The following is a 72089-nucleotide window of genomic DNA, read 5'->3' as shown; positions in this document are numbered from 1 at the left end:
AAATAGGGAGGAACTTGTTGAGAATTTGAAAGTAGAAGGAAGCTTGGGTGAAAGTGATCATGAAATCATAGAATTTGCAATTCTAAGGAAGGGTAGAAGGGAGTACAGCAGAATAGAGACAATGGATTTCAGGAAGGCGGATTTTGGTAAGCTCAGAGAGCTGATAGGTAAGGTCCCATGAGAGTCAAGACTGAGAGGAAAAACAACTGAGGAGAGTTGGCAGTTTTTCAAAGGGACATGATTAAGGGCCCAAAAGCAAGCTATTCTGCTGCGTAGGAAAGATAGAAAATGTGGCAAAAGACCACCTTGGCTTAACCACGACATCTTGCATGATCTAAAAAATAAAAGGGAGTCATATAAAAAATGGAAATTAGGACAAATTACGAAGGATGAATATAAGTAAACAACACAGGAATGCAGGGGAAAGATTAGAAAGACAAAGGCACAAAATTAGCTCAAACTAGTCACAGGAATAAAGGGAAACAAGAAGACTTTTTAATCAATACATTAGAAGCAAGAGGAAGTCCAAGGACAGTGAGGAGGGAGAAACAGTAACAGGAAACTTGGAAATGGCAGAGATGTTTAATGACTTCTTTGTTTCGGTCTTCACAGAGAAGTCTGAAGGAGTGCCTAGCATAGTGAATGCTAATGGGAAGGGGGTAGGTTTAGAAGATAAAATAAAAAAAAACAAGTTAAAAATCACTTAGAAAAGTTATATGCCTGCAAGTCACCAGGGCCTGATGAAATGTATCCTAGAATACTCAAGGAGATAATAGAGGAGGTATCTGAGCCTTTAGCTATTATCTATGGAAAATCATGGGAGAAAAGAGAGATTCCAGATGACTGGAAAAGGACAAATATAATGCCCAGCTATAAAAAGAGAAATAAAAACAACCAAGGAAACTACAGAACAGTTAGTTTAACTTCTGTGCCAGGGAAGATAATGGAGCAAGTGGTTAAGGAAATCACCTGCAAACACTTGGAAGGTGGAACGGTGATAGGGAATAGCCAGCATGGATTTGTAAAGAACAAATCATGTCAAACCGATCTGATAGCTTTCTTTGATAGGATAACGGGTCTTGTGGATAAGGGAGAAGCGGTGGATGTGGTATACCTAGACTTTAGTAAGGCATTTGATACGGTCTCACATGATAGTCTTATCAATAAACTAGGCAAATACAACTTAGATGGGCCGACTATAAAGTGGCTGCATAACTGGATGGATAACTACACTCAGAGAGTAGTTATAAATGGTTCCCATTCTTGCTGGAAAGGTATAACAAGTGGGGTTCCCCAGGGTTCTGTTTTGGGACCGGCTCTGTTCAATATCTTCATCAACGACTTAGATATCGGCATAGAAAGTTTGCAGACAATATCAAACTGGGAGGGATTGCAACTGCTTTGGAGGACAGGGTCATAATTCAAAATGATCTGGACAAATTGGAGAAATGGTCCTGAGGTAAACAGGATGAAGTTTAATAAAGACAAATGTAAAGTGCTCCACTTAGGAAGGAACAATCAGTTTCACACATACAGAATGGGAAGACACTGTCTAGGAAGGAGTACGGCAGAAAGGGATATAGGGGTTATAGTGGACCATAAGCTAAATATGAGTCAACAATGTGATGCTGTTGCAAAAAAAGCAAACATGATTCTGGAATGAATTAACAGGTGTGTTGTGAGCAAGAGACAACAAGTCATTCTTCCACTCTACTCTGTGCTGGTTAGACCTCAACTGTAGTATTGTGTCCAGTTCTGGGCACCACACTTCAAGAAAGATGTGGAGAAATTGGAGAGGGTCCAGAGAAGAGCAACAAGAATGATTAAAGCTCTAGAGAACATGACCTATGAAGGAAGGCTGAAATAATTGGGTTTGCTTAGTTTGGAAAAGAGAAAACTGAGAAGGGACATGATAGCAGTTTTCAGGTATCTAAAAGGCTGTCATAAGGAGGAGGGACAAAACTTGTTCATCTTAGCCCGTAAGGATAGAACAAGAAGCAATGGCTTAATCTGCAGCAATGGAGGTTTAGGTTGGACATTAGGAAAAAGTTCCTAACTGTCAGGATGGTTAAACACTGGAATAAATTGCCTAGGGATGTTGTGGAATCTCCATCTCTGGAGATACTTAACAGTAGGTTAGATAAATGTCTATCAGAAACGGTGAAGACAGTATTTGGACCTGCCATGAGGGCAGGGGACTGGACTCGATCACCTCTCGAGGTTCCTTCCAGTCCTAGAATCTATGAATCTATCACCACTTAAAATCTATCTTTTGTAGCCAGTAAACTTACTTTTATGTTTATCCTCACCAGTGAGTTTGTCTGAAGTGTTTGGTAAACCTGCTCAGGTGGCAAAGGCTGTGCATGTCTACTTTCCCTTGAAGTAAGTGGTGAATCACTTAATAAATTGGCATTATTCTGTCCAAGATGGTATATCCCTGAGGTACAAGGCTGGGAGTTGGTGGGATCCGGGATCTCTGTGAGATTCATGAGTGACTGTGGGAGCATTCATGCAATCTAGTTGGGTGTGGGGCTCCACCTGCTGCTGGACTGAGTGATAACAGCACCTGGAGGGGTTTGCTGCTTGTCACTAGCAGAGCATTGTGACAGACACTCCAGGTTAGTGTGTTCAGGAGGCAGAACAGGTCTCACAGTTCCAGGCTGTACCCTGGGAAACCACCTAGATAGTCACAATTTCCCATTGGAGGAGAATCCAGTGATGTGGCCTCTTAGTGTAACTCATTTGTTTGCACTATACACACCAATCCTGGAAAAACAGGTGGCCACAGACAACAAGCAACGTCTCCCCTCTTTTAGGGATGTCAGACCGTAAGCCAGGAGGAGGACTAGTGTTCAAGGACCTTTTCCCCCCATAATACTTTCATCTTAGGACACTAAGGGTGAAAGCTGGGTCATTATCCGTGAGTGGGAGCTGGGCAAGGCAGGGTACTTCTCTGTAGATCTCTCTGATGAGTGTTGCTCTGCTTCTTTCTAATGCTGTTGCATCATGTGTTTACATATCTTTGATGCAACAGCCCTCTGGTCTGTGTCCTAATAACTATTGCAATAATTTCCCTATAGATCCATTGTCATTCCTAATATTTGGGTTGCCTGACCATTCTGTGCGTTGGATTCTCATTTCTGAGAGGTTCCTGCCTCTCCCAAAGGAACAGAAAATAAATAGTTTGAAATGGGGAAAGAAATGTCCAGCCTTCTCTATCCTGAAGCTACTGGGTTGATGCACGGTGCCCACTTTTTGGGGTAATCCTGTTTTAAAATAAACTTCTTAGATTTGGCTAATGTTCATCCCAAGCGGCACTGAGGAGTTCTCAAAACTGCACCTGCAAAAGTGCCAGAGAGATTGTAGAGATGACAGTTTGGAAAGGGTTTTTCATAAATGTGTCCTTTTTATATTCAGTTTTTTTGAGCCCCTGCCTGGTTACAGAATGGAACCTGGGCATTTGGAGGCTGCCTAACTAGTCTCCCCAATCCCTGGTCTTACTAACTCAAGAGATATGGAGGGAGACAGTGTATTCAATCTCACATCTTAACTGAAATATCTGAGGCGTGAAAAGCAGCACTAAATACCGAGTCACTGCATAGGGTTTGTTCTAAGGTAACTAACTTGTGGGCATGTCATGGTTATTAGCAAACTTCAAAGCATCACCGTTTGAGCCAAAAATTCAAAAGGTAATAACAAAATGTTTTTTAAGTACATCAGAAGCAGGAAGCCTGCTAAACAACCAGTGGGGCCCCTGGGCGGTCAAGATACAAAAGGATCACTTAAAGATGATAAAGTTATCGTGGAGAAACTCAGTGAATTCTTTGCTTCAGTCTTCATGGCTGAGGATGTTAGGGAGATTTCCATATCTGAACCGGCTTTTGTAGGCACCAAATCTGAGGAATTGTCACAGATTGAGGTGTCACTAGAGGAGGTTTTGGAATTAATTGATAAACTTAACAGTAATAAGTCAACGGAACCAGATGGCATTCACCCAAGAGTTCTGAAAGAACTCAGATGAGAAGTTGCAGAACTATTAACTATGGTTTGTAACCTGTCCTTTAAATCAGTTTCTGTACCCAATGACTGGAAGGTAGCTAACATAATGCCAATATTTAAAAAGGGCTCTAGAGGTGATACCGGCAATTACAGACCAGTAAGTCTAACGTCAGTACCGGGTAAATTAGTTGAAAAAATAGTAAAGAATAAAATTTTCAGAGACATACAAGAACATACATTGTTGGGCAAAGATTAACATGGTTTCCTTAATGGAAAATCATGTCGTACTAATCTATTAGAATTCTTTGAAGGGGTCAACAAGCATGTTGACAAGGGGGATCCAGTGGATGTAGTGTTCTTAGATTTCCAGAAAACCTTTGACAAGATCCCTCACCAAAGGCTCTTACATAAATTACATTGTCATGGGATAAGAGGGAAGGTCCTTCCATGGATTGAGAACTGGTTAAAAGACAGGGAACAAAGGGTAGGAATAAATGGTAATTTCTCACAATGGAGAGGGGTAACTAGTGGTATTCCCCAAGGATCAGTCCTAGGACCAATCCTATTCAATTTATTTATAAATGATCTGGAGAAAGAGGTAAAAAGTGAGGTGGCAAAGTTTGCAGATGATACTAAACTACTCAGGATAGTTAAGACCAAAGCAGACTGTGAAGAACTTCAAAATTTCTCACAAAACTAAGTGATAGGGCAACAAAATGCCAAATGAAATTTAATGTGGATAAATGTAAAGTGATGCACACTGGAAAAAAATAACCCTAAATATACCTACAACATGATGGGGGCTAATTTAGCTACAACTAATCAGGAAAAATATCTTGGAGTCATCGTGGATAGTTCCCTGAAGACGTCTACACGGTGTGCAGCGGTGGTCAAAAAAGCAAACAGGATGTTAGGAATCATTAAAAAAGGTATAGAGAATAAGATGGAGAATATCTTATTGTCCTTATATAAATTCATGGCAGGCTCACATCTTGAATATTGCATACAGATGTGGTCTCCTCATCTCAAAAAAGATATACTGGCATTAGAAAAGGTTCAGCGAAGGGCAAGTAAAATGATTGCGGATTTGGAACTGGTCCCATATGAGGAGAGAGTAAAGAGGCTAGGACTTTTCAGGTTGGAAAAGAGGAGACTAAGGGGGGATATGATAGAGGTATATAAAATCATGAGTGATGTGAAGAAAATAAATAAGGAAAAGTTATTTAGTTGTTCCCATAATATAAGAAGTAGGGGCCACCAAATGAAATTAATAGGCAGCAGGCTTAAAACAAATAAAAGGAAATTCTTCACATAGTGCACAGTCAATGTATGGAACTCCTTCCCTGAGGAGGTTGTGAAGGCTAGGATTATCACAGGGTTTAAAAGAGAACTGGAGAAATTCATGGAGGTTAAGTCCATTAATGGCTATTAGCCAGGATGGGTAAGGAATGGTGTCCCTGGCCTCTGTTTGTCAGAGGGTGGAGATGGATGGCAAGAGAGAGATCACTTATGGAATATCAAGGATTGGATATTTACATGGATATCAGCAATGTCCAGAGTTGTTATAATTAATGACAACCAACATTCTGGAAGGGATATTAAACCTCATGTTTCAGGGCTTGAGCCAATCTCTAAGTAACAGAGACCAAGCTGAGAACTATATGGGGGGCAGATTCCCCTCTCACAAGCACAGTGTGTGACTGTAGAAAAGAAAATTTTAATAAAAAGGAGGAAAGTAACCTGGCATTAACTTGGGAAAACATTGTAAGCAGGATTCATAAGAGAAAACCATGAGCAAAAAAACTCACCCCAGAATACGTTGGGCAGTGTCCTTGAACCTCTGGTTCTTAAGTCCAGCAGCCAAAAGTTCCTTTAGCGTGCCCCTCCCTACACCACACCCCACTCTCTATTATTGTCCTTGGTCAGTAAAGACCCAGAGTTCAGAAGTGCATCTGAGTTCACCCTCACCCAGCAGGGCTGGAGAGGAAGAAATCACCTTGCTCGTTCCGCTGCCCAGGTTCTTGCCCTGACATCTGCTACTCTACCAACTGTTCCCTGTACCCTCTGGAGTGGTTTGAGGGCCTGCAACTTAACACAGCTCTCTGCAATTTCAGCTGTTAGTGGGCAAGCCACACTACTAGTGCAGCCTGGACAGTCTCTGGCATCAGAGACACTGCTAAAAAACAGATCTAATGCTTAGAGCTGGTTATTAGTGATTTCAATGCTGTCGGTTAGCAACAAGACTCTCAATTGAGTCTTTATAAACTCAATTATTAAACAGTGGAAAAAAGAAGATTTGGTACCCTTCAGCAAAGCCCAAACCACAAACTACTTGTCCCACCCCTCTCTTAATTCCACTGGGCTTTGGCACCCATGTCTCCTGTTTAGCGAATGCAGTTTAGCTGAGGGTGAGTCCCTCCATCAGGGTATGCAAAGTATAGTTCTGCTACCCTTGATCCCCACAGTAAGAATTCACAACTCTTTATTACCCCTGCTCCAATAACGAAGTGACTTGTGATCCAACACCGCCAAAAGTCATTATTTGGGCAAATTATTTCCATCATGCCTAAGCAGAGTGGGAGTGTCCATGCAAACAAGGTCAGCTCATGAAGTCTTCTTCCCAAGTTCATCACTAGAAATCAAGGGAGAGTTCATGCAGACTTTGCTTATACTTAAAAAAAGGAAAAAAAATCCCACAGGGAAAAATACTTCACATAATGATGAAACAGTAGGTGATGGCCTGTTAAAACCTACTGCTCATAGAATAATAATATTAAGACTCAGAGGGTTAGCCATGTTACTCTGGATCTGTAAAAAGCAACAAAGAGTCCTGTGGCACCTTATAGACTAACAGATATATTGGACCATAAGCTTTCGTGGGTGAATACTCACTTCCCATGAGTCTGACAAAGTGGGTATTCGCCCACAAAAGCTTATGCTCCAATACATCTGTTAGTCTATAAGGTGCCACAGGACTCTTCGTTAATATTAAGACATCTAAATGCACCCATGTCCTGGCTGGTGGTCAAGCATTCGCAGAAAGGACACCGAAATTCAGTGGCCTTTCGGCACTGATGCCTCTGGATGACGCTGCCTGCCACCAACAAGCACCGTCATCCAGATGCGTCGCCGCCGCAATGACGTTGAATTTCTGCAGATGCTCGACTGCCGCTACGGTCCTTCGTCTGGCGCCTGCCAGACGAAAAAGGTTGGGGACCACTGTATTAAGACTATATCTGCTGCCACCTACTAGGCATTTCAGAAAATAGCTGTCAATTTCTCCTGCTTTGAATGTGTTGTCCTCTAGTGGACAAATTGCAGCATCACTGACATTTCCCCTTCACATTACAGGACTTTATCCTGTTCTGAAATATAGTGGCCAATATGACGGATCTTTCCTCATTTCTTTCAAGCTGCTGCCCCTAGGGTCGATTACGCAGCATAATTGTCTATTGCTCTGTTCTTACCTTCTACTCTCTTCTGGAGTTAACTACAGTAGATGCTGTAGCTGCCTCTTTCCATCCTTGATGCTCTTGTGACCCCGTTGATCATTATTCAGTATAAACAACCCTTTTCTTGTCCCTTAACATCTGCTACCATTTCACATTCCTTGTTCCACCATGGCACATATTTCCGATCTTTAGCTAGTGTTGGTAACGTAGCACTAGCTAGGCTGTCTGTCTCTGATTCCCTTATTAACATACCTTCAGAATTCCTCAATATCTTCATTTATACATTGTTCACTCACATTCCTCACTTTGGTTTCTAAAGCTATTTCCAGTTCATTACATAGCATAGAGGTCCATTGAGCCACAAAATTATTTTCTCTCCATTTACACTGACGCAATCTAATCTAGATTATACAGCTTTACCTCTGTCCACTTCCCTTTGCTGGTCATTTGGCAACATAATTTTTCCTTTCATAACTTCCACTTTGGCTGCTATCCACTGGGTAGCACCGCTGCACCTTTCCCATATCTCCACCCTCTAGTGACCCTAGAGAGTATAATCACAGATTTCCACATTTCTTACTTACTGCTAGGTTTGCGCTGCTCCAAATTAGAGCCACTGGGAACAAAACTGTACAACAGCATGATTGCAACATTAGTGGCAACAAAAGTACATACAACAATTGCAGTAGCTCTCAAAGGTTTAGCAGGGGTTTCCCATCCATTCAGTACATTTCTGTTGCTGTGGGGTCTGTTTCCAAAGGAAATGCATAGAGTGAACCTGTATTAGAGAGAGTCTGAGACTGTACTGAGTGGAGACAACACAACACACATGCACGCAGCCAAAAAGCATATAACAACAGAACCTACCGTGACAGAAGCCAAGTGATTCTTGAAGCAGAGATTCTCAGAGGCCTCTGAGAGAGTTAAGCATCCAACTCCCATTTCAAAGGGATTTGGGTGCCTTGGAAAATTATTTCTGTAAGGCTCAAATCCTACCTTTCTCATTGGTGCCCAGCTCCTCTGCCTCTGGCCAAGCCCTGACGTGCTCCCAGTAACTGAGCCAGCACGCCATTTTGACATCACAGGAGTTCTGCCCATTGGTAGGTTGTAGCCACTTCCTCTCACCATAGGTTGCCTCACTCCCCGAGGGGAGGGTCCTCGATGGAGCAGAGCTGTCTAAGACACCTGTGCTGTCTGGACACGGTGCCCTGAGAACTAGCCCTCTTGGGACTCAACTCAATTTCAGTGGGGGCTGATAGCCTAACGTTTTCACATCTGCCTGGCTGATTTAGGCAAAGTTGTTATCTAGAAGTCTCTGCACGTTTTTTTTTAAAGCCGCATATTTACTAACTGCTTTGCTCAAGGCTTCCTTCACCTCTCTGTTTCTCACGTTGTAGATGAGGGGGTTTACCAGGGGAGTCAGGACTGCGTAGCAAAGAGAGAGCATTTTGTTTAGAACGCTTAGTGTCTCATGTTCCTAGCAGGTACACAGTCATTAGGGTTCCATAGAAAATTGTCAGCACAAAGAGGTAAGAAGAGCAGGTGGAAAAGGCCTTTTGCCTCCCTATGGTGGAAGGGATTCTCAGGATGGTGGTGAGGATGCACATGTAGGATGTCAAAGTTAGTAGGAATGGAGGCATGATGAATACACAGGCTAGTATGAAATTCAACAATATAACCAGGCATGTGTCCCCACAGAGAGTAATAGAAATGATCAATTTCATTCGGGCCACAGAATATTAACTGTGACATGAATAATACAAAGATGTCAGTAACCAAAGAACCCTTTAACCATGACCAAGCAGCCAAGTGGAGGCAAAATCCGGTGTTTGTAAGAGCTGAATACTGCAAGGGTTAAAATATTGCTAAACACCAATCATAAGACATCGCTGCTAGGAGACAGCATTCTGTAGCTGCCAGAGCACAAAAGATATACATTTATATGAAGCAGACACTGAATTAGATAGTTTTGTCCCCAGTGAGGAAACTGGCCAGCAATCTGGGTAAGATAGTTGAGGTGTAGCAGGTCTCCAAGTTCCTCAGGAAGAAGTACACGGGGGTGTGAAAGTGTTGATCGGCCACAACTTGCACCACAATGACGGTGTTCCCGGACAGAGTTGCCATGTAGACATTAGGAAGAGAAGAATTTGCAGGTCAGGGAAATCCCCGGATCCCAGGAGGAAGAATTCTGTGACAGCGTTTGATTTCTCCAGACTGTGTCTGCCATGGACCAAGTCTAGGAACAATAAAGCAAATTGTGCAATTGATTTGGAAGAACATAGAGCTGAAAGCTAATCAAGTGTCATGAATTAATTCCATAAATATTCAAAAACTCCCCTCCCTCTCCTGGCTAAATGGTGACTTCAGTCAAAGTGTAAGAAGTCTCAATTTGAGAACAGATCTTTGTATCCATGTAGACCACCCTCTCCCATTTCAGAGCAATGACTAATATAACAGACCATTTCTCTGGTTGCCGAGTACTGATATGACAGATCAGACTCTTTCTTTATCTGCTATTGTATACCAACTAGTGACATACTGAAGCTTAACAATGATGCTTAAATATAGTATTTCACTTCTGACAATGACCAGAATCATGCTATCACTTAGGAGTCAAAATCAATAAATACATCAACTGAAATGTTGAACTGAAATTTCCAGTTCAGTCTATTGTCCTTAGGCACTGATCTTCTGTTAGAATTAATGGAAATTAATCTAACAATGGTTCCTGGTATATTCAGCATTTCAATGCCCTGTAGGAGAAGGAATAATTTCTCCACCCTCCACACAAGAGATCAGTTTATGTCATAAATGATGAAGTGGAGTAAATTCTCCCTTAGTCCCTGTGGTGGTGATGGTGACATGGTGAGGAACTTGTCATTCCTCAATTGTTGCCTCCCTCTCATAGGTCCCTGGGGAGGGCAGATCAGCATTTTATGTGTCTAACACTGTTTGAAGCATTGCAAAGCATGCTGCAAAGGGTTAAAGGTGTGAGTGAGGAGTGACTGCTTCCTTTGTAGGTTACAAGGTGCCAAGAAGGGGGGAATAAGAAGAAAAGAACAGTGAACAAGTTAACTTAACATAGTAGCTAGCTCAGTGTGAAGATAAGATGCTGGCCCCCACCCAAGGACACTGCTGACAGCTAAGACTTGGCTGACAGCCAAGAAAGATGGGGGCTTGAATGTGCCCAAGTGGCCATGAGAAAGAAATATCCAGCTGCACAGACCTGCAAAACAGCAAGGCCAGCAGGAAGGAAAACAAAGTCTAGGGTCTGCATAAATGGAAAAAACAGACGAGACAATGAAAGGGGGAGCCAAGCCTCGTGTCCCTTGAACCGGGGTGTTTGGGGAATGTTGAAGAAACCACAGAAAGCCAGTTTGGACTGGTACAAAGGGCACCAAAAACAGAGGTCCTCGAATGAAGTATCCCTCCCCCGCACCCTCCGAGGAGCCAGGACTTAAAACCCTACTGAGAGCTGGAGCAATTTGGAGAACAACAGCAGACCTGGATGGCCTGAGCACAGGACAGCACTCTTGTCCACTCCCCTCACACTTCTGACGTTACATCCAGGCCTGGTCAGTCTTGGACAGTGTGTAAGTGGGTTAGGGCTTGGGGCACTAACACTTTCTTCCCCCTCCCTCCCCCCGAGTGACATGGGAGACTTCCCAGCACTCTGCTGTTGTTTTATTATTTTATTAATAATGCTTTAAAATTTAGATGCTTGATGTGTTCCGTCATCTCTTCTGCAAAAGATCCTGTGGCCTCAGCTTGATCACCTGACACTGCAGGCAGATTGGTAACAAAAATCTATCACAGACTGGCAATGCCTTTTCTGTTTCCTGAGGTTCACTATGTACCGGTAATAAAATACAGCTCTTTGGAGAGTGGATCTTAGTCAGGGACAAAACCAGGCTGAAGTGCAATCCTAACTGGGGAGTGGCCATCCCCAGGCCATAATGATTGTGGGATAACCACACAAGAACAAGGCACTGGGGGGAAGATGCTGTCCCTGAACTCAGAGTCTAAAAACAATCTGGCATGTGTCATCCCGGCAAGTAAGACTCTATCAGCATTTGCCAACCCATTGGGACACACTGTGAGCCAGATTCTCAGCTCGCGGTAAATCAAGGTGGCTCCCTTTGTGTCAGTGGGGCAGATCCCCAACTGAGGACATGTCACAAGACACAGATCTCACGCTCCATCTCTGTGAAATGGTGCTATGAATGCTGACTGGCACTGCGGTGGGAAGGTGAGGCTAAAACTGCTAATATTCACCTGAAGAAAAGCCCTGTGTAGCTCAAAAGCTTCTCTCCTCCACCAACAGGTTCATTACAAAGCACAGAGTTCCTTGTCTCTGCAATGCTCTTTGCTCACCACTTGTACAGTGTTCTATAGCTCCACCTCCCTTTCCACTTCCCTCTGATGGTCATTTGGCAACATAAATTCTGCTTTCTTGACCTTCCACTTTGCCTGCTGTCCATTGGGCTGCGCCTTTCCTATTCCTCTTCCTTCTAGTGGTCCTACACAGCAAAACTGCATCTTTCCTCATTTCTTACCTATTGCTAGGTGTGCACTGTTCAAAATTTTAACCATCAGGAACCAAATCACACAACAGCATGATTGCAGCATTAGTTGCCAAAACTACACATACCAGATTAGTGGGTCTGAAAGGTTTAGCAGGGATTAACATTAATTCAGTGCATTTCTGTTGCTGGGGACTCTGTTTCCAGTGGAAATACATAGATTGAAGCTACAGTGACAGCAGCCCAATGGTTCTCCAGGCTGAGATTTTAGGAGGTGTCTAAGTGAGTTAGGCACATAAATCCTTTTGCAATGGGAGATAGAAAATCCTTTCCGCAATGCGGAAGTGCTGCAGTTCTCACTGGTGCCCAGCTCCCCTGCCTCTGGCCAAATCCTGATGTAGTCAGAGTGGCTGAGCCAGCACTGGTGTGTTTGGCACCACAGGAGTTCTGCTAGCTGCTAGGCCGTAGCCACTTCCTCTCACCATAAGCTGTGTCATGCCTGGAGGAGGGGGCCATGCATGCAGCAGAGCTCAAAAAGACACCTTGGGCAGGCTGGATATAGTGTCCTCAGAGCTAGCCCTCTCAGGACATGCACTCCTTGCAGTGAGTTTGGGGGACACTCATTGTAACAGGTCCCCACCATTTCAACTGCTCTGTGCAATTGGTGGCAGCAGAGCAGCTCGTACCCTGCAGAGCCACATGCAGAGTCCCTCGTAGGTGACCATTTGACAGACTCGATCCCAGAAATGGCCTCAATTCTAGAGGTGCCCTGGCTTGTGAGTCTACCTCTTTGTCTGCCCAACCTCGCTGCCTCCAAGGGCAATGTGAGCCTGGAGATGTAGCTTTGCTGGAGTTGGTCACAACCAGGTTTAGTTCAGATAAGAGCTATAAAGCTGTTCCTGGTGAAGTTTCCAGAGGTCACTGCTGGGGCCTGGCTGTTTGCATCTGGCCTGTGTGAGTCTAATGAAGGTGTTTGGACAATAAATATGATAACATTTATTTTGATAATAATGGCTTTTTTACAGATATTAAAAATATGTTTAAAATTGTCTGCACAGTTCCTGGTAGCCAGTTGAAAACTCCATGATGGGAATATGGTTTTGGCCACCTCCATCCCTGGTCCTTCCACTTAGATGGACATTGGGAGTTTTCATCTTAATTTTAATGGGGCTATGCAATGGGACCCCTGGTGTACAACCTGGAGCTGTGGGACCACTGTGCCCCCTTATTTCTCCAGCCTGACTGTCTTTCATGATGCTTTAACAGTGAGAAGCAACAATCCCCACCATCCCCAGTTGCTGTTATCACTCAGTCACCAGCATACAGAGACACACTCGGCGGAGTGCATGAATGCTCTCCAAGCTACTCGTGAAATATACAGAGGGAGACACCAGCAAATCCCCTCAGCCTTGCACCCCCAGAAATGTACCACCTTACACTGCTCAAGCCCTTCTCTTGAACAATGCAAGCTCATTAATTAGTTCACCACTTTGTCACAGGATAGTGGACATGCATCAGCCCTTGTAATCTGAGCAGATTCCCCAAGCATTTTAGACAAACTCGCTGGTTAAGATTAAACATTAAAATAAGTTTATTAACTACAGAAAGATAGATTAAGTGATATAAGTGTTAGGTAACTATCTCTGACCCTTATGCCTAAGAAATAAAAAAGAAACACACATTCTCAAGCCTAAATTTTATTAGACTCCATAAGATTTGATTCAAATGGCTTTTCTCACGCCACTGGATGTTGCAGCCAGGTTACAATTCTTAATACAAAGGCTGAATTCCCCTCTCAGCCTGGGATCAACCTCCTCAGTTCAAAGTCTTTGTCCTCCCAGCTTTCTTTTTGCCTCCAGAATAGGTGGGGGAGGAGAGAGGTGATTTCATGATGCCACTGTCTATTATTTTATACTCTCAATTCATGTCCCTGAAAAATATTGGCCCAGACATGTCCTGGTGGGTCTTGCTGAGTCAGAGTTCAGCAATTCTCATTGTTTGGTGCTTGGGCACCTGTCTTACAGAATTTTGAATGTCTTGTTTACAATTCCCCTGCCAGTCAATGGCTGGTGATGGTCTTTTAACGTCCGCCTAGGTGTGGGTCACCTCCTTTGTTGTCACTGGAGAACTAACCGTGGGTGACTCCCAGACTCCCAACATATTCAGTAACAACCATATAACAAAATCTGATAATGACGTATACAAGGATGGTATACATATTTTGATAGAGCAATGTGTTTCAGTGTATCATATGATACCTTACAAGGCATGCTTTTAATCACAACCACATAAAAAAGATGAATATGGGAATTACAGGGGGCTACTGTGAGGGACAGTGCATCACAGGCTCGTTGCTTCAATCATCCAGGCAACTTTCAAATCATCAGGCTAAATAATAATCTCATAGTCTCTGCATGTTTCTGTGCAAGCCATATTTACTAACTGCTTTGCTCAAGGCTTACTTGACCTCTCTGTTTCTCAAGCTGTAGGTGAGGGGGTTTACCAGCGGAGTTAGGACCATAAAGCAAAGAGAGAGCACTTTCTTCAGATCTCTGAGTGTATCATGTTTTGGTAGCATGTAGAAAATAATTATGGTGCCATAGAAAATTGTCACCACAGTGAGGTGAGAGGAACAGGTGAGAGGAAAAGGCCTTTTGTCTCCCGATGGTGGAAGGGATTCTTAGGATGGTGGTGCTGATACACACGTAGGATGTCATGGTTAGTAGGAATGGAGGCAGGGTGAATATGGAGACTAATATGAGATCCACCAATATGCTCAGGTGTGTGTCACTGCAGGAGAGTTCCATCAGCAGGACGGGATCACAATAGAAGTGGTCAATTTCATTCGGGCCACAGAAAATTAACTGTGATATGAATAATATAAAGATGGTAGTAGCCAAGCTACCATTTAACCATGATCCAGCAGCCAACTGGAGGCAAATCCTGGTATTCATAAGAGCTCAATAATGTAGGGGTTTACATATCGCCAAATACCGATCATAAGACATTGCTGCTAGGAGACAGCATTCCGTACCTGCCAGAGCACAAAAGAAATACAGTTGTGAGAGGCAGCCACTGAATGAGATGGTTTTGGTCCCCGTCAGGAGACTGACCAGCATCCTGGGCAGGAGGGTTGAGGTGTAGCAGGTCTCTAAGCATGACAAGTTCCCTAGGAAGTAGTACATGGAGGTGTGAAGGTGCTTATCAGCCACAACTAATGCAGTGATGAGCATGTTCCCGGCCACGGTTGCCATGTAGATTACTAGAAACATGAGGAAGATAATAATTTGCAGGACAGGGTGATCCCCGAATCCCAAGAGGATAAACTCTGTGACAGCTGTTTGGTTTCTCCAGATTATGTCTGCCATGGGTTGAGTCTAAGAATAATAAAGCAAATTGTGCAATTGAATTTGAAGAACAGAGCTGAAGGGTAATCAAGGGTCATGAATTAATTCCATAAATCTTCAGAAACTCCCCACCTTCTCCTGGATGCCAGCTGAAATTTTAAGGCTAAACAGACTTCAGTCAAAGTGCAAGGAGTCTCAGTTCGACAACAGATATTTTGTATCCATGTGGAGCACCCTCTGCCATATCAGATGAATGACTAATATAACAGTCCGTTTCTTTGATAGCCAAGTACTGATATGCAGATCAGACTCTTTCTTTATCTACTGTTGTATCCCATCTAGTGACATACAGAAGTTTAACAATGATGCTTAAAAGCAGTATTTCACTTCTGGCAATTGCCAGAATCATGCCATGACTTAGGAGTCAAAAATCAATAAATACATCTACTAAAATGTTGAACTGAGATTTCCAGTGCAGCTTATTTTCTTAGGCATAGATTTTCTTTTATAATTAATGAAAATTACTCTAACAATGTTTCCTGGTAATTTCAGCATTTCAGTGCCCTGTAGAAGAAGGAATAATTCCCACCCTCCTCACAAGAGATCAGTTTATGCCATAAATTTATGAAGTGGAGTAAATTCTCCCTTTGTCCCTGTGGTGGTGGTGGTGACGTGGTGAGGGACTGGCAATGTCTTTTCTGTTTCCTGATGCTCACTATGTAGCAGTAATAAAATACATCTCTTTGAAGGGTGGATCTTCGGAAGAGACAAAACCAGGCTGATGTGCAACCCTAACTGGATAGTGACACTCCACACTCCATAATGATTGTGGGTTGATAACACAAGAACAAGAAAGACACTGGACGGTGACAAGACACTGTTTCTGAACTCAGAGTCTAGAAACAATCTTGCATGTGTCAATCCGGCTAGTAAGACTCAATCAGCATTTGCTACCGCACTGGGGCATAGTGTGAGCCAGATTCTTAACTCATGTAAATCAAGGTAGCTCCATTTGTGTCATCAGGGCAGATCCCCAACTGAGGACCTGTCACAAGACATGGATCTCATGCTCCATCTCTGTGAAATGAAGCTATGAATGCTGACTGGCACTGCTGTGGGAAGGTGAGGCCAAAACTGCTAATATTCACCTGAAGAAGAGCTCTCTGTAGCTCAAAAGCTTCTCTCCTCCGCCAACAGGAGTTTGGGCAATATAAGGTATTACTTCACCAACTTGTCCATCTAATATTCACAAACCACATTCATGCCTCTGTTTGGTGGTAGTATAGAAATGCACTCAGGAAGATGGTGCTCACCTGTAATTACAGCACAGCCCAAGCTTGAAGTGATGAGCTCTTATTTCTCAGGGCTTGGCCGCCAGGACATATGTTCATCAGCTGAGGTTCTTGTCTCTCCTCTTTCTGAAGAAACTGGGTTTTCTCATCGAAGACATCTGCAGTTACCTGAAATGATGAACAGGTGCATTTGATCTAACTTTGGAAATTGAGCTTTCTCTTTGATTTACTAAGTGTAAATGCTGCCTCATATTTGTATTCAGTCATCACACTTTTTAATATGGTCCCACTTCAACCTTTCTCCCCCTTGCTTCATTTTGCGTCTCCAAAGCTTTGTAGCTAACAATGCTCAATGGGAATTGTACAGCATGACTTCTATAATTGCAACATTTTTTAAGTCTAAGGATCCTACGTGTAAACTATTTGACATTGTGAACAAACACCAGCTTTCCTTATTGGGAGATGCCTGTTCAAGGTGATGGCCTGTTATAAGGGCAGCTATTTTCAGAAATGTCCACTAGATGGCAGCATATATTGAATATTATTTTGTTAAAGGGATAGTGTAAGTAGATCAGGGGCCGGCAACCTTGCAGAAGTGGTGTGCCGAGTTTTCATTTATTCACTCTAATTTAAGGTTTCACATGCCAATAATACATTTTAACATTTTTAGAAGGTCTCTTTCTATAAGTCTATAATATATAACTAAATTATTGTTGTATGTAAAGTAAATAAGGTTTTAAAAATGTTTAAGAAGCTTCATTTAAAATTAAATTAAAATGCAGAGCTCCTTGGACAGATGGGCAGGACCTGGGCAGTGTGAGTGCCACTGAAAAATCAGCTCACGTGCCGCCTTTGGCACCCGTGCCATAGGTTGCCTACCCCTGAAGTAGATTATATCACCCTTACAACATGCTTTCACTTAGGGAAGAAAAAACAAATGCACATATAAATAATGAGGGATAACTGGCTTGGCTGCAGCACTGCTGAGAAGGATCTGGGAGTTGTGATGGATCATAACGTCAACATGAGTCAACAGAGTGATGCTGCTGCAAAAAAAGAAAATGCAATTTTAGTTTGCATTAACCAAGGCATAACATGAAAGTCTTGGGAGGTGATAGTACTGCTTTGCTTGGCTCTGGTTAGGCCTCATCTAGAGATGAGGTGTCCAATTTTGGTTGCCAAAGGATAGAAAGGATGTAGAGAAACTGGAAAACATCCAAAGGTGAGTGACAATGATGATCAAAGGGATGGAATGCAAACCATATGAACAAAATCTGAAAAGCTGGGTATGTTTAGTCTGGAAAAAGAGGATATTAAGGGGGGACATGATAGTGCTCTTCAAATACTTGAAAGGCTTCCATAAAAAATATGGAGAAAAGTTGTTCTCTCTTGCCACAAAGGGCAGGACCAGAGGGAATGGGTTCAAACTGCAGCATAGCAAATTTAGATTAAATCTCAGGATAAACTTCCTAACTGTGAAAACAATAAGACAATGGAACAGACCACCTAGAGAAGTTGTGGAATCTCCTTCACTGGAATTTTCCAAAAGGAGACTGGACAGCCATCAGTCTTGAATGGCTGAGACTGAACAAGTCCTGCATCTTGGCAGGGTGTTAGACTAGATGCAATCAGGAAGGCCAACGCACAATTGGAGTTGCAGCAAACAAGGGATGTGAAGGGTAACAAAAAGGTTTTCTACAGGTATGTTAGCAACAAAAAGATGATCAGGGAAAGTGTGGGACCCTTACTGAATGGGGGAGGCAACATAGTGACAGGTGATGCGGAAAAAGCTGAAGTACTCAATGCTTTTTTGTCTCCATTTTCACAGACAAGGTCAGCTCCCAGACTGCTGCACTGGACAACATGGTATGAGGAGGAGGTGAGAAGCCCTCAGTGCTGAAAGAACAGGTTAAGGACTACTTAGAAAAGCTGGACAAGCACAAGTCCATGGGTCCAGATCTAATGCATCCAAAGGTGCTGAGGGAGCTGGCTGATGTGATTGCAGAGCCTTTGGCTATTATCTTTGAAAACTCGTGGTGATCAGGGGAGGTCCCAGATGATTGGAAAAAGGCAAATTTAGTGCCCATCTTTAAAAAAAAGGGAAGAAAGAGAACCCGGGGAACTACAGACTAGTCAGTCTCTTTTAGTCTCTGTCAAAGTCATAGAGCAGATCCTCAAGGAATCCATTCTGAAGCACTTGGAGGAGAGGAAGGTGATCAGGAACAGTCAACATGGATTCTCCAAGGGCAAGTCATGCCTGACCAACCTGTTTGCCTTCTATGATGAGATAAATGGCTCTGTGAATATGGGGAAAGTGGTGGATTTGATATATATTGACTTTAGGCAAGCTTTTGATATGGTCTCTCTCAGGGCTGGAAGTGATATCCATAAAGGGTTTGGGAGTCACTGGCAGGGCCATCCGGTGGAGCCACCACAGTCCCTGTTATGCCTGATGTGTGGATAGTGAGAGAATGTTCATCCTCCAGGGCCGTCAAGCCAGCACCTTTTATCAAAATTGAAACTTTCCAGGGGAAAATACCAGTCTGTGCCACCTCAGATCACCCCACTTGGGTTACCATCTCCAGCTGTGGCCAATATCAAATATTTCAGAGGAGGTGAAAAAGTCCCCCCAGAATCCATCTGACGAGTTGTGCATTGGGGAAAGAATACTTGCTGGCCCCCTACAGACATCCTGCAGACATCCTGAAGCATGAGTTTTGATTATACATGTGTAGGCTTTTGTTGATTTGAAAATTAAATAAAGAATTTTTAAAGGTGTCTGCTGGTCAATTTCATTGGCCACCGGTCCCTGGAGGGAGGAAATGCAGGTGCCTGAAACCCAGTTGGACCCGCAGGATAATAAGAACACTACCCCATGTACCAGCTGCTTAGGTCCTGGTCAAAGGGTGGAGGAACCCTGAAATTCCACCTTGTGGCAGCTGAGGATAAGAAGCGGGGGGGAAAGTGTGGCAGGGAAGGCTGGGGAATAATAGACGTAGGCTCTGAGACTCACGGCTGCATTTTGTTTTGTTTTGTTTTTGCCATGCAGAGGTACCCATAGGGTCTTGACCCTGTTCAAAATCAGAGGCAAAAGTCCCATTGTTTCCATGGAAGCAAAGTAGGACAGGGTAGCATTTATCAAGTGCCTAAGTGCGTTGGAAGTATAAGCCTCATTGTCTTTCAATAAAACTTGTCCTCCTAGCTCATTTCGGTGCTTTTGAAAATCTCACCTGTGATAGCATATAGATTCTAATAATTATGGCTGGTTTCAATGAGACTCATGTGCCTAACTCCCTCAGGTTCATTTCCAGATCCTATCCTACAGGGGATTAAAAATGGGTAGCCACAGTGTGGCATAACACAACAGTAATGAAGTAGCTAAGTTATCATTATTGCCAATCACAAGTCTTTACAATTCATGGATCAGGCTCTAAAAGAATCATGAGCTTGGCTTAAAATTCTTGAGATTTTGGAAAGAATAATAATATATTTTGATTTCTTCTTGTTTGCCTTCTGATTTTTTTTAACAGTTAGGTTGCTTTTGCATCACATTTTCAAGCTTTTCTCTTCAACCATAGAACTATTATAGTATTAGTGCAACTCACAGTCTTTAATGTATTTATTCTAACAACATCTGTGGGGTAGAGAAGGACAATTATCCCCATGTTTCAGATGAGGAACTGAGACACAGAAAGGCAGATTTTAAAAGTTATTTACTTTCAATGGGAGTTAGGCACCTAAGCTGCACAGACACCTTTGTAAATTTCACTGCTCTGCATCGTTAGGAACCTAAATAATTTTGTAAATCTGGCCACAGAGATTAAGAGTAAGAAGAAGAGTAAAAATACCTAAAGATGTAGATAGGCATCTAATCAGATTTTCAAAAGTATCTAGGCACATAACACCCATTAAAATCAATAGATTTTTCAAAAATACTTAGTCACCTTCCACTGATTTCTTGGGCTCTTCTGAAAACCTGATCAGGTGACTATTTACTTCTTTAGGTGCCTAAATATCTTTTAAAATCTCACCATAAGTGACTTGGATAAAAACTCTGTGCCAGAGCAGAGAACTGATCCAGGGTCTCCCAAGTCACTGTTCTAACCACTGGACTATCCCATCTCCCAGTGAGGGTGGTGACGATGATGGAAGTTGGAGAAGCAAGAGGAAGACATAATCCTGGAAACTGACCAACGAGGGCTGTTTGCAGTGTTGTTGTACCCGTGTCAGTCACAGGATATTAGAGAAACAAGGTGGGTGGGATAATATCTTTTATTGGACCAACTTCAATGATTTGCAATACCTGAGGATCTAGCATATTGTCTTCAGCTGTGTTGCCAGTGTTACCGTTAACAGAACTCCAGTAAACTGCAGACCATTGTAGCCTAGCCAATTATTGTAACTCTAGAATTTATTTATTTTCACAGGTTCTTCCTTAGGTGGCTACACAGATAACTGTGTTGAGTATGGTACTGAAAAGACCCACAGATAGAGATAAGAGATTTACTCAACAGCCAGGTTAATATAATCAGACAATAGAAACATACAAATAGCGAAATGACCATCAGGATTGGTGGCATACTCCTAACATTCAAGGAAAACAAAGATAGAAGAAATCAGTCAGTGGAGCACATCAGAAGGAAGGTCCTGGTTCTGTCTACGCTGTCTTGGGAAGCTGGCACACCCAAGTTCCAGAACAAATATTCAGATCTTCTATACCCTTATCTTATTTCATCCACACATATCTGTGGCCATATTTGACTCTTTCCATGACTGCACTAAAGTCTGGACCTGCCCTTTCTCCATGTGGGGTATTCCGAGTGACCATAATTGTACTTCTGATGGCAATATAAGCTACCTGTGTCAATTAGTTGCTGAGAACAGCAATACCTAATTACCTTCTCAAATCAGGGTCTAGATGACTAAATACCTTTATAAATCTGGGCCCTAACTTGATTAGGCACTTTTTAAAATCCTGCTAGGTTCCTATCTGCATCTTTAGGCATCACTGAAAATCTGGCCCATAGGCAATTTTGAAAGCATTGCTTTAGGTCTGCTAGTTTGAAAGCTGTAGCAAAACCACAAATTTCTTTATGTGTTTCAGCTCCTAGAGGGGGACAAACATATCTTCAGCCAGTGTGTTAAGCAAATATATGCAGAAGTTGGGGGGAATATGAATAGTTGGTGGGCGAAGCAATGGAGGATCTTAAGAAACTCCAACTAGTTCATATTGCTGCAGCACTTCTCCTTAGCCACACCGAGCACCTCAAGCACATCAAACCTGTCCTACGCTCCCAGTGTTGCTTATCCATAGACTAGTGAGTTGACGCTGAAGTCTTGGTCCTTATCTTCAAGTCGCTCAGTGGCTAAAAGATGTCCTAAAGCTCCAGAATGAGAACTGTGATTGACAACTACAAGGAACATGGGAGACAATGGGTGCAAATGGGTGGGGATATAGGAGGGAAGCGGGCTATGGAGAGGCAGAGGGAACTGTGGGGTTCAGTGGGACTATGTGGAGAAGGATATAAGGGCAGGAGGGAGCTGAGAGGTGAGTGGATATGAGGAATGATTATATGAACTATAGGGAGCTATGTGGGTGATGAGTCATATTATAGAAGAATATGGGGTTGTGAGTGGAGCTATAGGGAAATAGGGACACAAACTTGTCTGGTGTGGTGAGCCAGACTCTGGGGACATGGGTGTGTGTGAGGAGGGTTATGAGGGGCACAGGAATAGTTAGAAAAAGAGAGATCCATTTAATAAACAGATATCTACATAGGTCCAGGGTGATTTACTGTTCTACTCAGGTCAGGTTAAATGCTTAGTGCAGTGTGGATTGACGTGAGTAAATACATAAGTATTTGGCTCAATAAAGGCCGGTAGTTCCAGGTTATACACAAAGAGCATCCGCTTACAGAGTGTTAACCTTTATTTTAACATTAAGGACAAAAGTAGAGGCTGCATTAGAGATCCCAGTGCATGTGTGTGTGTGTCTCCTTAACAGCCTTCACCCTACTCAGCACAAGAGGTCTGTGGCTGGGAATAAGCATTTATCTGCATGTGAAGCTACAGTGCACAGAGAACAAGTCAGCCATACCGATGAAAGCTGCATCCCCCAGAGTTTGCAAGTATCGGGTGAAGCATTTCATACACTGATAGGCATTAGGCGCAAATTCACCACTCTGGTGGTACCAGTTGCATTTATTCAATGAAATGGTCTCTACTTCTGCTGGTGGCCATTTAGAGCTTTACCATTTCCCATCCTTTTGTCGTGTTTATTGTTTGGTCTCACCTCTATTACATTTTTCCCACTAGGGAGTTTACAGAGTTCTGACGTCTTATTCATAACATTAAAAGAAAGCTAAGAGAGAAACAGAAAATGGGAGAATGGATGATAATAATAAGACTTTGCTCTTATGCAGCTTTTTTCACTGAGGGCTCTCAAAATACGTTGTGGAGAAGGTCAGTATCGTTATTCCCATTTTAAAGGTGAGGAAACAGAGGCACAGGGTCATCCACCAGTAGAGCCAGGAATAGAACTCAGTTTGCTGACTCTCATACCAGTGTTCTGGCTACTAGGCCACGCTGCCAGAATAAAATGTCCTCAGAAAGGGGTGTCCATTGCTTTCCTCTGAGGGAGAATCTTCCTTAAAACTCTTCCAAGAGCCATTTTTATCTCCTGGTTTCTCAAACTATAGATGATGGAATTAATCAATGGGGGCACCACAGAATAAAACACAGCCACCAGGTACTGTTCGAATGCAGAGGCAGAAGTTGGCATCATGTATGAAAAGATGCCTGTACCAAGGAATAACATGACAACTGTGAGGTAAGGCAGGCAGGTGGAGAAAGCTTTGTGACACCCCTCCACCGAAGGGATTTTTAGCACAGCAGAGAAAATGTGAATATAAGACACGGTTATGAAAGCAAAGCAGCATAAAGCTACACATACACCAAATGCAATCAGAACAGTCTCACCGACGTTAGGATGGGAGCAAGACAGTTTCAGTAATGGGGGAATATCGCAAAAGAACTGGTTGATAAGGGACCCACAGAAGGGTAGTGGAAATGTGCTAGCAGTGTTCAAAGCAGAATAGACACCACCACCCAGCCATGATCCACATGCTAGCTTGCAGCATGCTGTCTTGCTCACAATTACTGTATAATTCAGAGGGTTGCAGATGGCAATGTAACGGTCATAAGTCATAATGGTGAGGAACAAAAGCTCTGTCTCTATGAATGAAAGAAATAAAAACAATTGAGCTACACATCCTTGGAAAGAAATAGCCCAGCTGTTTATGAGCGAGTTGATGAAGCACTTGGGGATGGTGACTGAAATGAAGCAAATATCCAAGAGGGATAGGTATTTCAGGAAGAAGTACATGGGAGTGTGCAGGTGGTGGTGAAGACTTATGGTTGTGATGATGAGAAGATTCCCCATGAGAGCAGCTAGGTAAATAGCCAGAAAGACCACAAAGTGTAAAATCTGCAGTTTCCGATTCCTGGAGACTCCCATGAGAAAGAATTCACTCACAGTAGTTTGATTGTCCATGTCCTTCCTGGAACCAGTCTGCAGAGAGAGAGAGAAAGAAAACTTTTAAAAAGATTAAAAACTGACTTCATGGAATCTATTTGCTTAACTTTATAATATCTTTATACCTCACACATCATTTTGATGAGCGATGAAGATATGATTACAGGCAGACAGAGAGAGAGAGATTACGTAGGTGAGGTAATATCTTTTAATGGACCAATTTGTGTTGGTGGAAGCTACAAGCTTTCAAGCTTCACAGAGCTCTTCTTCGGGTGTGGGGAAGGAAAGAGTGTCCGAGGTAAATACAAGTTGAGACAGATTGTTAAGCATAAGGAGTAAACCCATGTTTTCGGAAACCACTTAAAACGAAGTGAACAATTGAGGGTAAGGCTGTCATGGCCTTCAAACAACCCCCCCTCAACCTCATTAAGCTCATCATAGAAAGCAAGTTCGCCACAGACCAGGACACACCAACTTAAAGCAGCACCAGACCCTTCCAGAATAACAGATGCAAAACCTGAAAACTTATCCCCACTGCTACGATGATCAATATTCCCCACAACACACCTTTCAAGATTCATGGGTGCTATACACACCTATCACAACATATGGTGTGCCTCATCCAGTGCATCAAATGTCCAAACAACAACTATGTGAGTGAACCAAACAATTACAATGCTCTTGATTGAACTCACACAGAAAAATGATAAAGGATAAAACCCATGAATGAACACTTTTCACAAAACAATCACTCCATTTCCGAGCTGTCTGTCCTCACCCTCAAAGAAAACCCTGCATGACACCTTAAAAAGGAGAGCCTGGGAACTTAAATGGATAACTCTGCTGGACACAAAAAAAAATGGACACCACAGAAACAGTGGTTTTATGGCTTATTACAACAGTTTGTAACACATCCTACTGCCAGCTAATCCTTAACTGCCAACTCAATTTTAAGTGGTCTCCTATAGCATGTGTGAATTCCTTACACTTAAAAATCTGTCCTAACTTGTATTTAGCTCAGACATTCTGCTTTTCTTCCCCACACCTGAAGAAGAGCTCTGTGAAGCTCTAAAACTTGTACTTGCCATCAACACAAGTTGGTCCAATAAAAGATATTGCCTCACCCAACTCATCTCTCTCGTATCTTGGGACCAACATTACTGTAACGAGTCTGAAAACAGATAGAGAGACAGACAGAGCGTGGAATAGAACTCACTCCCACATGCCATAATAGTAACTAGTGTCCTCATTATATTCACCCAAAATGCAAAGTTTGACCTAATTAAAGAGCAATATTGACTAGATGATCCAGTCATGCAAGGTGCCAACTAGTGCTGCTTGGAAAAACAAGGACACATTTGGACAACATTTCGGGGAGGGGGGATGTTTCCTCTTATTCACTAAAATATGTTTTGATGCAACTTTTTTCAACCAGCTCTGGTGCTCAGCCTTTCCTAAAAGGTGATGAGCTTGGAATCTGTCTATCTAATTGTATAATTTCATTAAATCACTAGGTATTATGGTGATGATCTGCATAGTATTAAAGCCTAGAGATGTACTCAAAGCCACAAAAAATATTTAGATATCCAAATACCATTAATTTTAATTGGGAATTGGACATCCAAATACTTCGGGGAGATTTGAAAACCACAGCCAGAAAGGGGGAGAGACACAGAGAGAGAGAAAATAGAGGGAATGATAGAGAGAGAGAAGCAGAAAACAGACAGACAGTGATAGGAATATAGTGACACAGGAATTGCCATACTGGATCAGACCAGTAATCAATCTAACCCAGCATCCTTTCTCCAGCAGCAGTCAGAAACAACTGCTTCTGAGGAATGAGCAAGATAGAGAGACCTTCACATGCATTTAGACAATTATCTAGATAAGTAGAAAGATAGATAAGCTCTTTATTAATGCAGTGATTGTTCAAAAAATATGCCAAATCAGATTAATTAGCAGCAGCATCTAGACAATTAACAAGAGTAACAGAAGGAGTTCTAACAGGAATTAGAACTGTATAGAAATAAGATAAAGTCATTGGACAGAATGAGAAAAATCACAAGTTCAAAAAGAGAATGGGAATTCACTCATTCCATATTTATGTGAGTGTAAATGAAGTGAATTTCTGAGAGTTGATGCACACTTTTGTTCCACAAGAGGTGAGACTAGATGATTACCATGGTCCCTTCTGACCCTGGAATCTATGAATCGATAAACCTCAAAATCTTACTGGCCCACAGAGACCCCTTCTTGCTCACTCAGATACAAACAGATACACCCCTATGTAAGTCACTGATCACACACCCACAACTCACACATCCACACAAACCCCATCCATTCTCCACCTTTATGGTGTTATGTAAAGAAGCTGATGGCAGCCAATCTGAAAATCAGAAAGATGTGCTTGTGTGTCTTTCACTGAGTGGCTGTGGGAACAAACACATAAGTTATTCAGCTATAGAGTCCATGAAGCACACCTGGGATGGAAGATGCATAATCTCCCTGATTCTTCACTGATGCAGACTGCCTAGGTTGCTAAAAGGAGACCTATTAATACAATGTGTGCTTTAAAGGGCCTTTGGGGAAAGGTCCCTGAGGTCCCATCATGGGAAGTATTCTGCTTACAGGAGGCAAAATCAAAGCTCTGTTTATTTTTCATATTATCATAACTATGCATAGAAATGACAATGAGAGAAACATCAGGCCAAACTAACTCCTGGAGGACATACACTGATTTCAGTGGTTTCAGAGCGGTAGCTGTGTTAGTCTGTATCAGCAAAAATGAGGAATCCTTGTGGCACCTTAGAGACTTAGGGTATGGCTAGACTTGCAACTTCAAAGCACTGCCACGGGAGCGCTCCCGCGGCAGCGCTTTGAAGTGCGAGTGTGGTCGCTGCGCCAGTGCTGGGTGAGAGCTCTCCCAGTGCTGCAGGTACTCCACCTCCCCGTGGGGATTAGCTTACAGTGCTGGGAGCCGCGCTCCCAGCGCTGAGACACTGTTTACACTGGCACTTTACAGCGCTGTAACTTGCTGCGCTCAGGGAGGTGTTTTTTTCACACCCCTGAGTGAGAAAGTTGCAGCACTGTAAAGCGCCATTGTAGCCAAGGCCTAACAAATTTATTTGGGCATAAGCTTTCGTGGGCTAGAACCCACTTCATTAGATGCATGCAGTGAAAAATACAGTAAGCAGTATATATATTGCAACACATGAAAAGATGGGAGTTGCCTTACCAACTGGAGGTTCAGTGCTAATGAGGCCAATTCAATTAAGGTGGAAGTGGCTTATTCTGAAGAGTTGACAAGAAGGGGTGAATATCAAGAGAGGGAAAATTACTTTTGTAGTCCTAACAAAGCCAATGCTATCAAGGTGGATGTCGTCCATTTCCAACACACTTTCTTGTCAATTGTCCTTAGTGCTGTTAGTCTTTAAGGTGCCTGTGGTGCGGCTTTGCCGTGGTTTGTCCCTCAGTGGGGCCGTGGGGTATCCCACTGCCTCGCTCTAGTTTGCCAGCCGTCGACCCTGTGGTCGTGGGGAGAAACGTACACTCGGTTAGGGGCTCAGGCCCTTGGAGCGGGGGCTGAGTCAATAGTCAAATGGTGGCCCAGGCCCTAGGTCAGAGCGAGGCAGCAAGCAAACAGCCAGGGACTCAGGCCTTTCAGCAGGGGCTGAGTCACTAGTTCAATATCAGCCCAGGCCCTGGGTCAGGGCGGGGTAGCAAACAAATAGTCAGGGATTCAGGCCCTTAAGAAGGGGCTGGGTCAGTAGTTCAAATAGCAGTCCAGGCCCTAGGTCAGGGTGGGGCAGCAAACAAACAGTCAGAGACTCAGGCCCTTAGGCAGGGGCCGAGTCAATAGTTCAATAGCAGCCCAGGTCCTAGGTCAGGGCAGAGCAGCAAGCAAATAGTCAAGGACTCGGGCCTTTAAACAGGGCCTGAGTCAATAGTTCACATATCAGGAGGTCCTAGCCTCTCCAGGCCAAGGAAAAGGGGGAGTCTGCCACTCAAGGAGTGGGTGACAGGGGGGATGCAGGCCCTCCCTCTCCACTGCGTCCCAGCTCGGGGCCCTAGCAGTGGCAGAAACTCGCTGCTGTCAGTAGGGATCCTGGCCGCAACACATTGACAAAGACTCTGGCAGTGTTGCAGCCAGACTGGGGTCAGCTGCCACCGGGCTACTTCCACATTCCCCCTCATAGGGTACCTGAGTCATGGTAGCATCACTGGCCGTCTCAAACACCATCAGTTCCTCTGGGTAAGTAGTGGATGGTAGGCTCAGCTGCTTCTCAGGGAAGCTGGCAAGAGGCAGGCTCGGCTCCTCCTTGGGGTAACGAGCGAGGGGTAGGCTCAGCCAGTCCTCCTTGGAGTAGCGAACAGGGGTAAGCTCAGCCAGTCCTCCCTGGGGTAATGTGCAAGGGGTAGGCGCAGGGCCCAGTGACTCCACCCATGTGGGTGTTAGGGGAGGTCCATCCCTAGGCGGGGCTGTGGGGTATCCCACCGCCTCGCTACAGTGCCACAAAGACTTCTCATTGATTTTGCTGATTTCAGTGGCTTACTCCTGAATGATGCCACTGTGAAACAGATTATGGGTTTGAATGAACAGATAGGAAGTTTGAAGTGAATATTGTCTGGGAGTGTTTTGCATGTGGGAGAGGTAGAAAGCTCAAGGTCAAAAAGAGGTGGGTAGACAAGAGAAATTTAGTACTAATTATCAATAGCAGATCTGTTATGTTAATGGGTGAGTGAGAAGAGAATCAGCCCTTGGAAACAGTGACCATAATGTAATTAAATTTCATATCCTTGCAGGGGGGAAAACGCCAATGAATTCCACCACAGTAGAATTAAGTTCAAAAAGGGCAACTAAACACACAAAAAATGATGAATCTAGTTAAATGGAAATTAAAAGGAACAGTCACAAGGGTAAAATCCCTGCAAAGTGAATGGAGATTAGTCAAAAACATAACAGAGGCTCAAACTAAATGTATACACACACACAAAACCAACACCATGGCTAAAACAGCAGAGTAAAACAAGTGATTAGAGGCAAAAAGGAATCCTTTAAATATTGGAAGTCAAAACTTACTGAGGAAGATAGAAAGGAGCATAAACTCTGGCAAGTCATGTGTAAAAGTATATTAAAGCAGGCCAAGAAAAAATATGAAGGGCAACTAGCTAAAGACACAAAAACTAACAGCATTTTTTTAAGTACAACAGAAACAAGAAGCCTGCCAAACAACGACTGGGGCAATCACATGATAAAGAAGCATTCAAGGAAGACAAGAGAATTACAGAGAAGCTAAATGAATTCTTTACATCTGTCTTCACTGCAGAGGATGTGAGGGAGATTCCTACACTTGAGCCATTCATTTTTATGACAAATCTGAGGAAATGTTCCAGATTGAGGTGTTAAGAGAGGAGGTTTTGGAACAAATCAATACGTTAACGGGACAGGATGGTATTCATCCAAGAGTTCTGATGGAACTCAGATATGAAATTTCAGAACTTCTATCTATGGTATGTAACCTATCCCTTAAATCAGCCTCAGTACCAGATGACTGGAGGGTAGCAAATGTAATGCCAAATTTTATAAAAGTCTCCAGTGGTAATCCCGCCAATTACAAGCAGTAAGCCTAATGTCAGTACCAGGCAAATTGGTTGAAACCATAGAAAAAAGCAGAAATATCAGATGTAAGCAATGTTGTTGTAGCCATGTCGGTCCCAGGATATTAGAGGAAAAAAGGTGGGTTAGGTTATATCTTTTATTGGACCAACATCTCACACACACATTATAGAATTATCAGACACATAGATGAACACAATATGTTGGGGAAGCCAACATGGCTTTTGTAAAGGGAAATCATGCCTCCCTAACCGATTAGAATTCTCTGAGGGGTCAACAAGCATGTGAACAAGGGTGATCCAGTGGACACAGTGTACTTCGACTGCCGGGAAAGCTTTGGCAAGGTTCCTCAGCCAAGGCTCTCAAGCAAAGTAAGCATTCATGGGATAAGAGGGAAGATCCTCTCATGGATCAGTAACTGGTTAAAAGACAGGAAAAAAAGAGAAGGAATAAATGGTCAATTTTCACAGTGGAGAGCGGTAGATAGCGGGGTCCCCGGGGATCTGTACTGGGACCAGCACTGTTCAATATATTCATAAATTATCTAAAAAGAGTGGCAAGCAGTGAGGAGACAAAGATTACAGACAATACAAAATTATGCAAGATAATTAAGTCCAAAGCTGGCTGTGAAGACTGACAAAGGGATCTCAAAAAACTGGGTTAATGGTAAATACAATTGCAGATGAAATTCGATGTTGATAAGTGGAAAGTAATACACACTGAAAAAAATAATCCCAGCTATACATAAAACATGGTGGAGTCTAAGTCAGCTGTTATCACTTCAAAAAGAGATCTTGGAGTCATTGAGGATAAATTTTTGAAAACATCTGCTCAATGTGCAGCAGCAATCAAAAAAGCTAACAGAATGTTGGGAATCATTAAGAAAGGGATAGATAATAAAACAGAAAATATCATAAAGCCAGTATATAAATCCTTGGTATGCCCAAACCTTGAATACTATGTGCAGTTTGTGTTGCCTCATCTGAAATATATATAATAGGAAAGTGTGCAGAGAAGAGCAACAAAAATGATTAGGGAACAGCTTCCATATGAGAAGTGATTAAAAAGACTCAAGTTGTTCATCTTAGAAAAGAGATGACTAAGTGAGGATATGATAGAGGTCTATAAAATCATGAATGGTACAGAGAAAGTGAATAGGGAAGTGTTATTTACCCCTTCACATAATAAAGAACCAAGGGTCACACAGTGAAATTAATAGTCACTAGGTTTAAAACAAACATAAGGAAGTATTTCACACAACCCCACAGTCAACCTGTGGAACTCACTGCTAGTGGATTTTGTGAAGACCAAAATATAACTGGATTCAAAAAGTAATTAGGTAAGGTCATAGAGGGTAGGTCTACCAATGGCTATTAACAAAGATGGTCAGGGACACAACCCCATGCTCTGTGTGTCCCTAAACCTCTGACTGCCAGAAGCTGAGAGTGGATCACTCAGTGATTGTCCTCTTCTGTTCATTCCCTCTGAGCACCTGACATTGGCCACTTTTGGAAGACAGGATATTGGTCTAGATGGACCATTGGTCTGACCTAGTATGGTCATTCTTATGACTCTAGAGGAGTTATGCCTGACTTATAATCAGCTGAGTGAGAGGAGAATCATCCCCAGTGATGCCAATGAAATTATTCCTGATTTACCCTGCGGTGAATGAGAGGAGAATCATCCCCATTGACTTCAGTGGAGTTACTCCTGATTTACAACGGTGTGAGTGAGCAGAGAACCAGGCCACATCTATCAAGCATTGAACAAAGGGTAAAGTTATGGACTTCTTTCTCCACACATGCCCCATGATCCACTGCAGCAGCTCAGCCACAAGGAGAGACCACTGTGCACCATGGGAGATGTAGTCTGTCCAGAGAGGAAGGCCCATGGAGCAGTGTAAGCGAGACTCGCCGAGGCTCAACCCTCCCGGATGAGGAGGGGAGCCACATCGGCCTCGACTCGTCGTCTGCGGGTCTCAGTCTTGGGACTGTCACCCACTGTGTGGGTAGTCAGTCCCTATGGATAGGACCGGGCAGTGGTACAGTCAATGGGGGCCTGGGCCTGGATTTGGGCAGGCACCAACACACAGCTAATTAGGAGCTCAGGCCGCCTGCTGCAAGGCTGAGCAACAATACACAGTTATCCCAGCTCCGGCCCTTTGGTTCAGGGCGGGCTGGCAGGAGTGCGGGTGGCTCGGGCCCTTTGGGACAGGGCCAAGCAGTGGCGCAAGCAAAGGGGCCCAGCCCTTGGTTCGGGCGGGGCACCAGTTACACAGTTATAGCAGCTCTGGCCCTTTGGAGCGGGGCAGAGCAGTGGCAAAGTCAGAGGGGGCCCAGCCCTTGGTTCAGGCAGGGCACCAAACACAGTTATAACAGCTCTGGCCCTTTGGAGCAGGGCAGAGCAGTGGCAAAGTCAGAGGGGGCCCAGCCCTTGGTTCGGGCGGGGCACCAAACACAGTTATAGAGGCTCAGATCCTCTCGCGTCAGGGTTAGGCAAACACACAGTAGGCCTAATGGCCTCCTCAGGCCAGGGGGAGGGGGATTCTGCCACCCGGCTACGGGTGGCAGGGGGAACGCAGGCCCACCCACTCCACTGCGTTCCAGCCCGGGGCCCTAGTAGTGGTGATCACCGCCGCAGGTGGTCAGTGGGGATCCTGACCGCAACACACTGCCATGGGTATCGGGAGGTCTGCAGCCTGACTCGGGTCGGCTGCTCCCGGGCTACTTCCAGTATCCCCCTCAGAACCTACCTGGTTCATGGGATCAGCTTCAGGGACGTCCCGCCACATCGGTTCCTCCCGACCAGGGTTGGGCGGCAGGTCCGGCAGCTCTTCTGGGAAGTCCGGCCAGGGCTGCTCTGGGGGGTCCTCGGGGCCGCAACAAAGGCGGGGCGGCTCCGGCCACTCCTCATCGTAGTGGGCTCGGGGCAGCTCCAGCAGCTCCTCGTTGTAGCGGGCGCGGGGCAGCTCTGGCAGCTCCTCGTCATAGCGGGCGCGGGGCGGCTCCGGCCGCTCCTCATCGTAGTGGGCGCGGGGCAGCTCCGGCAGCTCCTCGTCATAGCGGGCGCGGGGCGGCTCCGGCCGCTCCTCATCGTAGTGGGCGCGGGGCAGCTCTGGCAGCTCCTCGTCATAGCGGGCGCGGGGCGGCTCCGGCCGCTCCTCATCGTAGTGGGCGCGGGGCAGCTCCGGCAGCTCCTCGTCATAGCGGGGCGGCTCCGGCCACTCCTCATCGTAGTGGGTGCGGGGCAGCTCCGGCAGCTCCTCGTCATAGCGGGGCGGCTCCGGCCACTCCTCGTCGTAGCGGGCGCGGGGCAGCTCTGGCAGCTCCTCATCGTAGCGGGGAGGTTCTGGCCAATCTGGACCCCAACCTGCAGCCTCAGCAGCTTCTCAGTCAGGAACTCCCACGGACAGGTCTGCTCCTGACGGTGGCTGGGCTCTAACTGAGGGCTGAGGGCCGAGGGCCGGCTTTTATTCTTCCAGGTCGCCGCTTGACTCTCTGGGGGGTGAGACTTCTGCTTCGAGGCCCCGCCCCTATGGATGAATGACAGGGCTCGACCCTCCTGGATGAGGAGGGGAGCCACACCACCTCGTTACAAGCAGAAAGAAAACGAGGGATTTGGAACTGCAATTCCCATGGGTTACCGTGACTACTCTGACAGATACAAAGATCAATGTCAACCTAGCCCAAATCTACACAAAACATTCAGTTTTGGGACAACAAATTGAAATGTAACATCTTGATTCCAGAATGAAGAAATTCTTTGAAGTTCACACATCAGTTATTTTTGGGGAGGTGGGCTGGGGGCAGAAAGGGGTTAACGTCTTATTCTTGTTCAATGTAACTGAAGTCCCTTTGCTTGATTTCCTCTTGATTTTGCACCAGCATGAGTGAGAATAAATTTGGATCCACTGATTTCATTATTTACTCCTAATTCACACTGTTGTGTTGAGGAGAATCAAAGCTCATGGTTTTCAGTGGAGTTGCTCTTCATTTACACCTGGATGAATGAGAGAAGAATATGGTCCATTGACTTCAGTGGAGTCACTCCTGCTTAACACCAAGATGAGCCCCAGGAGAATCAGTCCCACTGAGTGCAAAGGGATTATTCCTCATTTACATTGGGATGAGTGAGTGGAGACCTACACCCACTATAATTGTACACATGGGGTGAGTGAGAGAAAAATCTAGCCATACAGAAACTTATTCAAATATCGAGCTTTAGACTATAGACTTCAGTGGATTTATTTTTGCTGTGACCCCATTGGGCTAGATCCTCATCTGGTGTAACTCTGTTACTTCACTGAAATCACTATCTAGGTATCTGGCTGGTTGGCTGACTTCATGTGTTAATCTTGATATACCCTCACATGTGTTGTTGTTTTTTTTTCCCCACAGAGTTAAAATTTCACCTGGTTCAGTTATCCATCCTGGACAAATATCAACTGTTCAAACCTCACAGCAACTCACCACACCCCAATAGCGTCATGAAAATATATTATTATCCCCATCTTATAGATAGGTCACCTTAAGCGCAGAGGTTAGCATGGGACTCCCCCTTGTAAGACCCAGGAATTTTAAATCTCATTTCCTGTTTGCTGGCCTCCCAGGTGAGCATGACTGGCTATCACACCAAATGTGCTCCCACTTGGATGACCGCTGAGTTGTTGGATCGGATCAGTATATGGGGAGAGGGGTCTATTCAGTTGCAGCTGCAAGTGACCCACTTGGATGACCACTGAGTTGTTGGATCGGATCAGTATATGGGGAAAGGGGTCTATTCAGTTGCAGCTGCAAGTGACCCACTTGGATGACCGCTGAGTTGTTGGATCGGATCAGTATATGGGGAGAGGGGTCTATTCAGTTGCAGCTGCAGATGACCTGTAGGACCAATAAAGGGACAAGATACTTTCACATTTGGGGATGGGGAAAAGGCTTTGTTCTTTCTGTCTGTTCTTTGTGCGTGCCGGAGATCAAGAAGGCAAGCAATCCAACTCAGTTAGAATTAGTAAGTAATAAAAAGGAATTGTGTTAGCTTACTTTTATTTTGGCTTGTCATTTTCCTTGTCAAGAGGGAGGTTTATCCCTGGATTTGTAACTTTAAGGTTTTTTCCTAGAGAGGAGATCCTCTCTGTCCTTGAGTCTTTTGTTATTCTGTAAAGTATAAGTACTTTTTAAGTATAAGTACATCCAGATTTTACAGAGGTGTTTCTTTCACCTTTTCTTTAATTAAAATTCTTCTTTTAAGAACCTGATTAATTTTTCATTGTTTTAAGATCCAAGGGTTTGGTTCTGTGTTCACCTGTACCAATTGGTGAGGATATATTCTCAAGCCTCCCCAGGAAACGGGGTGTAGGAGCTTGGGGGGATATTTGGGGAAGGTAGGGCTCCAAATGGCCCTCCCTAAATGTTTGTTTAAATCACTTGGTCGTGGCAGCATTACTTAATCCAAGGTATATGAGAGAAATTGCGCCTTGGGGAGTTTTTAACCTAAGTTGGAAGAAATAAGCTTAGAGTGTCTTTCATGAGGGTCCCCACATCTGCACCCTAGAGTTCAGAGTGAGGAGAGAACCCTGACACACCCCCATGAACCAGCTGCGGCAGAAAGAAAAAAACTTAGGTACAGCCAAGATGAGAGAAAGACCAGGGAACGGAAAGAGTGCTGGGAAGCCAAAAGGCAGAACAGAAAAGATAATGCTGCTTTTGCTAGGCAAGCAACAGAGTGGATCATAAAAGTTATGGAGGATCAGACAGAGTTGCTCAAGTCTCTGGTACAGCTACAGGCTGAGCAGATCCGAGTTCGAGCGCCTCTGAAGCAGATGCACAATTCTTTGCCAACTCTACCCCACTCTACGCCCACACATTCCTTTTCATTCCACAGCACTTTTGAGTTTTCCCCATCACTCCACCTCCTCTCAGAACTTGCACAATGATAGCTGGAGCTACACACAGCTGTGAGGTTTTACCCTTTTTAACAATAAATAAAGGCTAAGGTATTTAATGGCACAGCATTTTTATTCTGTGTTCTACAAAAGTGTATAGCAATCAATTCACTCTCGGGAACAGGTTTCTAAAGCATTGTGTTGCATGGATCTAGGGCCTCAAAAGTGTACATGGATGCAACCAGGAAGCAACTCCAAAGCAGACATGTGTTACGGCCTCTCATTGTTAAAGCCTCTCTGACGTTAATAGCAGCTCTCTGGGCTCCTCTGGCAGCCCTAGCATCTGGCTGTTCAAACTGTGCAGCCAAGCGCTCTGCCTCATTTCACACTCAGATTCACACAAAGTGCAGTACGCAGTTATGACCATGGTGGGAATATCATCCTCAGTAAGGTCTAGCCTGCCACTTAAACACCCCCAGCGAGCTTTCAAACAGCCAAAGGCACATTCGACTACAATGTGGCACCTATTCAGCCCGTTGTTAAAATGTTCCTTGCTGCTGTCCAGGTGCCCTGTATAAGGTGTCACGAGCCAGGGCTGTGAAGGGTAAGCCGGGTCTCCTGGGATTGCTATGGGCATTTCCACATCCCCCACTGTAAACCTGTGGTCTGGAAAGAAAGTCTTTCTGTACAGACCCCTGTTCCTGAAGATGTAGGTGTCATGCACCTTTCCAGGCCAGCCTGCATTAATGTCTGTGAAACGTCCCTGGTGATCCACAAGAGGATGAAACAGCATGGAGAAGTATCCCTTCCTACTGATGTATTCAGAGGCAAGGTGGTCTGGTGCTAAAATTGGAATGTGTACCATCAGTCAGCCTGCCTCAGTTAGGGAAAACCATCTCTGCAAAGCCATCTACTGCTGCATGCACATTTCGGAGAGTCATGGTCCTATGCAGCAGGATGTGATTTATTGCCCTGCACACTTGGAGTAATACAATTCCAATAGTGGACTTTCCTACTCCAAATTGATTTGCAACTGACCAGTAGCAGTCTGGATTTGCCAGCTTCCACACAATGATTGCAACACACTTCTTGACTGAAAGGACAGCTCTCAATCTGGTGGTTTTGCACCACAGGTCGGGGCCAGTTCAGCACATAGCCCCATGAAGTTTGCTTTATGCATCCTAAATTTCTGTACCAATTGGTCGTCATCCCACACCTACACGATAATGTGATCCCAGCAATCAGTGCTTGTTTCCCTAGCCCAAAAGAAACACTCTACCATATGCAGCTGCTCTGTGAATGTACAAAGCACTGATAAGTTGCTGCTGTCCATATCACACTCAGGTGCCTGCGATTCATCCTTTGCTAACTTTGCGAGTAACGCTATGAGTAATTATGCTGCCATGCGTGCCGTCCTCATGACAGCTAACAGCGCATAGGAGAGAAGTGCAGGATCCATCCTCTCTCAGTGCAGATGCTGGCTCACACTACAAAAGACAGAAAGTTGTAAAAAACAGTGTGAAAGGAGGCCAGAGACCTTTGGAGGGGTGGAACACAAAGCGGTGCATGACGGCACATTTTGCACATTCCAAGATGCACCGTGCTCTGTTTCCACATTCCCACAGCACCTGGTGACGGATGTTGTCACCAGGCACTGTGAGATACCTACCCACAGTCCATTGCTCTCACTGTTGACAAAGATGCCCCAAAGTGGACCCGAACTATTGACAGAGGGAGCAAATGTAGACACGCTTTGGCAACTTTGCTTTTGTCGATTTTTCTTTGGTGACATTGGTTTCATTGAAAAAACTTGCCAGCGTAGACAAGCCCTTACACATTGGTGTAAAAATCAGCTCTCAGTGTGAGAAGGCGATGTGTTTGGCTTTACTTGTGAGTATGAACAGAAAGCTGTCAATAATCTCAGAGCACTGTGAAGATGTTAAATACTAGAAGATAACAAGCCACTTTACATGGTACCATTATCCTCATTTTACAGCTGTGGAAACTGAGGTACAGAACTATATGGCTTTCTCAAGGTCACACTGAGTCAGGAATAGTACCTTGCTTTCTGACTCCCAGATTTCACCCATAGCACTATATTACACAACATAATGGGGGATAATTATGGTACCAGCCCAGATGGGGGTGTGAGGTTACAGTATCTATGAACATGATACTGGCAGGAAAAAGTTGCATAGAAAAACAAAGATCCTGCAAAGCTCATTCATGACTACATTTAAATATGAACAAAATTAAATGACACCACATAACCCCACATTCTTTTTTAATGTCATATTGCATAGGTTATTTATTTAACTACATTTCTTGATAGAGTCCATGGCAGACACAGCCTGGAGAAATCAAACATTTAGCACAGAATTCATCCTCCTAGGATTCGGGAATCTCCCCCAACTGCAGATTCTTCTCTTCCCACTGTTTCTAGTGATCTACATTGTGACAGTGGCTGGGAACATCCTCATTGTTGCACTAATTGTGGCTGATCAGCATCTTCACACCCCCATGTACTTCTTCCTGGGGAACTTGTCCTGCTTGGAAACCTGCTGTGCCTCAACCATCCTGCCCAGGATGCTGGCCAGTTTCCTGACTGAGGACAGAACCATTTCTGTCCAGGTCTGTATTGCACAACTTGATTTCTTTGGTTCTCTGGTAGCTGTGAAATGCTGTCTCTTATCAGTGATGTCTTATGATCTGTATTTAGCGATATGCAAACCACTGCAGTATGCAGCCCTTGTGAATTGCAGGCTCTGCTTCTGGCTGGCAGCTGGGTCTTGAGTAAGTGGTTTTGTGGCTTGCACCATCACTGAATGTCGGATATCACAAATGATTTTTCGTGGCCCCAGTGAAATTGACCATTTCTTTTGTGATTACAACCCATTAGTAAAACTGTCCTGCAGTGACACCAGCCTGATGGCTCTTGTGACCTTCCTGTTCTCCTCCATACTAACACTGCCCCCCATTCTATTAACCCTGGCATCCTACGTGCGTATGATCGCCACCATCAAGATAATTCCTTCCACCACCGGGAGGCAAAAGGCATTTTCCACCTTCTCATCTCACCTCATTGTGGTTACATTCTACCATGGGACACTAATCTTTGTCTATCTGCTACCAGGCACCAACACACTGAGAGAACTGCACAAAGTGTTCTCTCTCTTCTACACTGTCCTGACTCCCTTGGTCAATCCCCTCATCTACAGCCTGAGAAACAAAGAGGTCAAGGAGGCCTTGAGAAAAGCTGTTAGCGAGATTATGAATTTCATGACAAATAGCAAACTATTTTGTATGTAATTATTGTACGTTGCAATAAAATCAAGATAATGGGAGCTCATCTGACTGGGTGATGCTGTGAATCACTGCACGAGCCAGCAGCCCTTACCTATTAGAGCAGTTCTATTAAATATAATTGGACTCTTGATGTGAGGAAGAGCTACATGTCTGAATAAGGGCAGCAGGGCCAACCAATCCCTGATTCATGTTTCTCTCTCCTGGGAATATCAATTAAAATGGGCTTGTTTGTCATAATGAGTTATTATTTATTATTATCGTTATTATTTAGCACAGAATAACTCTCTTTGTTTCTATCTGAGGCTGTCATTCACACTTCCATGGGTTCCTAGAAATGAGAAATCAGAATGATTTGCTGTGTAACCTTCCTTTTCTTCAGAGCAGGGATCCTAGTAGATTCCCCCCTCATGTGGCCATGTGAAGAGTAATGCATTAAGATTCAGACTGGACTTTGAGTTTACTGGCCATGATACAACACTTTGCATATAATGGTTTTGACTTTAGTGGGTTTACATCAGTGTAAAATCACAGGGACAGTTATGATTTACTCCCACTGTATGAGGGTGTGTGGAAATATTATGATAGATAGCAGCAGGGTAGCTGGAAATGAATCTAAAATTGGTGGTATCTGAGTGGCTTCCTTTCCTGTCGGTAGAATTACATTGGTGTTAACGTGGGCAAAATCAATGCAACAGTAGTGTGAGTGGGAGAAGTATCAGACTCTATAATCACATTATCCAGATAACCAACACTCATGGTGTGAGAAAATTGCCTACGGGATCAGGAAGAAGCAAATTCCACCCCCCCACACACACAATGCGGTCTGGTTATAGTCTCACTTATTTCAGTTTTACACAAGTGTAACTGTGATGACTTCACTAGAGTTACTCATAATTTACACCAGCATAAGTGAGAGGTTGATTTGGCCATTGATTTCGGTAGAGGTACTCCTGATTGCTATTTGGGTGAGTGAAAGGGGATTCAATCACTACTGACTCAAATGGAGTTATTCCTGATTTACACCTGGGTAAGTGAGAGGGGAATCAGCCCCACTGAATCCCTCTGAGTTACTCCTGATTTGCACCAAGGTGAATGAGAAGAGAATGAGCCCATGTGATTATAGAACATTGCACAAACAGCGAAGTTTATTATGTGGCTATCCCTATTCGCCAATGCCTGCAGGAGCTCAGTCCATAACAACCCCTACCGCTGCCTCAGTACTGGTCACTCCTACTGAGATTTCCATAGCAACCTAACAGAGTTAGATGCCCCGTGCTCAGACTTCCAATGAGAATTGGGACCTAATTCCCCTAGGCTCCTGCAAAAATTACAACCTCAGTGAATATCAAACAGATACATTCGAGGTAACGGGGAAATATAGCATTCCCATTAGAGAAGTGGGGAGCTAGAGACACAAAGTTTATAGCCAAAATATTCATACTTGGTAAATGGAAGCTGAGGAGTTTGGTGACTTTGAAAATCAGGCTTTGTTTCTTTAGGACTCGCAGCAGATATTTTGGTCCCTATGCTTAGCATACAAAGTGTGGAAAAGTTGCTGTTTAAAGTTCCTCATTTGAAAATGGGAAGTGATAATATTCCTGCTTTTGTCTGGAGAGCTCACGATGCTGTACAATGTGAGGCAAATATTATATCCCATCTGTAAAACCTTCATTCATATGAGAAGAGATGGGAATCCAGCTCAAAGATTTCCTTTCTCCCAAACACTCTACTAAGGCCAGTGGGGCCAGATCTTCACAGGTATTTAGGCACCTAATGAGATTTTCAAAAGCACCTACATTTCTAAAACTCATTGATTTCAATGGGAGATGCTAATGAAAATACCACTACATGCCTAAATGTCTTTAAAAATTGGGCCCAAGGCCATTAAGCTTGTGAGTGCAACATTGGGTACAAATTATAGTAAATAATTCCTCACCAGTCTTGGCCAATGGGAAATTTGAGTGAGCAAGGAATATATGAAATATCTTCTGCTCTCTATGGTTCCACCTTCTTACTCTGTGGGATGAGTGGGTATTTTCTATGTGGACATCTTATTCCATAGGCCCAATTATCACAAAAGAACCCAATGGCCATTAGAAGTCAATGGGTGTTCTGCAATTAACCCCTTTATCTTCCTTTAGAAAACCCATCCGAACAATATGGCTTTTATTCAGCTTTATTAAACACATGGGGTGAGATTTGCAAAGCAACCTAAAGGACATCTGGTACCTATAACAATTCATGAGAATGTGGCACACAAATCCTTTAGGCACTTTTGAAAATCTCTCCCTTTCTGTATGATTGTAACTATCTTATCCAGCAATAGAAATCACTCTATAACAATTAATTATCCTAATCGTTATTAACCAACCCACCGATTTATCATTATAATTATGGCTGTTGTTCTTGTTTATCTTATGGTAGCACCTAGAAGCGATGACTCTGTTGTGCTGGGTGTTGTACAAACACATAACAATGGGACAATCCCTGCCCCAAACAGCTAGCCATCTAAAAATAAAACTACAGACAACAGGGGAACAGACAAACAGAAAAGGAGAGTAGAAGGAAACAATTAAATGTAACTGGTCAACATGAAGAACAGTGTGTCCAGTGACACAGTTGCCTAACCATTGTCAGGGTATTTTTGCTGGCATCACAGCAGAGAAGAGTTTAAAAAAAATATTTTTGTGTCATCCACAAACTTTACCAGGAATGAGTATATATTTTAAATCCTTCACAAATCAAAGGGAAAAGCTTCCTGCCCACAACTTTTCTCAGGGCGGTTTTTATCTCTTGGTTTCTCAGGCTGTAGATGATGGGATTAATCAAGGGTGGCACCACTGAATAAAATGCAGCCACCAGATGCTGCTCCAGAGCAGAGTTGGAGGTTGGTGCCATGTACGAAAACATGCCACTGGTGAGGAATAATACAATGATAGTGAGGTGGGGTAGGCAAGTGGAGATAGTTTTATGGCGACCTTCCATGGAAGAGATTTTCTGCACTGTTGAGAAGATCTGAACGTACGACAACGTTATTAAAGCAAAGCAGCTTGAAGCTAAACACACACCAAAGACGATCAGTGCAATTTCACCAGTGTGGGATTCAGATCACAAGATCCTCAGCAATGGCTGGATGTCACAGAAGAACTGGTTGATAATGGACCCACAGAAGGGGGATGAAAACGTATTAGCAGTGTGCAAAGCAGAATAGAGACCACCACCCACCCATGACCCGCAGGCTAACTTAACACACATCCTCTTGTTTATGATCATTGCGTAGTGGAGAGGATTGCAGATGGCAATGTATCAGTCAAAAGCCATGATTGTGAGGAGGAATAGCTCTGTAGCTAAGAATGACATGTAACCCTTCTGCCCCTCTGAGTTGGCAGCAACAAGGGCCGGGTTCAGTATCCAGGGGTTCCGTTTCAGTAACACAATGCATAACTGGCTCGAGCCCCCACCCAGTGACCTGGGACACTCACATACCACACCCCCCTGGGCGCCTCTAGGAGGCAATACTTCCCCTCTCGCAAGCACGGAGTCTGAGTGTAGCAAAATCTTTTTAATAAAGGAAGGAATCAATGCGGCACCCCATTGGAGAAACAGCACAAACAGGGTTATAACACAAACCATAAACAAAAACCCACCTCCAAGTACGTTTGGCACTGTCCTTTTTCTCCTTAGGGTTTTAAGTCCAATCACCCCAAAAGTCCAACAACCCAAAAGTCTCTGGTCAATGCCACCCCAGAGTTCGAGAGTTTATCTGTAGAGGTCCCTCCCCCCAGCCTGGGTAGAAAGGGGCACCTTACGTGGTCCGGGGCCAACTGCCCTGCCTCTCCGTGGGTTCTGCTTCTGCCTTCTCCACGAACTGCTCCGCTTTACCAGCTGCTCCACTCTGCTCGTCCAGCCGTCCTCAGAAACTGCTCCGCTCCACCAGCTGCTCTGCTCCATGAGCTGCTCTGCAAACTGCTCGGCTCTGCTCGCTCTGTGGGCCGCTCCACCCGTCCCACAGCTACTCCGTTCTGCCAGCCGCTCTGCTGCCACCAGCTGTCCCGTGGTCCGCTCCAGCTGTCCCCACAACTGCTCCACTCCACCAGCTGCTCTGTTCCACAGTATAACTTCAGGGTCCCCCACTAGTTAGCACAGTACTCAGTGCTCTCAGCTCAGTTATTTCAGCTCTTTAGTGATTTCAACTCTTAGTGATCTCAGCTCTTAGTGGGGGAGCCCCAGTGCTAGTGCACCATTAGCCCAAAGCGATTTCAGCTCAGTAACCTGTATTTAGATTCTTGAGGGAATAAAAAAAAATCAACTCTGATATTTCACAGTGGAGAGAGGAGGAGGTGGAACTGGTGCTTCTGGCTCCACAAGAAGCCTGCACCACCAGGCACAGATACCTGTCCCCAACCTCTCTCAATTCACTGGGTTTTGGAACCCATGTCCCTTGTCTAGCAAGTACCACCCAACTGAGGGTGAGTCATTTGTCACCAAGCAGTCCCACAGCTCAGCAGTCTGGGATAGGGTATGCGTGCCTATGCAAATACACTCTCTGAAATTCTTTCCACCAGATGTCAGGGTAGAGCTTATCCTGACTCTGCTTACATCCTCCCTCCAGCCAAGAATTTGTCGTCCCAACAAATCACATTCCCTACTATACCAACTTATTGGTCCCCTCCAAAAGGCATTAGATAGCCTACTTTAGCTTTCACAAACCTGTGTGCTAAATGTATAGGCTCCTCACTAATCACCCCAGGTGCATCGTAAGTTAACCGTTTCACTGGTCTTATTACCCTGTCTCGTCTATTGAGAATCTCTGTTGCTATGGTAGGGGGGACATCCTCTTGAGTGCCAGATGGGGAGGTTTCCTGTGAGTTCCCCTCAGATACTGGCATAGGCTCCTGCATTTCTAGTCCTAACAGTGGAGGGTCGCAGGTGCTCTGGACATCCTCCATCTGTATATCACCACTGTCCAATAGCCTGTGTAAGTCATTACATGGGGGTCCCACCAGTGGCTCAGGGATGTCAGGAATGGGCCTAAATACTTCTGCCATAGGGTTTAGGGTGGAAGAGGATGTGCTCTCTTCTGATTCAGCGGATCGAGACTGAAATCTTGTCTTCATCCCAGGATATACCATGGTTGTGTCTTCCTCCTCAGACTCACTGTCAGATGTGCTGAGTAGGGGTAGGTTAGCTGCAGGAGGCCGGCTGTCCACGTTGGAAGGCGGCTTTGGTACAGCACCTTCGTTCTGCCCAGTTGCCCTGTTGTGGCCCATCTCATAAGGGCTGCCTACCAATTCTCCCACAGGGAGCAAAAGGTTTCTATGCACGGTTTTGGTCTGCCCTGGACCCTCTTCAGGTTTGGTCTTGTAGACCGGCAGGTCTCCTAGCTTTTCCATCACTAAGTAAGGTATTGCCTTCCATCTGTCAGCTATCTTGTGTTTGCCAGCAATACCCAAATTTCGCAGCAGGACTCTGTCCCCTGGCTGGAGCTCTTGCAGACGCACCCTAGCATCATATCGCTGTTTGCTGCGGTCTGCGTTCTTCCGAGCTGCAGACGTAGCTAAGTGATAAGCATCCCGTAGCTTTTCTCGTAGTCTGGATACATATTGCTGATGGGTTTCATAGCTATCGCCATCCTCTGATACACCAAAGCACAAATCTATGGGTAGTCTTGGTTCTCGCCCAAATATCAAGAGATATGGGGTGACCCCCGTAGCATCGTTCTTTGTGGCGTTGTAGGCGTGCACCAGAAATGCAACATGTTGGCTCCAGGTTGCCTTCTGCTCTGGCCGCAAAGTCCCTAACATATCCAATAGGGTTCGGTTGAACCTCTCTGGCTGAGGGTCACCTTGTGGGTGGTAAGGCGTTGTCCTCGACTTTTTAATACCTGCTATCCTCAGCACCTCCTTCAGAAGGTGACTCTCAAAATCTCGTCCCTGATCGGAGTGTATCCAGGCTGGGAATCCATAGACTGCTAAATATTTTTCCCACAGTACTCGAGCGACAGTGGTGGCTCTCTGATCACGTGTGGGATATGCCTGCGCATATCGCGTGTAATGGTCGGTCACTACTAGGATGTTCCCAATATTCCTCTTGTCCACTTCTAAAGACAAGAAATCAATGCAAACCAGCTCCAGAGGTTTGTTGCTGGTGATGTTCTTCAGATATGCAGCCCTCGTGGGCAGAGTTTTCCTTTGAACACATCGCGCGCAGGTCTCACATTTCCTGCGAACATCTTCAGCCATCCGTGGCCAATAGAATCTACTGCGGATAAGTTCCAGGGTCCTCTCCATCCCTAAATGTCCAAAGTCATCATGCAGGGCCCTCATGGCCAGGGCTCTGTAATCTTTTGGTAGCACTAGTTGATTCCATTGCTTTTGTAGAGGGTCTGTGGTCGTGCGGTGTAGCACTCCCTGAATCAGTTTTAGTTTGGTCCATTCTCTCAATAGTAGTTTGCCCTCTGGGGTAAGTGGGACAACCTCAGCTGGGCCTCGCCCCTCTCTTTTGGCAAGTAGTGTATCACGAATGTCAATATCTTGCAGCTGGGCCTCTTGCCAGTCAGCCGTATTGAGCATGGGCAAGGGAGATTGGTCCAAAGCAATATAGTTTACTGAAGCAGAAGGCATGCATTCAGGGGGTAGGCCCAAAGTTTCTGCAACACATCCATGAAGGCTCTCATGGGCCTCTGGCTCTCGGCGACTTACACTGCAAATAGCTCTCACTCCATCCGTGGGTTTCACAGCAAGTCGTGGTGCCTGTGGACGCCTGGACAATGCATCTGCATCTACATTGCTTCTCCCTGATTGGTATTGAATGCTGAAGTCATAGCTAGCCAAAGCGGCCACCCATCTTTATCCTGTATCATCCAGTTTAGCACTTGTTAACACATAAGTCAGTGGGTTGTTGTCTGTCCACACCTGGAACTGAGCCCCATACAAGTAGTCTCGAAATTTCTCAGTGATGGCCCATTTCAAGGCCAAGAACTCCAGCTTGTGGGTGAGATAGCGGGTTTCACTATCAAACAGTCCTCGGCTGGCAAAGGCTACAGGTTTATGCTTGCCTTCCATCTCCTGGTACAGTACTGCCCCCAGACCCTCCAAACTGGCATCAGTATGCAGGATAAATGGCTTGCTTGGGTCAGCAAATACTAGGACTGGGGCATGAGTTAGGCAAGTAATGATTGCTCGAAAAGCCCTTTCACATCTCTCATCCCACCGTGGCCCAAAGGGTTCGAAGGGGCCATGGTGTCTCTGCTCGGAAGGCCTTTTATTCTTGGTCTTAGATTTGTCCTTGCTGGACTGATATCCCCTGGTAAGATCATTGAGGGGTTTTACAATTGTAGCATAGTTTTTCACAAATCTGCGGTAATAACCACTAAACCCAAGGAAGGTCTTGAGTTCTCTGTAGTTGCTTGGATGTGGCCATGTAGTGAGTGCTTCTATTTTATCAGGATCAGTACTCACACCCTCTTGGGACATGATGTGCCCCACATACTTCACCGAGGTCCTGCAGAACTGGTATTTGTCAATTGAAAGCTTCAAAACATAATCCTCCAGCCTATCAAGCACTTTAAGAAGTCTTTCTTCATGCTCCTCCAAAGTTCTTCCAAACACAATCAGGTCATCCAAATAAACTAACACTTGCAGTAAATTCATGTCTCCCACAACTTTCTCCATAAGACGTTGAAATGTGGCAGGTGCTCCAGAAATCCCTTGGGGCATGCGTTCGAACTGATAAAACCCTAATGGGCAGATGAAGGCTGTCTTCTCCTTATCTTCTTCACCCAGAGGGATCTGGTAGTATCCACTCTGAAGATCCAACACAGAGAACCACTGGCTTCCCAGCAAACAGTCTAAGGCATCTTGAACTCGAGTCATTGTGTACTGGTCAACCACAGTACGGCGGTTTAGAGTGCGGTAGTCAATACACATCTGGATTTTCCCATTCTTTTTACAGACCACCACAATGGGCGAGGCGTATGAGCTGCGGGACTCTGTAATGACACCATTTGCAGCCAGCTCTTGAAGATGTTGTCGCACATCTTCCATCTCGGAGAGAGCAAGCCTCCTAGATCTCTCTCTGAAAGGTCGAGAGTCATGTAGTCTGATGTTGTGCTCTACTCCTTTTGCACATCCCACATCCCACTCATGCAATGAGAACACCTTGGATCTTTCACAAAGTTCCTTCTTAGGCGATCTTTCCACTCCTCGGACAATGGTGAATCTCCAAAGTCAAACTTTGCTGGGTCTATTGTTGGCACTTGAGTCTCACACTGGGGTTTTACAATTGATTCAGGCTCAAAGAGGTCTGCTATCTTTTGTCCTTGCCTCACAACAACATCTCTACTTGTTTCATTAGCAATCAGTATAGTCACCTTATCCTGGGCTTCAGCAGGTAGGGTTATGACTCCGCTGGGGACCAGCACTCCTTCCGGGAGCTCTCCTTCAGCTGGCTGCTCTATCATTGCTAATGCCCCTTTACTGCCTTTCAGCCTGGTACTCATGACAAGTACTTCTTGCTCCGTCCTTGCAGGCACTACTAAGGGGGTTGTACCCATGTACTTCAGTGCCCCAATCGGTAGCTCAGATGTCTCCTTCTTGGTGCTCTCAATCTTCCTATAGGCTTCAGCACAAAGCGTATGGATCATCAGGGTACTCAGGTACTGGTCCCCAGCCCGTTGTCTGCAGTAATCCGCGAGCACCTTGAAGAGGCTGGAGTTGGTCCCTATCAGCACAGACACATCAGAGGTCCCTTTCGGGTCAGGGCATATTAAGGCAGCGGTGTCCACCTCTTGCTTTACCCCAGCAACCTCCTCTGGGAATTCCAGGTGCACTATGACATACCATTGATAGGGGTATTCATCCATGCTGAGGCCACACAGACCAATGCCAGTCAGTGGCTGTATGGGCAGGTGCCTAAGCATCTGTTGGTAGAATGACTGAAATATAATAGTCACTTGAGATCCAGTGTCAAGCACGGCTTTACACTCCGCCCCTTCAATCCTCACCATGACCTCTGCTCGAGGCCCTATCAGTCCTGCAGGGATCCCAGCTGGATGGTCTCTTCTGGAGGAATCTTCAAATCCTCTAGGCCTAGGTGGTCTCTGTCCCTGGACCTTCTGGCAGCTACTGGATCTCTTCCAACTAATCCTCAGCTTTTCATACACTAAGGAGGGGTTCTCTTCCTTATGGCAGTTAGCAGCACTGTGCCCATCCTGACCACACTGGTAGCAAAAGAATTGTCCTTTCCCCATTCGGCGAGGTGGGACGGTGACTGTAGATACTGACTTCTCTATCATCACAGTCTGAGGCTCTTTATTCCTGGAAATCTTAGCTCGGTCAATGATGCTTTGCAGCTCAGCTATCCGTTCTGTCAGGACCTGCATTTGTTGGGCAAGTTCCTCTGTGGTGCTCACCATCAGTACACTGGCCATTGGCGGTGGCGTCGGGCTGGCTGGTTCCAATGTTTGGGCTTCCCAACACTCGCTGGCTGCCTGCCTTTCTTCTTCTTCCCTGACCTCCTTTATCAGCTGGGAGTAACTTGGGGGATGTTCCTGCCGTTCTCTTAGTCGGAGATGAAGTAGGATTGGGTTCCGATACTGAGTCCCTCTTACAACTTGAGCCAGTCTGGTCTGATCCATCTGCTCAGCAGTCACTGCTCCCCTCATAACAGCTCTCTGTAGTAGTCTCTCCAGCCTCTGTATATAGGCTGAAATTTTCTCACCCTTTTGCTGTCGGGAATTAATGAATTTACAGTAACTGTCCTCAGGGCCCTCTACGCTCCCAAAGGTATTATCAAGGGCCTCTAGGCAGTCCTTCACACTGACCTCAGGGTCAGTGAGCTTCAGGGTGCGAATTACATCTAATGCTGGGCCACTAAGGCTCTCTATTAGACATCGTCGCTTTTCTACATCGGGTATGGCCCACTCCCGCAGCATTTCAGTAGTATGCTCCGACCAGAGTTCAAACTCCTCTTCCCCATCAAATAACCTTAACTTACGACAAGAGTTCGACGTAGCATAGGCCAACACAATCTTTTCCAATATATGCCCCAGTGCTTTTGCCCAATCATAGGCTGAGTCTGCCGCCCCTGAGCTAGAGGCTGCAGGACTGGGGCCCAACAAACCCGACATATTAGCCATTATACAAACAGTAGTTTCCTCAAAATATAAACACAATTATTTCCCAATACAGTGGAACACTCAACAGGTGCTTGCGAGGGGTACTGACCCAGGGATCCCGGATGAGCCCCCATCAATGTAACCCTTCTGCCCCTCTGAGTTGGCAGCAACAAGGGCCGGGTTCAGTATCCAGGGGTTCCATTTCAGTAACACAACGCATAACTGGCTCGAGCCCCCACCCAGTGACCTGGGACACTCACATACCACACCCCCCGGGCGCCTCTAGGAGGCAATACTTCCCCTCTCGCAAGCACGGAGTCTGAGTGTAGCAAAATCTTTTTAATAAAGGAAGGAATCAATGCGGCATCCCATTGGAGAAACAGCACAAACAGGGTTATAACACAAACCATAAACAAAAACCCACCTCCAAGTACGTTTGGCACTGTCCTTTTTCTCCTTAGGGTTTTAAGTCCAATCACCCCAAAAGTCCAACAACCCAAAAGTCTCTGGTCAATGCCACCCCAGAGTTCGAGAGTTTATCTGTAGAGGTCCCTCCCCCCAGCCTGGGTAGAAAGGGGCACCTTACGTGGTCCGGGGGCCAACTGCCCTGCCTCTCCGTGGGTTCTGCTTCTGCCTTCTCCACGAACTGCTCCGCTTTACCAGCTGCTCCACTCTGCTCGTCCAGCCGTCCTCAGAAACTGCTCCGCTCCACCAGCTGCTCTGCTCCATGAGCTGCTCTGCAAACTGCTCGGCTCCGCTCGCTCTGTGGGCCGCTCCACCCGTCCCACAGCTACTCCGTTCTGCCAGCCGCTCTGCTGCCACCAGCTGTCCCGTGGTCCACTCCACCAGCTGCTCTGTTCCACAGTATAACTTCAGGGTCCCCCACTAGTTAGCACAGTACTCAGTGCTCTCAGCTCAGTTATTTCAGCTCTTTAGTGATTTCAACTCTTAGTGGGGGAGCCCCAGTGCTAGTGCACCATTAGCCCAAAGCGATTTCAACTCAGTAACCTGTATTTAGATTCTTGAGGGAATAAAAAAAAATCAACTCTGACATTTCACAGTGGAGAGAGAAGGGGGTGGAACTGGTGCTTCTGGCTCTACAAGGAGACTGCACCACCAGGCACAGATACCTGTCCCCAACCTCTCTCAATTCACTGGGTTTTGGAACCCATGTCCCTTGTCTAGCAAGTACCACCCAACTGAGGGTGAGTTATTTGTCACCAAGCAGTCCCACAGCTCAGCAGTCTGGGATAGGGTATGGGTGCCTATGCAAATACACTCTCTGAAATTCTTTCCACCAGATGTCAGGGTAGAGCTTATCCTGACTCTGCTTACAGACATAAATAGAAATAGCAGTGCAACACATCCCTGGAAAGAAATGAATGAGCTGTTCATGAGGGAGTTGATGAAGGACTTGGGTACTGTGACTGAAATGAAGCAAATATCCAAGAAGGATAGATTTCTCAGGAAGGAGTACATAGGGGTGTGAAGGTGGCAATCAAGGGTTATGGCCATGATAATGCTAAGATTCCCTGACAAAGATACAATGTAAATAAACAGAAACACCACAAAGTGTAAAGCTGCAGCTTCCGAACATCAGAGAATGCCATTAGAAAGAATTCATTCATGATGGTTTGATTGGCCATGATTTTTCTGGGAATAGCATTTTCTCTCTGCAGAGGGAAGGATAAAGAGACTGGTATAATAACAAGAACGAGAACCATAGGAGTCATACATACAGATATCTCCTGATCTTAAATTAATCTAGAGCTGTCCAGAGCCGAGCTCTAGTATATATTTTCAAACACCTTGGAGTTTTAATAGACTACTGTGGGGGAGAGGGATATGGGGGCTTTGGGAAATACTCTATAAGACTTTAAGCCCTGGATATCTCCTTATATTCAACTCCTGAATGCAATCCTTCAAACAGCTGCATACAGCCAACTGGAAACCTGAGAGGAATCACCTAAACTATTTTCTGTTCCTCATCCAGGATTGTTTTGATGGAAAGTTTCCAGTAATCTCTAATGCTCGGTGATTCCTAGGTGGAACCCACTAACCACATGCCTCCCCCTCCCCTGTTTATTATTAATTTTTGTAAGGTTCTCAAAAACTAAATGAATGTGGGTAAATGCCTGGAGGATTCATAGATACATGACAGATAGTTAGTTAGATGGATGGCTAGATCTATCTGCGACGCTCTTTCACCACATTGAAACATCAGTACATGGCCCTACTGTGGGTGGGTAAACTAGTTCTAGCTGGAATAATTTAAATAACCTAGAGTTCATTACTTCTTATGGTCCTTCAGTTTGCAAGGGGATGACAAGGTTTTCAAAAATAAATTGCCAAAGCCTATGGTCTTTATCCATTCCTTTCTTAAGGACTAATTAAGGATGCCAAAATGTAAGTACGGGTGGCAGGACTTCGCCCAGTAATAATAGCAGAACTAATAACTGAATCGAAATAATAATAAGGTAGTGCATAGAATTAGAAAATGAACAAAAGTTATGAAGACTATGAGTAGGAAATATCTGAGATTGCTTGCCGCCCAGAGGTTCTCATATGCCACACCATGGTTGTAAGTGTTAAAGGGCTGGCTTCTGTTCTCAGAAACACTGGTGTAAACCTGGAGTCACTAGAGGAGTTTGGGGTTTACACTGGTGTAAGTGAGGTCAGAAACTGGTCCAATATCTTATTTCAGTAACAATCCTGAGTACTGCTTAGCAACTCCAACTTCAACAGATACAAAGATCACACACCCTTTCAGACTCAGTAACGCAGAATTGAGGGAGTTCAGCATCTCTGAATTTCCCCTGCATATCTATCTATCTATCTATCTGTCATTTCTGGGATGCCTAGCAGTATGTTATCTATTGGAGGGGAGGGCTTTTTTTCTGTTAAAAAAAATAAAGCTAAATCTATTAAAGTGGAGCTAAAGATATTGTATGTTCAAAAGTCTGAGGGAATCATACCATGCTTAAATAGGCATCTTGCTCTCCATTTGTGACAGTCTCATTCTTCCTCTGGCTTCATGCTATTTGCTAAGAAGGAAATAATGGTGGCATAGACATGCCCTTGTACCCCAAGGCTGAAATGATGTTGTGGACCAATATATGAGGGAACAAACCCCAACAGAAGTAATTTAACTGCACAAACCATGCTACATACATGCAAACAAGAGTGCCTATTCTCCTCCATAATCCACCTGCATGGAGTGAATGAAATACACCCCTGGAGATAACTGTTGCCATATAGCCTTCAAAGGGCCTTGGGGGAAATGTCTCTGGGGTCCCATAATGAGATGTGTGCTTATAGCAGACACTTCCCCACCCTGTATACTCTTGTATGTTCACAGTACAGGACAATAATAGACATAGGAGCTAACTTCCTACTGGGTATAACTCCATCAACTTTTGGGGAGTTATAGCAGAGAAAACTCTGAGCCATGGTTTCTTGTAAGCCTTTCTGCAGTAGCTTAAACTGACTGATTCAAAGATTCATAGATTCGCAGAATTCAAGGCCAGAAGGGGCCATCATGATCTAGTCTGACCTTCTAAGTGTCTACTGCATTTGGGACCACCCGATTCTTTTTACTGGGGTCACTCAGGAGTAAACAACCATGAGGACAATGTAGTTACGCTGCATTTAAACTGCACAACAGGATATGGCCCTGTGGCAAATTGCCAGCACTGTTGTGGTGTGCCCTGTGCTTTTTTCTTCTTAAGGAATGGTCAGGGCATCATCTCTCATTTCTTTTCTTGGGCATTAACTGCCTCGCTAGTGTCCCAGAGAAAGGGGAAGGAGAGGGAGGGATCCGGGCCTGCCTTCTACTCCAGGTCCGAGCCAGGGGCCCTAGGGATAGCAGCAAAGAACTTGAAACTGCAATTCCTTCCCCTGGGCTACTTCCCTTTCTGCCCCTTCAGTTTGTTGGGTTTCTCACCCTCTCTCCACTTGGGTAGGATTTCTCCCAACCCCTTGTGTCTGGGTAGTCCCTTTGTTCTGCGTGAGCAGGGTTTCCTTTTACCTAGTGTTCTGGTCTTCTGGTCCACAACATCACTTCTCCAAACTCCCTTCAGCTCTCCTCCAAACTTCCCTGTTTGACTGAAGCAGAGGTTTTATCAGGTGTCTGGCAGGGCCTTAATTGGCTCCATGTGCTCTCATTAACTCATAATAATCTCTCCTCCATCTACAGGGAACAAGGCTCTGACCATCCTGGGGCTTACACATCTCCTATCTATCACTCTTCTGCTGTATCACAGGCTCTTATAGTTTTCAAAGCTAAGGGTGTAAAACTTATCACAGCAATGGAGAAGAGAACTGGGAGGGAGGAGAAATGGTGCCTGGACTATAGAAATCCAACTATATTTTCATCTTGAGAGGTTCCCATTGGTGGGGTTAGAGTTGGTTGGATTTTTTACCCCTGTGGAAAATGTTGACTTTTCAATGAAAAATCAAAAACTGAGACATTTCAATTCAGAAATGATATCATGGAGCCTCCTGGGAATTGTAGTTCAGGTGCCTCCTGCTCCTGTTCGTCTCTACAGACTGAACTTATTGGACAGACTACATCTCCTATGAGGCACCATGGTCTCACCTCTCGTTGAGGTGAGCTAGTGCATCATGGAACTCCCTTGGCATGGTGGATCATGGGAGATGTAGTCCAGCTGGGAATTCCAATCCATAAAGAAGAATGAGGACATAGAAAGGTACAGAGAATGGCAACAGAAGTGATTATGGGTATGGAACAGCTTCTATATGAGGAAGAATTAAAAAAGACTGGGACTATTCAGCTTGGAAAAGAGATGACTAAGGGGGGATATGATAGAAGTCTATAAAACAATGACTGGAGTGGAGAAACTGAATGGAGAAATGTTATTTTCCCCTTCACATAGAGGGAAAATCAGGGGTAACCCAATTTAAATAATAGGCAACAGCTTTAAACGAAACAAGAGGAAGTACTTCTCCACTTAACACATAGTCAACCTGTGGAACTCATTGCCAGTGGATGTTATGAAGGTCAAAACTATAACTGGGTTAAAAAAGAATCAGATAAGCTCATGGAGGATAGGTCCATAAATGACTATTAGCCAAGATAGTCAGAGACGCAGCTTCAATATCCCACTCTCTGCCAGGGGTGGAAGAAAGCATTTGAATGGGGTATCCCAGCCTCAGTCTCTACTGTTGAAGCTGTTCAACTGTGGATAAATAATGAAAAAAGTCATTGGAGCAGGGGAACTGGACCCTAGGTCTTCCACCTTCCTGGACTACAGAATCATTCTGACTGTCAGTCTTTCTCTCTTTGGCCCAAGGACTATTTAAATATATATCCACAATGGAACAGTCACTGGGCCAGAGAGAGCGATGACGGGCCTGTTTATGTTACTTTACATTTTTTCCAACACACACACACATGAAAAGAAATCGCCTGGAAAAGCTTTAGTCAACAGCATTGTGATGAGATTTGATAGTGAAGTAAATAACCAGGAGCTTTATTGATCAGGCCTGCCCTGCTGGGGCATCCATACAACAGTGATGGAAGTTCCAGGGTCAGATCTCCAGATTGTAGGGTAGTTTTTTAATGGATCTACTCCAGGTCACATCAGCAGAGGATCTGGGCTCATACAATCTATCCATTACACAAGGGAATTTTGCCATCAGTTAATGGTAACATGGTTAATTCTTCACTGAGTTAGTGGTCCTGATTCCCCACTTTGTAACACCTATTTATAATCAAATAATTTCTAATTTACACTGATGGGATTGGAAAGAGAATCAGGCCACTTGATGTTTTTAAATCACAATTTGAGAATATAAGTAACTCAGTCTGGTGCTATAGGTCTATTAAAGGAGGGAGTGGGTGAGGTTCTGTGGCCTATAATGTGCAGGAGGCCAGACTAGATAATCACGATGGTCCCTTCTGAACTTAAAATCTATGACTCTATTATGAAGTTAGATCATCATCACTCCTCACCTATTACTTCTCTTCTTCATCATTTCAGGATCTCCCTCAACCTTCTTACATCCTGGAGAGAAGAAAGCTTGTTTCCTTCTCTATCTTCCTCTCCTTGAATGCTGAGTATCTTCTCTCTGCTGTCATCTCCCAGCCCCTTGTAGGGTGCAGTTTTCCCACCACAATACATCAATAGTTCAAACCATATAGTACACTGTGGCAGACAGGAAGAACATGGTCCCTGAGTGGAGCTGGGCTGTTTCCTCCACGCCCCGTGTCCATTCCTATATATCACACTCCATAATAGGGACTGGTCCTCTTTAGCAGCCAGTCATTACTCTGCCCTCAATTCTGCCATAGCCCAGAACGACACTCTCCAGGACAGCCATGTATGGCAACTCCAAATCCTTGAAAAAGTAAATATCCAACATTGGAGTACTTCATGAATTCTTACTCAGACAAAATTCCAATGATGTTAATGGGGCTACTAACATGAGTCATGAGGAGGCACAAGGATTAACAGACAATTGATTTTTGAACCCTGTCCTAACCCATACCCCCCCACACCTAATGAAAATAGATTTATAGCACAGGGGTGACATCACTCATCTCTAGAAACTTATCCCATAGCTGAGTGTCATCAGAAATGTCATGCATGCTACAACCATGCTGGCTCCCATCTCTCTGCTTTGGTGGATCAGTAAGACCTCAGCAGTTCAGTGAATGTGGTATCCTAGTGTAAATCTGCACCATCTATGTGCAGAAGATCCTGTCTCCCTCCAGAGTCTGAACAAAGCAAGTATAGCAGCCTGCCGATAATTGACCTGCAAAAATGTTATTCCTTTAGGTCAAATGGTAGTGTCCTCAGATTTTGTTACAGATTATTCTGAATTTAATATCTTTGGTAGCTAGCTAGCTAGCTAGTTCTATCTACTCTATACATATCTATCTTATATGCTAAGTGTTAAAATATTTGCAGATGACACCAAACTGAAAGAGGTTGCAAGCACTTGGGAGAACAGGTTTAGAACTGTATGAGTCATTGGAGCTGGCATTGTCTCTCTGGCCACCTTATTGATCTGGGTATTTTTTAACCAGTTCCTTAATGACTCTTCACTGCACTCAGACAAGGAGGTGACACACACATCCATGTCTTTTGGGCTACCCTGACAGCAAACTAAATCATTTTTCCCTCAGTGAGTAGCCATGACAAATATAGGGGAAATATAAGAGTCATAAATTATTACAAACATTTTTACCTTGTAACAGGTGTAATAAGAGGATAATCATATACAAGATATGAGAGGTAATTTTTCCACTCTCTTTGGCGCCAGTGAGGATTGAGATGGAGAATTGTGTCCAGATTTGGGCACTACAATTTAAGAAGGATGAGGACAAGTTTAACAAGCTGTGGCCAAGAAGAATCAGGGTATGGTAGAATTTTAATTTCCTGCCCCAATGACCTGGCCAGCAGCAAATTACTGTTGCTAGAGAGCAAGGGGTGGCAGAGAGGAGGGAACTGTGCCTTCTTGAGTCAAAAATCCTTTCCTTGGCTGGTCCTTGCACAGCATAATGGAGAACCACCACCACTCTGATGAAACACAGAAGCAGGTAGCTTGTGGCCATGGAGCCTTGAATAACACCAGTGGGGGCCAAGACATCAAGGAGAACTCTTGGCCCACATACAGTTACCTTCCCTTGAAGTTATTTCTCCTAAGAGAAGTGTAGTGTGCAAATAATCAGGAGAGGAAGACTGAGGATTGGTTGAGTTGCCTCCGATGTCACCATTGCTCAAGTTTAGAGTGACCTGACCTACTGACTAGGCCATTTGCATAATTTATTCTTAATCTAATGATAAGACACAACTTTTCTTAACAATTTAGCTTCATTAAATCCTAATATCTTCAAATGTAGCCTACACACTTTTTTGAAATGATGATTAATGCTTTGAAAAGTGGGAAGAGTATGTTTATTCCAGTTTTAAGATCACTTGGGAGAAAGCAAGGAAATGGCAGAAGCTAAATTTCAAGCAGAGCTCATTCTTAATTATTTAATTCTAATGAACTAATTAAGGTATTTACTTGCAAAGTCATCCGGACTCCAAGAATAAGTAATCCATGATCAGGGAGGATACACATTGTTCTTCAGACCTTAGGGTGGGAGCAGGGGGTGCAGTTTATTTTAAGGCTTTGGCTTGGTGTTCTAATTTTCCTCCAAAATGCGTCAGGTGGCCAGAGGCAGGCAATACCCAGACTCTGCACTTGCCTTCAGGGAATGATGATTCTGATATGCATCTGTCATAAACCTAGTCCCAGATTTGGACCTTAGCGTCCAAAATATGGGGGTTAGCATGAAAACCTCCAAGCTTAGTTACCAGCTTGGACCTGGTAAAGCTGCCACCACCCAAAAAATTAGAGTGTTTTGGGGCACTCTGGTCCCCACAAAAACCTTCCCTGGGGACCCCAAGACTCAAATCCCTTGAGTCTCACAACAAAGGGAAATAAACCTTTTCCCTTTCCCCCTCCAGGTGTTCCTGGAGAGATATACAGAAGCAACCTCCGTGAATCTAAGCAGAGGGATTCCACCCTCCCCCGTTTCCAGCCTGGAAACACAAGCACTTCCCTCTTCACCCAGAGGGAATGCAAAGTCAGGCTAGTAAATCTAACACACACAGATTTCCCCCTGACTTCTTCCTCCCACCAATTCCCTGGTGAGCTGCAGACTCAATTCCCTGGAGTTCCCCACTAAAGAAAAACTCCAACAGGTCTTAAAAGAAAGCTTTATATAAAAAGAAAGAAAAATACATAAAAATGGTTTCTCTGTATTAAGGTGACAAATACAGGGTCAATTGCTTAAAAGAAATATGAATAAACAGCCTTATTCAAAAAGAATACAATTCAAAGCACTCCAGCAACTATAGACATGTAAATACAAAAGAAAAAAAACAATAACACCTATTGTTTTTATGATCTCTGTACTCACAACTTGGAAACAGAAGATTAGAAAGCAGGAAATAAAAATCACTTCTCATAGCCGAGAGAGCAGAAGACCAAGAACAAAGGACTCACACACAAAAAACCCTCCACCCAGATTTGAAAAAGTCTTGTTTCCTGATTGGTCCTCTGGTCAGGTGCTTCAGATACTTATTTCCAGGTGAAAGAGACGTTAACCCTTAGCTATCTGTTTATGACACGCCCCCCCAAATTGCAGACAGTGGGGAAGCTCACTGGCGGCGATTTCCTTCTAGAACTTTAAAATAAACAGATTAATACAACACATGCACCTTTACATATACCACTAAGTATATAACTAACAGACTTCTACATTTTAAGAACACTTTTTAACTACTGGATTCTGGGAAACTCTCACGGGAGAGTGCATCAGCTACTTTGTTAGAAGCTCCTGAGATGTGCTGAATTTCAAAATCAAAATCTTGGAAAGCTAAACTCCAACGAAGAAGTTTCTTGTTGTTCCCCTTGGCAGTATGAAGCCACTTTAGTGCAGCATGGTCAGTTTGTAGCTGGAACCGCTGTCCCCAAACATATGGGCCTAGCTTCTCCAGGGCGTACACAATGGCATAGCATTCCTTTTCACTGACTGACCAGTGACTTTCCCTCTCAGACAGTTTCTTGCAGAGAAACACGACAGGATGGAAGTTGTGATCCATTGCTTCCTGCATGAGAACTGCTCCTATACCACGCTCAGATGCATCTGTGGTTACTAGGAATGGCTTGTCAAAGTCCGGGGCCCTGAGCACAGGGTCAGACATGAGCGTTGCCTTAAGTTGGGTAAAGGCCTTTTGAAACTCATCAGTCCACTTAACTGCATTTGGCTGGGTCTTTTTAGTCAGGTCGGTCAGTTGGTCAGTGATTTGGCTGTAGTGTGGTACAAATCGCCTGTAGTACCCGGCCAAGCCTAAGAAGGATTGGACCTGTTTCTTTGACTTTGGGACAGGCCACTTTTGGATAGCATCCACCTTGGCCTGTAGGGGGTTTATGGTTCCTCGACCCACCTGGTGCCCCAGGTAATTCACTCTGTTTTGGCCTATTTGACACTTTTTTGGCCTTAACAGTTAGTCTGGCCAGCCTGATGCACTCAAAGACCTTTTCCAGGTGTAGCAGGTGTTCGGGCCAGGAGTCTGAAAAAATGGCCACATCATCAAGGTAGGCAACTGCATATTCTCCCAGTCCTGCTAGTAGACCATAACCAGCCTCTGGAAGGTGGCGGGTGCATTTCGAAGGCCGAAAGGAAGGACATTAAATTCATACACCCCCGCATGGGTGACGAATGCTGACCTCTCCTTGGCAGGTTCATCTAGCGGTACTTGCCAGTACCCCTTGGTTAAATCTATTGTAGAGATGAACTGGGCCCGTCCCAACTTTTCCAATAGCTCATCGGTGCGGGGCATTGGATAGTTGTCTGGACGAGTTACCGCATTTAGCTTACGGTAGTCCACGCAAAAGCGTATTTCCCCATCTGGTTTAGGTACGAGAACCACTGGAGATGCCCATGCACTGGTAGATGAGCGGATTATTCCCATCTGTAGCATGTTCTGGATCTCCCGTTCTATAGCAGCTTGGGCATGAGGAGACACCCGGAAGGGTGGGGTTCTAATGGGGTGAGCATTACCTGTGTCGATGGAGTGGTATGCCCGTTCAGTCTGTCCTGGAGTGGCTGAGAACAATGGGGCGAAGCTAGTGCACAGCTCCTTGATTTGTCGCCGCTGCAGACGTTCCAGAGTGGTTGAGAGGTTCACCTCTTCCACGCCACCATCTTTTTCCCCTTCGTAGTAGACATCGTCAGGCCACTCAGCATCATCTCCCTGGACTGTAAACTGACAAACCTGTAAGTCTCTGGAATAGAAAGGCTTGAGAGAATTAACATGGTACACTCTGGGCTTTAGTGAAGAATTGAGAAATGCTATGAGGTAGTTCACAGTTCCCAGGCGCTCTTGGACCGTGAATGGCCCTTCCCATGATGCTTCCATCTTATGGGCCTGTTGCGCCTTCAAGACCATAACCTGGTCTCCTACCTTGAAGGAACGTTCTCTGGCATGTCTGTCATACCAGGCCTTTTGCTCTTCCTGAGCATCCTTTAGGTTTTCTCTGGCAAGGGCTAAAGAGTGTCGGAGGGTGCTTTGTAGGTTGCTTACAAAGTCCAGAATGTTAATTCCCGTAGAAGGCGTAAACCCCTCCCATTGCTGCTTCACCAAATGTAATGGCCCCTTAACCTTGTGACCATACACAAGTTCAAATGGTGAAAACCCTAAACTGGGATGTGGTACAGCCCTGTAGGCAAACAGCAACTGCTGCAACACTAGGTCCCAATTATTGGAGTATTCGTTGATGAATTTACGTATCATGGCCCCCAAAGTTCCATTAAACCTTTCCACCAGGCCATTGGTTTGATGGTGGTACAGGGTGGCAACCAAGTGGTTCACCCCACGTGTGTCCCACAGTTTTTCCATGGTCTCTGCCAGGAAATTAGATCCTGAATCTGTAAGGATGTCGGAGGGCCAACCTACCCTGGCAAAAATGTCTGTTAGGGCCAGGCACACAGTGTTAGCCCTAGTGTTGCCTAGAGCTACTGCTTCCGGCCATCGGGTAGCAAAGTCCACAAAAGTCAGTACGTACTGCTTTCCTCTGGGCGTCTTTTCTGGGAAAGGACCCAGAATATCCACAGCTACTCGCTGAAATGGGACCTCAATTATGGGGAGTGGCTGGAGAGGGGCCTTGACCTGGTCTTGGGGTTTTCCCACTCTTTGGCATACCTCACAAGACCGGACATACTTGGCAACATCTTTGCCCATCCCCTCCCAGTGGAAGGACTTCCCCAACCGGTCCTTGGTTCTGTTCACCCCAGCATGGCCACTGGGATGATCATGGGCTAAGCTTAAGAGCTTCCCCCGGTACTTAGTTGGAACCACCAACTGTTTTTGCGGCTGCCATTCTTCCCGGTGTCCACGAGAAAGAATCTCCTTGTATAAAAGTCCTTGGTCTATAACAAACCGGGATCGATTAGAAGAGCTGAGAGGCGGTGGGGTGTTCCGTGCTGCCGCCCAAGCTTTCTGAAGGCTGTCATCTGCTTCCTGCTCAATCTGGAACTGTTCCCTTGAGGCTGGGGTCACCAGTTCTTCCTCAGACTGTGGACTTGGGCTTGGTCCCTGTGGAAGCGATGTAGGTGATGGGGTTGTTTCCATTGCTGGTGAACCGCTCTCCGCTGGTGCACCTGAGGGTATTTCAGGCTCTGGCTGAGCCTTTTTGGGTATGGCTGTCTGTTGCTTCTGCCAGTTCTGGTTCGCTGGCGCCCTCTGGCGTTGAGTTTGAAGATGTGGTTGCACTTGCTGGTGCTGGTTGCTGTTCCAGTTCTGGGCCTGGGACTGGAGGTGCTGTGGCTGCTTCAGTGGTTGGCATGGAATCCGGGTCCACTACCTCTGTCTGGGTCTCTGGTAACACAGACTGGGCGTCTGTGGACGGCTCAGGAACAGGAATAGGTCTGGAAGCTTGCCTGGTTTGGCTACGTGTAACCATTCCCATTCACTTGGTCCGCTTCACCTGGTTGGCCAAGTCTTCCCCCAGTAGCATGGGGATAGGATAATTGTCATAGACTGCAAAAGTCCACATTCCTGACCAGCCTTTGTACTGGACAGGCAGTTCAGCTGTAGGCAAGTCTACAGCTTGTGACATGAAGGGGTAAATAGTCACTTGGGCCTTTGGGTAGATGAATTTGGGGTCTACGAAGGATTGGTGGATAGCTGACACTTGTGCCCCTGTGTCTCTCCATGCAGTAACCTTTTTTCCGCTCACTCTCAAATTTTCCCTTTGCTCCAAGGGTATTTGAGAGGCATCTGGGCCTGGGGATCTTTTGGGTGATGGTGGTGTAATGAACTGCACTCGGATGGCATTCTTTGGACAGTTGGCCTTGATATGTCCCAATTCATTACACTTAAAGCATCTTCTATCTGATGGGTCACTGGGTCGAGGTGAGTTACTGGAGACTGGTGAGGTGGAAGAATAGTGTGTCTGTGGCTTTCCTTGGGTTGTATGTGGGGGTCTTTGGCTGTCCTCGGTTGTAGGGTTTATGGTCGGTGTGCCCCCTGGGGTATTTGTTCCCCTTGACAGTAGCTTTCTTGCTTTCTGCCAGTTCCATCCATCTGGCTCCAATCTCCCCCACCTCAGCGAGATTTTTGGGTTTTCCATCTTGTATGTACCATGTGATGTCCTCAGGAACACCATCCAAGAACTGCTCCATTTGTATGAGGAGGTGCAGTTCTTCCAAGGTTTTAACATTGTGTCCTGATATCCAGGCCTCATAATTTTTCCCAACGTAGTAGGCATGTTTGGGAAATGACACATCTAGTTTCCACTTTTGGGTTCTGAAACGCCGATGGGCATGATCCGGGGTTATCCCCATTCTGTATCTGGCCTTGGTTTGAAAAAGTTTATAGTCGTTCATTTGCTGCTTAGGCATTTCAGCTGCCACCTCTGCTAAAGGTCCACTGAGCTGTGACCTCAATTCTACGATGTACTGGTCTTCAGGGATGCTGTACCCAAGACAGGCTCTTTCAAAATTTTCCAAGAAGGCCTCAGTGTCATCACATGCCTTGTAGGTGGGAAATTTTCTGTGATGTGGAACCATAATTGGCGAAGGGTTGTTAGGATTGGCTGGCGCATGCAGCCCAGCTTGCGCTAAGTCCAGTTAATGTTTTCTCTGTTTTTCCTTCTCATCACATTCTTTTTGTTGTTTTTCCATTTCTTTTTTGTGTTTTTCCATTTCTCGGCGGTAGGCTACCTCTTCTTCTGCTTGTTTCATTTTGTGAGCCACTACTTTTTCTTGTAGTTTTCTGTGGTAGGCTGCATTTTTGGCTTCTTCTTGTTTTTGTAGCCTTTCCATCTCTTGTTTGTGAGTTGCCTCATCTCTGGCCATCTGTGTTCTGAGCAGTTCTATCTGTTTTTCCATTGCTTCGAGCTGTACTGCGTCTGGTTTTCATGACATCCTGTTTTCTTGTGTTGGGGTGCCCTCCGGTGCTTGTTGTCTGAACTGCAGGTTCTCTGTTGCCTCCTGGGGTCTGCCTAGCAACAGTGCCTTTTTCCCTTTCTTCCTCTAGCTAATTTTTTCAATGTAAAGTAAACCAGAAAAAACCACTTTATTTGCATGTGTATAGTGCTGGTATCTGCCTCCTAATGGGAGTGCTATTGTGTGACAAAAGACCCTTAATAGTCTCTTAATGGTTTCTTGCTTAATATGCAAGCCACAACTGACAGAGAGAGCAGAGAAAAAAAATTTATCTCTGGTTCCTTTTAAAACCAAACCCTCTCTGCTAAAAAGCCCCTAGCAGAGAAAAGAAAAATATAATATTCCTACTGGCTTCTGGATTCTATCTATCTTTCCCACAACACTGTCACTCATATCATAAACCTAGTGCCAGATTTGGACCTTAGCGTCCAAAATATGGGGGTTAGCATGAAAACCTCCAAGCTTAGTTACCAGCTTGGACCTGGTAAAGCTGCCACCACCCAAAAAATTAGAGTGTTTTGGGGCACTCTGGTCCCCACAAAAACCTTCCCTGGGGACCCCAAGACCCAAATCCCTTGAGTCTCACAACAAAGGGAAATAAACCTTTTCCCTTTCCCCCTCCAGGTGTTCCTGGAGAGATACACAGGGCTTGTCTACATCAGAAAGTTGCAGCGCTGGTGAGGGAGTTACAGCGCTGCAACTTAGGAGGTGTACACATCTGCAGGGCACCACCAGCGCTGCAACTCCCTGTTTGCAGCGCTGGCCGTACTCCCGTTTTGTCTCGGGTGTAGAGGATCCAGCGCTGGTGATCCAGCGCTGGTAATCAAATATAGACACTTACCAGCGCTTTTCTTGACCTCCGTGGAATAAGCAGGTATCCCAGCATACCTGAGGAAGCCTCTGGTAATCAAGCTGGTCTCCTTCCCCGGTTTGCTCTCCGCGTTCCCCGAACCCCGAGCAAGCAGGTCTCCTTCCCTGAGGTTTGCTGGGTGGTTCCGGGAACGCGAGAGCAAACCGGGAAAGGAGACCAGCTTCGCCGCGGTTTGCTCTCGCGTTCCCCGAACCCCGAGCAAGCAGGTCTCCTTCCCTGCGGTTTGCTGGGTGGTTCCGGGAACGCGAGAGCAAACCGGGAAAGGAGACCAGCTTCGCCGCGGTTTGCTCTCGCGTTCCCCGAACCCCGAGCAAGCAGGTCTCCTTCCCTGCGGTTTGCTGGGTGGTTCCGGGAACGCGAGAGCAAACCGGGAAAGGAGACCAGCTTCGCCGCGGTTTGCTCTCGCGTTCCCCAAACCCCGAGCAAGCAGGTCTCCTTCCCTGCGGTTTGCTGGGTGGTTCCGGGAACGCGAGAGCAAACCGCGGCGAAGCTGGTCTCCTTCCCCGGTTTGCTCTCGCGTTCCCCGAACCCCGAGCAAGCAGGTCTCCTTCCCTGAGGTTTGCTGGGTGGTTCCGGGAACGCGAGAGCAAACCGGGAAAGGAGACCAGCTTCGCCGTGGTTTGCTCTCGCGTTTCCCGGAACCACCCTGCAAAACCGCAGGGAAGGAGACCTGCTTGTTCGGGGAACGCGAGAGCAAACCGCGGCGAAGCTGGTCTCCCTTTCCCGGGTTTGCTCTCGCGTTCCCCGAACCACCCAGCAAACCGCAGGGAAGGAGACCTGCTTGTTCAGGGGTTCGGGGAACGAGAGAGCAAACCGGGAAAGGAGACCAGCTTCGCCGCGGTTTGCTCTTGCGTTCCCCGAACCTCCCTTGAAGCCGCCCAACAGCGCTGCAGTGTGGCCACATCTAACACCACTTGCAGCGCTGGTTGCTGTAAGTGTGGCCACTCTGCAGCGCTGGCCCTTTACAGCTGTACTAATACAGCTGTAACAACCAGCGCTGCAAAATTTTAGATGTAGACATGGCCACACAGAAGCAACCTCCGTGAATCTAAGCAGAGGGATTCCACCCTCCCCCGTTTCCAGCCTGGAAACACAAGCACTTCCCTCTTCACCCAGAGGGAATGCAAAGTCAGGCTAGTAAATCTAACACACACAGATTTCCCCCTGACTTCTTCCTCCCACCAATTCCCTGGTGAGCTGCAGACTCAATTCCCTGGAGTTCCCCACTAAAGAAAAACTCCAACAGGTCTTAAAAGAAAAGCTTTATATAAAAAGAAAGAAAAACACATAAAAATGGTTTCTCTGTATTAAGGTGACAAATACAGGGTCAATTGCTTAAAAGAAATATGAATAAACAGCCTTATTCAAAAAGAATACAATTCAAAGCACTCCAGCAACTATAGACATGTAAATACAAAAGAAAAAAAAACAATAACCCCTATTGTTTTTATGATCTCTGTACTCACAACTTGGAAACAGAAGATTAGAAAGCAGGAAATAAAAATCACTTCTCATAGCCAAGAGAGCATACAGGCAGAAGACCAAGAACAAAGGACTCACACACAAAAAACCCTCCACCCAGATTTGAAAAAGTCTTGTTTCCTGATTGGTCCTCTGGTCAGGTGCTTCAGATACTTATTTCCAGGTGAAAGAGACATTAACCCTTAGCTATCTGTTTATAACAGCATCAATTCAACAGGCACACAAGGATAAGTATGGACTCCTTGTGTGAGTCAGTGTGCAAGATCATATCTCCATGACTGGTCCATAATTATATATATATATATACCGACAAAGTTCATTCTATACCTTGGTGGGTCCTGTGCTTATTGGTGGATTTGCTCACCTCACATATTCACCCTGTTGGTCAGGAAACAGCCCAGAGACTTCCCCTCTGGTAGAAGTCACAGTTCAGCTCAATTCCTCCTGGTTTTGATCAGAAGTTGGGAGGTTTGGGAGGAACCCGGGCCCGCCCTCTACTCCAGGTTCCAGCCCAGGGCCCCGTTGACTGGAACTGTCTAGAGTATCTCCTGGTACAGTTGTACGACTGCTACAACTCCCTGGGCTACTTCCCCATGGCCTTCTCCCAACGCCTTCTTTGTCCTCACCACAGAGCCTTCCTCCTGATGTCTGATAATGCTTGTATTTCTCAGTCCTCCACCAGTATGCCTACTCACTCTCAGCTTCTTGCACGCCTCTTGCTCCCAGTTCCTCGCTTGCTCGCATGCACTTCCTCTCCTCTGGCTCCCTTTGGCTTGACTGGAGAGAGCCCTTTTAAAGAATCAGAGGGGCCTTAATTAGAGTCAGGTGCTTAACAGCCTCACCTGACTCTTAGCAAGTTAATTGGAGTCAGGTGTTCTCACTGGCCTGGAGCAGCCCCTGCTCTGGTCACTCACGGAATAGAAAAATGCTTATTCAGTGGCCTGTATATCTCTCTTCTACTACTCTGCTGTTCCCAACTGGCCTGGGTCTATCACACTACACTGGGGCTTAGGTCGGCTTAACCATGTCTTTCAAGGAGGTGCACGCAGCAGCCGGAGAGTCCTAGTGAGTTAGACCCAAAGGTCAGCTTGCAGGAAGGTCTCAAAACATTTTCTTCCATTTGAATGTCCCCAGACCTTGTAACTGGATTTTTCACCGTGGAACCATTGCCACTGAAAACTGAAGTGAGGAGATAGTCATTGTAATGTCATCTCTAGCTTACATGAATGTAAATTGTGAAGACATAAATTTTGGGGGAATAGCAAGATTGTACAAAACCCACATGTAAAGAAAGTTTGTACAAGAATAAAATAAAACATAAAAAGACATGTTATAGCTTTCGAAATATTTAATGGAGCTCTTTCAAAAATAGTATTAGCTTGCTTTTCAGAGTTTTGCCTAAACAAATTGACCAGAATACAAAAGACAACCCAACGAAACTGCTCTGCCTTAAATTGTTAAAAAATCCAAGGTGCAGTAAAAAACCCCAAAACACATAATTGATTGGTTTATTATTGTGTGTATATGTATATAAATATAACAGACAAAAGTCACAGCTCGAGTTAAACTCAAGTTGGGCCTTCAGCTAACGTTGCAGTTAGGGGTATGTCTGCACTGCAATCACGTGATGTTACTGCAGCTCGCAGAGACACATCTGAGTCAGCTTTAATCCAGCTAGCTCAGGTACCGGAGCAATGGAGCTGCAGCAGCCTGTGCTTAAGCCTGGGCTGTAGCAGCTCACTCGGAATCCTGTGAACTTACTTGCTTGGCTAGTCTCAGCTGAAGCATGTGCTGCCGCAGCTTTAATGCTCCAGTACTTGGTAGCTGGAATAAAGCTTGCTGGGGCCTGTCTACAACTGCTGAAATTACACCTCATGATTGCAGGTTAGACTGACTGAAAAACAAGCCTGTAAATTCATCCCCACATGTGCAAATTTAATGAGACAGGTATGGAAAAATGATGAGAATGGCTTAAAAATCATGAGATATTAATTTACATATTTACTGACTTTTTTTTCTCACAGCCTCTTTCACCTCTTTGTTTCTCAGGCTGTATATGAAGGGATTGGTCATAGGAGTCAGAATTGTGTAGAAGACAGAGAACACTTTGTTGAGGTCTCTGAGTGTGTTGGTTTTTGGTAGCAGATACACAATGATCAGGGTCCCATAGAAAATTGTCACCACAATGAGGTGAGAGGAGCAGGTAGAAAATGCCTTTTGCCTCCCAGTAGTGGAAGGGATTGTCAAGATGGTGGAGATGATACACAGGTAGGATGTCCCAGTTAAAGCAAATGGGGGCAGGGTGAATAAAGCACACAGAATGGTAATTAAAAGCTCCATCTGGTAGATGTCGTTGCGGTAGAGATTTATTATTTGTGTAAATTCACAGAAAAAATGATCAATTTCATTTGAGCCACAGAAAGTTAATTGTAACATCATAAGAGTTACTATGGAATTAGCTAGCAACGCACTTATCCAAGACCCAGCTGCTAGCTGGAGGCAGAAACTGCCATTCATAAGGGTTGCATAATGCAGTGGTTTGCATATCGCTAGGTATCGATCATAAGACATCACTGCCAGGAGATAACACTCGGTGCCTGCAAGGAAGCCAACAAAGTAACATTGTGTGATGCAGCCACCAACAGAAATGGTCCTGTCCCCAGTCAAGAAACTGGCCAGCATCCTGGGCAGGATGATCGAGGTGTAACAGGTCTCCAAGCAAGACAAGTTCCCCAGGAAGAAGTACATGGGGGTGTGAAGGTGCTGATCAGCCACAACTAACACAATAATGAGGATGTTTCCGCACATGGTCACAATGTAAATCACAAGGAACAGCAGAAAGAGAAGGATCTGCAGGTCAGGGACAGTCCCAAATCCCAGGAGGATGAATTCTGTGAGGGAAGTTTGATTTGCCTGTTCTGGGTCTGACATGGCAGTCATGAACCATCCTCTACAAGAGAACAAGAGTGGCATTTATTAAATGTCAATATCACATTATCAATTTAAATGCATTAATGTTCAAATGCTCCCTCTCCTTCAGGTCACCCACACAAATACTGGGCTGAGCACACAGACTAGGGGCTCGGAGTCATATGATGGAGTCTTATGACATCTGAGAGTGAATGAGAAAAACTGAGACACAAACTCGCTGCTAAGGCAAGCTCACATTTGTGTAAAAACCCTATTTTTTTTCTGATTGGCAACAGAATAAGCTTTGCTTCCTTCATTCTGCTCCCAAGAGCTGATACTAGTGGTGTGTAGTGGGAAAACCAGATCACTAGGAGACAGAGCTGTATCTAGGGATTTTTGATCATGAGGCAAGGGGCAGGGGCAGTACTTTTGGCTTTTTGGCGGCAGGTTCTTCTCGGAGGAATTGTGCCATTCTTTGGCAGCAATTCAGTGGCACGTCCTTCCCTCAAAGAGAGGCTAGGGGACCCGTCACCAAATTTCTGCTGAAGAGCCGAACGTGCCGCCCCTCTCCCTTGCCGATGACCTATGACAATTTGACGGTGGGTCCCTCAGTCCCTCTCGGAGGGAAGGACTTGCCACCAAATTGCTGCCAAAGGAGAGACTTTCTCCACCCCTCACCTTCCACGTCCGAGGCAAGTGCCACACTCACCTTGCCCTCGTTATATTACTGTCAGGAGGAGTCTGGAAAATGAACATGTAGGCACTGGATTCCCTGAATTTTTGAAGCCTCTTTTGGGCTGGTAAAACAACCCACAATTTTGCTGACTGTGATCGGCTTGGTTTGGACTTCAGAAGCTTTCATTATCCCGAAACAGAAACCAACTCAGGATGCGTGAGGTTGAGCCAGTCCAAACCCTCACATCCTAAGCCTTTTCAGGTGGTTATCATTTGATTTCATTTGTGTTAGACTATATAGATCTGTTTTTATTCTGCTTTATGATCATCGCATATTAACTTTTGAATTTCTCCAACAAGGGATATTGTTGATTCAAACTGCTTAGTGACATTCTGAAAATTGGAATTATCTTCTCGGTATTGATTACATAGACTCTGAATACAGGGATGAGGCAATGACCGCTGGGGTTACGGTCTAGAGGGTGAGGGATTTAGGGACCTGAAGTTGGGGGTTTGGATGAGGGCATCTCAAAGAGTTTTTCTCTGCCTAGAGCATCACTTAGGGTATTATCTGGGCCTAATTTTAGTGGAAATCAGGCATCTGGAAGCATCTCACCTCCCCATCATCATTGCAGTCATCAGCCAGAGAGTCATTTAGAGAGGAAATTCCTAGTCTCTTTATATGGTCAAACACTCAATTTGGATAATTAAAACCTATTACTGGGGATTATCTGGATAAGAGATAATAATGCAATACATAAACTGGGATTCTAGCTGAAGCCCACACCTTGGCTAGAGCACTCAGTTGGATACCGATTGAAAATTTTCTGATGGAAATGTTGATTTATCAAAATCAAAACTTTCTATTGGGATGTGACATTTTCAGTGACATTTACTTTTACAGATACATCAACATTATAAAATAAATAAAAGAAAAAGAAAACACTATAAAAAACACAAATACATTATAAAAATACAACTATAAACATATATTAAAATATAAAATAGAATAAAATAAAAAGTTAAATATAATAAAAATAAAAAACCAAATATTTAAAAAATTGAACATTTAAAAAATTAAAAATTAAAAAAAACTATATGAAAGTGAATAAAATAGATTAAAAAAAGAAACAGTCATAATTGAAGTGAAATATGCTAGGAGAGAGTCAAGTATCAGTTAGTCTTGATTATGTGAGCAAAGAACAATCATGGTAAAATATCTGAGAGAGAGAATGCTTGGTACACCTCAGAGGCCAGGGCCCACCCCATCTAAGATCCCATCTCCAACTGTGGCTATCCCTGAAGCTTCAGAGGAAGGAGACCACAAAAAATCCCCAAAACAAAAACCCTCCCAGAATACATTCCCACAGGATGTAAACCTGATCCATGAGCTTTAGGAACCTAAGACATAAACCACAAAGTGAAGCCAGGGCTGCTAAGCCGTGCCCCTCAACTTCTCAGGAAATGCAATCATACAGTTGCACTCATAATTTATCCAGCTCTCTCTTAAAACTAATTAAGGTGTGTCCCCTACAGCTCCTGTTCGGAAGGTCGGTCCAGAATCTCACCTCTGTTGTGGAGAAAAACCTTCTTCTAATTTCCAGCCAGAATTTTTCATAGCCAGTGTCATGGTATAATTCCCCACTCTGAACCTTAGGTCCAAAAGATGATGGTACCAAGCATGAATTACTCTAAGCTCAATTACCAGCTTAGTTCTTGTAGCGCTGCCACCAACCAGGAATTCCAGTGCCTGGTACACTCTGGTCCCCACAAAACCTTGCCTGGGGACCCCCAAGACCCAGACCCTCTGGATCTTAACACAAGGAAAGTAAACCCTTTCCCTCACCTTTGCCTCTTCCAGGCTTCCCCTCCCTGGGTTACCTGGAAGATCACTGTGATTCAAACTCCTTGATCTTAAAACAGAGAGGAAAATTACCTTCCCCTCTCCTTCTCTCTTCCCCTCCCAGACTCTCCTGAGAAGAGAAAAGTAATCCTAATACAGAGAGAAATGGACCTTTCTCTCCCCCCTTCCTCCTTTCTCTCCACCAATTCCCTTGTGGATCCAGACCCAGCCCCAGGGGGTCTCAGCAGAATAAAAAAAAAAAATGTCTTAAACAAGAAAAGCTTTTAATTAAAGAAAGAAAAAAACAGTAAAAATTATCTTTGTAAATTTAAGATGGAATATGTTACAGGGTCTTTCAGCTATAGACACTGGGAATACCCTCCCAGCCTAAGTATACAAGTAGAAATTAAAATCCTTTCAGCAAAATACCAATTTGAACTCCTTCCAGCCAAAAACACATTTGCAAATAAAGAAAACAAAAATAAGCCTAACTTGCCTTATCTACCTAGTAATCACTATTCTGGACATATAAGAGACTGTATCAAAGAGATTGGAGAGAGAACCTGGTTGCACGTCTGGCGCTCGGAGCCCCCAGAGTGAACAATAACCAAACTCTAACAGCACAGCACAAAAACTTCCCTCCTCAAGATTTGAAAGTATCCTGTCCCCCTGATTGGTCCTCTGGTCAGGTGACAGCAGGCTCACTGATCTTGTTAACCCTTTACAGGCAAAAGAGATATAAAAGTACTTCTGTTCTATAACTCTTACTTATCTGTTTACGACAGCTAGTTATATAAATTTGTTTTTGTCCAACAAGGAGAGGGAATTAGGAAGAGGAACTTCACCATAACTTTTATCCCAGTGATTATGGTGCTCATCTCGGATATGGGAGACCTCTATTTCAAGTGTCTGATGAGGAGAAATGATTGAAATTGCTCGGATTATTCAATAAAAAGAAATGAGTGTGCCTGGAAAACATTTTCTAGTCACAGTGACATACTTTTGAAAAGAGCCCATTAGAAAATCTGTTTCTAAGTCATTTAAACTCCTTTGAAAATTTGACTGAATGGGACTTTAGCTCTTTGTTCTGCACATCTGAAAGTAAAGTTCCAGATATATACAAGAGTCTATCCGGCCCTCAGAAAGTGAGTGGCTATTTTGACATCAATTGTTAATAGAAATGGGAATGAAGCCAATCTTGTCTCCAATATTCAATCTATGTTTGTCCTCATAGGACCCTATAGAGAAACTAAACCTTTCCTCCATTATCA

At 44.9% G+C, this 72089-nt stretch overlaps 1 protein-coding gene and 2 pseudogenes across 1 annotated transcript; 1 reads left to right on the top strand and 2 right to left on the bottom strand.

Annotated features, from left to right (window-relative positions):
- Positions 1–14375: 14375 nt before the first annotated feature.
- On the bottom strand, positions 14376–15250 carry LOC127032107 (olfactory receptor 6N1-like; annotated as a pseudogene).
- Positions 15251–37982: 22732 nt separating this feature from the next.
- Positions 37983–38954, top strand: LOC127032106 (olfactory receptor 1020-like; annotated as a pseudogene).
- A 16387-nt stretch (positions 38955–55341) lies between these two features.
- Positions 55342–68321, bottom strand: LOC127032105 (olfactory receptor 10A7-like). Its single transcript, XM_050919141.1, has 2 exons — positions 67416–68321; positions 55342–55428 (listed from the first exon to the last, which is right to left on the bottom strand). Exons 1-2 carry the CDS (start codon positions 68319–68321, stop codon positions 55342–55344), a joined length of 993 nt encoding a protein of 330 aa, XP_050775098.1.
- Between the last annotated feature and the right edge of the window lie 3768 nt (positions 68322–72089).

Source organism: Gopherus flavomarginatus, chromosome 12 (assembly GCF_025201925.1).
Source record: "Gopherus flavomarginatus isolate rGopFla2 chromosome 12, rGopFla2.mat.asm, whole genome shotgun sequence".
NCBI lineage: Eukaryota > Metazoa > Chordata > Testudines > Testudinidae > Gopherus > Gopherus flavomarginatus.
Note: the sequence above shows the minus strand (reverse complement) of the source record. Positions and strands in the feature narration are given on the sequence as shown.

Coding starts and splice junctions, on each gene's coding strand:
- LOC127032105 (XM_050919141.1), bottom strand. CDS start 68,321: ATGTCAGACCCAGAACAGGCAAATCAAACTTCCCTCACAGAATTCATC. Junction 55,429..67,415: donor GAAACAAAGAGGTGAAAGAG/GCTGTGAGAAAA, acceptor TACTTTTTCAAG/GATTTGGAGTTGCCATACAT.